At 39.9% G+C, this 72,089-nt stretch overlaps 1 protein-coding gene across 3 annotated transcripts; it reads right to left on the bottom strand.

The window, feature by feature from the left end:
• Nucleotides 1–16,990: 16,990 nt before the first annotated feature.
• Nucleotides 16,991–54,817, bottom strand: LOC311094849 (uncharacterized protein). Of its 3 annotated transcripts, XM_084133024.1 has the most exons (6): nt 54,658–54,817; nt 27,843–31,757; nt 27,454–27,563; nt 19,244–19,977; nt 18,955–19,121; nt 16,991–18,781 (listed from the first exon to the last, which is right to left on the bottom strand). In XM_084133024.1, exons 4-6 carry the CDS (start codon nt 19,961–19,963, stop codon nt 17,908–17,910), a joined length of 1,761 nt encoding a protein of 586 aa, XP_083989150.1. In that variant the 5' UTR covers nt 19,964–19,977; nt 27,454–27,563; nt 27,843–31,757; nt 54,658–54,817; the 3' UTR covers nt 16,991–17,907. The 3 variants fall into 3 exon arrangements, with proteins under 3 accessions (XP_083989150.1, XP_083989151.1, XP_083989152.1); XM_084133025.1 differs by lacking the exons at nt 27,843–31,757; nt 54,658–54,817 and having other exon boundaries at nt 27,454–27,835; XM_084133026.1 differs by lacking the exons at nt 27,454–27,563; nt 27,843–31,757; nt 54,658–54,817 and having other exon boundaries at nt 16,991–18,597; nt 18,712–18,781; nt 19,244–26,654.
• Between the last annotated feature and the right edge of the window lie 17,272 nt (nt 54,818–72,089).

The following is a 72,089-nucleotide window of genomic DNA, read 5'->3' as shown; positions in this document are numbered from 1 at the left end:
CCGCGAACCTCACAGCCTCAGCCCCCGCCTTCGGCCTCCTCTTCGCAGCAGCCTCAACAGCGCAGCTCGAGACCCCGCTCTCGATCGAGCGCCCGGCGCCCCGCGACCGAGGATTGTGGTGAAACCAGAGGCCCCGAAGAAGTCCTAGCCCGCCTAGGAAAGCGCAGGTGTGTGAGTCCCGTTGCGGCCGGCCTCCCACCCAAGCGCCTCGCTGTCTCAGCCCCAAGCTTCGCGGCTGTCCCAGCGTTCTCTGCAAAGCGCAAGCCTGTACAAGTGCCCGCTTGCCTGCACTCAAAAGCCGTTTTTACAGCTACCCAGATATGTCTCGAAAAGAGTGTGATTTCTGGTGTCCCGGCCACGGCCATGGTGCTATAAATGTAGTGTCGATGCCCACTCCTCTGTGCCCATCCATACACATAAGCACAGCCCTGCACTCAGGGCTCGCGCAAATAAAATCGACTCAGGTCGATTGCGCCCCCCACATAGTAAAAGTGCCCACTACTCAGTGCCCACGAACACTATGTCTATCAGATCACAGGCTCTCTGTAAAAACGAGACCTGTGAGCGCGCACGCTGCTTACACAAGCAGCGCGCCCCAAGCAGTAAATGTGCCCGCTCCCAGCCCACATCTACTCGCACACATGAGTCCCACGGGACTCGCGCAGCCCCCCCTCACTCAGTTAAACACTGTTGTAAGGTCGAGGGCGAGCGCTCCGCCCGCTGTATTAAGCGCGCCCCCCGCCTCAAATGCCGCAGGCATAACGCCTATGTTTGTGAGCCCCGTAGCACCTCTGTCGCACGGCGAACAGAGCGCGCTCTGTATCCGGCCCTTAGCCAACCATGCAGATGCATGGGCAGCGCTTCCAGGGGTTTCGGACTGGGTCTTAGGCATTATAAAGAGAGGCTTCTCGCTACAGTTTTATCGACGCCCTCCGCGCTTCACAGCGCGCGTCGAAACTTCGGTACCGCTGAATGTAGCACACCTACTTCGCGCCGAAATATCAAAACTGATAAGCAAAGGGGCGATAGAGCTTGTTCCCCAAGTTCAAAGCGAACAGGGGATATACAGCAGATACTTTCTAGTCCCCAAAAAGGACGGCGGTATCAGACCCATTCTGGATCTAAGACGACTGAACAGAGTATTAGTGAAACGCTGTTTCAAAATGCTCACAACCAGCAAAATTCTCGCGCATGTTCGCCGAGAAGACTGGTTCATGTCGATAGATCTGAAGGACGCGTATTTTCAAATACAGATAGCGTCACATCACAGGCGATTCTTGAGATTCGCCTTCGAGGGTCAGACATACCAGTATACAGTCCTGCCTTTCGGCTTGTCCCTGGCACCTCGTACTTTTACGAAATGCATGGACGCAGCGCTCGCTCCTCTCAGACTCAGAGGCATGCGAGTGCTGAACTATTTGGACGACTGGTTGATCCTAGCCCAATCACGATCTCAGCTCATAGAGCACAGAGCCATTTTACTCGATCACCTCGAGAATCTTGGTATCACGGTCAATTGGGCGAAGAGTTCACTGAACCCCAGCCAAACGATTCCGTTTCTGGGTATAGTTCTGGACTCACAGTCTATGACAGCGCGGCTGTCGCCACAGCGCGTGCTGAACATTCAGCGGCGCTTTCACCCCGCTCAGAAAATTTCAAAGGATGCTGGGTCTCATGGCCTCAGCATCGTCAGTTCTCCGGCTGGGCTTGCTCCGCATGCGCCCGCTGCAGTTCTGGTTGAAAGCGCGGGTTCCGCGCAGAGCGTGGGTGTCCGGTCATTTACGCCTCAAGGTCGATCAGGACTGTGTCACAGCCCTGGTACCTTGGATGGCGAACGACTGGTACCAATCAGGTGTAAGCCTGGGGACTTCCTCGAGGGTGAGGATGGTGTCTACGGACGCATCCACCTCGGGATGGGGAGCGCTGCTCGAGGGCAGACCGTCCTTCGGCCTATGGTCGGAACGGGAAAAGCTCCAACACATAAACTGCCTAGAAATGCTGGCAGTGCACAACGCGCTGACGCGTTTTTGTCCCCACATCAAGGACCAACACGTCATAGTCCGTTCGGACAACATGGCAGTGGTGTCCTACATAAATCGCCAGGGCGGTCTGAATTCCAAACCCCTGTACAGGCTGGCGAAACGCCTCCTGCTATGGGCTCAGCACAACCTGCGCTCGCTGAGAGCAGTACATGTGCCCGGGCTGCTGAATGTGGGCCCGGACAGACTGTCCAGGAACAACGTTCCTACGGGCGAATGGTCTCTACACCCACAAACAGTCCGGCTGTTGTGGGAGAGATTCGGCAAAGCGGAGGTGGACCTATTCGCGTCCCGCGAAAACGCTCACTGCCCCGCATTCTTTTCAAAGACCGACAGCGCGCTGTCCCAAAGGTGGCCGCGCTGCCCGCTATACGCTTTTCCCCCCGTCTCCCTCCTGCCTCAGGTGTTGGAACGGGTCAGGAAAACGAAATGCCCAGTTCTGATGCAGTTAGCAGACATCGCTCCATGGCCAGTGCCGTTGAGGAGAGATCTCGTCTCGCAGGCCAGGGGCTCGATCTGGCACCTACACCCGGAACTATGGTCCCTTCATGTGTGGGCGCTCAACGGATACCCGTTGGTCTCGCAGAGGGAGTCATGAATACCATCACGGAGGCTAGAGCGCCGTCGACCAGGCGACTCTACGCTTCAAAGTGGTCGGTTTTCTCCGGCTGGTGTACAGCTCGGAGCCTTTCACCCCTCGAATGTGAGGTAACGGAGGTTCTCTCCTTCCTACAAGAGCTGTTGGATAAGGGCAGATCCCCTTCCACGCTCAAAGTGTATGTGGCGGCTATTTCAGCGTTCTCCGGTTCAACGCTGGGTCAGTCACTAGGAAGGAATGATTTAGTCATCCGCTTCCTCAGGGGAGCTAGGAGACTGAATCCACCCAGACCTCCGTCAGTCCCTATGTGGGACCTTTCTACGGTCCTGGCGGCCATGAAAGGTGCCCCTTTCGAGCCTATCCAGTCAATCAGCCTCAAACATTTGTCTTTCAAAACAGTGTTTTTGATGGCTCTCGCTTCAGTGAAGCGCATAGGCGATCTGCACGCGCTCTCCGTGAGCCCGACGTGCTTGGAGTTTGGTCCTAATGACTCTAAAGTCATACTCAAACCTAAGCACGGCTATGTGCCGAAATCCCTCAACACGCCTTTTCGGGCTCAGGTCATTTCCCTGGCTGCCCTGCCGGCGTCGAGTGAGGAAGGGGACTCAAGTTTTCTTTGCCCTGTTAGGGCTTTAAGAACTTATATGTCCCGCTCTGCTGCCTTTAGACAGACAGAGCAGCTCTTTGTCTCGTTCAGCGGACGTTCCAAAGGATGGATATCCAGATGGATAGTTGACGCCATAGCGCTGGCTTATACTGCCAAGGGCATTCAATGCCCGTTGGGAGTCAGAGCGCACTCTACGAGAGGCGTTGCCTCCTCGTGGGCTTGGTCCAGCGGGATTTCCTTACAGGATATATGTACGGCGGCAGGCTGGGCCTCTCCGTCTACATTTATCAGGTTTTATAACCTAGAGGTTCCCGCCTTACAGGCTAAGCTTTTGTCGGTGTAATACTATACCGACTATACTGGGCTGAACTGTGTAAGACCCACGTTTTCCCACATTAGTGCAGGCTCCCTACCCTGGCTATGTGATGTCATATTCGCGTCTGTGGACATGTCTATATAAGGACGGAGGAAACCCCTCCTGTCTTTAGACTCTCCCTGTGAGGTCATGTTAAGCCTGCGGACGCTACAGTATAGGGAATTAAGGCTTCCCCCCCTTATTCCCTGACTCTGTGTGAGTCTATCTGGTGATTATGCACTGTATGCCTGAAATGGCTTCCGGTGATCAGTGTTTATATCCCAGCACGCACGGCGTTTTGCAAGGGGTTCCCGTAGCATTTTGATAAAACGCAGTACGAGAGAACTCTCGTAAGAGAACGTACTCGGTTACTAACGTAACCTCGGTTCTCTCTAGAAGAGGGAACGAGTACTGCGTTCCCTTGCCGTGCGTTTGGTTCACTCTGGTTCGCTTCGGCGATCAAAATCAAGTGAGTCAGCCTTCTCGAGCTCCTTTTATAGAGGTAAGCCACGCCCGTCTCGGCGGGAAGTGGCGAGGAGGGCGCGAAGCGCCCTCATTGGTCTGATGTTGCATCAGCCTGCGCTCGATAGGCTTATGCAGTTGCCGCAGAGCAGCCAATGAGCAGACAAGCCGTCTTGCTTCAGCTGTCTGCTGCTGCCGCAACGCGTTTTACATATATGAAAAATTAAAGGATAATTTTTGCTTCAGTGTTTCGTGAAAAGAGACTTTTCCCGTAGCGTTTTGATAAAACGCAGTACTCGTTCCCTCTTCTAGAGAGAACCGAGGTTACGTTAGTAACCGAGTACGTTTTGTTGCTTTTCTTTCATTTTAAAAACTGTTGAAAATGTACTCACGTGTCTACTGTATCAGAGAAGTAATGAGTCTTCAAACGGCAGCAGTCTGAGAACACGAACCTTCACTCGATTTAACTGAATTACAGCAAACACTCCTTAACAACTTTCAAGCTCAAGTGTGTGTCTCGATGTCCTCTGAATATCTCTGAGAGTATGAGGATGTCTTTGCTGGGCTGAACTTTGTTGGGACATTTTATAGAGCTAGATCTAATACGGGAGCCAAAGCTATTCAGGGGTGTGTTTACAGAAAATATCGTGAGCCAAATATGGTTTGCATGACGTGGACTCAAAAAACCTTTATCTTGAGCCAAAAACATCATGTTCCTGTTCCTGTTCCTGAACAGGAAACACACCCCTGTATGAGGTGAGTTTACCATAAAATCTGTAAGTCACTGCGATCAAGCCAGCCGCCAGAAAAAAACACTTGCACCTATTACTATGATTATGGTAATTTCATCTATCTATCTATCTATCTATCTATCTATCTATCTATCTATCTATCTATCTATCTGTCTGTCTGTCTGTCTGTCTGTCTGTCTGTCTATATCTAAGAGATACTGTATATTTCTATCTTTCTTTTCAATGTCACATTTTTTTTTTTTTTTTATATTTATTTAATATGGACATAGCAATAACATTGGACGAACCAGATGCATTGTTTAAAGTGTTATACAATACACAAAATCACAAAGTATCCTTTTCACAACACAAAATAAGTGTTTCATCTACATAAATGTTTCATTCACAGTAACTGCCTTTCATAAAGCTCTTACTATCAAACTTTTGATTTGCATCTCTTCTTGTTCAGTTTAATACATGTGTCTATTATTTAATCCAACTGATCTTAATGGTTAATCAATGAATCATTTGGTACACCTATAGATTGAAACAATGATTATGTGGACTGAAAACATGTGCATGTGCAACTGACTGAAAGCATTACATCAGGTTTTGAAAGAATAACTAGCTGTGTTACAAGTGTGATCAGTTTGGATTTTTGTACTAAGAGTTTTGAAAATGTACACCTAACTTGTGAAAATAGTACCAAAGCGAATAAAAAAAACTGTAAAGCATTGGTAAATTTGGCAGTAAAAATCCATTGTTTTGTTCTTGTTTGAGCTTGTGTGTAAAAGAAGTTCAAGCATTTTAAATTTGTGTTAATTGTATGCATTTTGTGTTAAAGCAACAAGAAATGTGTTAATAGTATAGCTTACACAGGCGGATGTAGTGCTAACTGTGTTAAGAGTTTTGGAAAACTGTTAAAAGTATTGAAAAATCTGTCATAGCAATCGTAAAAAACTGTAAACAAGACAAGGCACATTTTACACATGGGAACAGCTTTGGCCCGATTTACAGTTTTTTACAATCGCTATGACAGATTTTTCAATACATTTAACAAGTTTCCTAAACTCTTAACGCACCAACACACCTAAAACACACAACTGGCAAAACGGTTAATTTCATGCTCAAAATCACACATTATAAACTAAACTGCAAAACTAATTTTCAAAATACAATAATACACTAACACAATACACCATGTCTACCAAAACATTAACACATGTTCTCTTCCACCAGGAACATTTAGTCAATCACAGCACAATGTCATAAAAACACTAACATCAGATGGAATTACAGAAACTGCATTATTTTATATGTGTCAGGTCTGCCCTTATACAACAGACATATTATTCTATAGATATATTATACTTTATCTATTATATCTATAGATAATGTATTGATCATACATTGTTTTTTTGCACTGCAGTTTCTTTTGAAGTCTCTCTACATTTTTGTATTGTAAATGCATTTTGTTGTTGTTTTTTTGCAGCAGAAATTCAATACAACAAAATAAATGACCCTTCTTAGAGTAGCTTTATAGAATGTATGGTTTATGAAAAAAGAAGACAGAGACAGAATTACTGCTGTAACGGCTTTATTTGCAACAGGACATATCTGCAATATAACAAAAATATGCAATATAGCTGCCATTTACAGTATTACTGTATGTGAAAATACAAAATATACAAACAGAAAAGGCCATCTTCTAATCTGCCCGGTCTTCTGCATTTGTCCACGTTCTCATCCACATCACTCCTGATATCTTCCCTGGCAAGGCATCTTGGGAAGAATCTTTTACAGTAACATGCCTTATCCACCCCTGGTAGTGTTCAGCTGTGATGTCTTGGTCTGCAGCATCTTTTGCATACAGGAGGGACATTAGGTCCTGTGGACTATGGTCAAAAACCTTTCATCTCCAGGCTGAGAAAACTCCTCAATGGGGTTGAGGAAAGGGAAGTAAGGGGAGAATAGACATCATCCTCTGATGGGCGTCAAACCAGGCTGTGACTAGACGAGAATGGTGGAATGCCACATTGTCCCATATTTGCATAACTTCAATCAGCTGTTTCTCACTAGCAATGGAATAATGTGAAAATACAAAATATACAAACAGAAAAAACACCAGAAGAATACTGTAAAAAAAAAAAAGAGTCGTCTTCTAATTATCTATTTGCATAATTCAGTCAGCTGTTTCTCAGTAATAATGGAATAAAATACAGGGGATATATTTGTGTTTCAATTTACAATATAAAAAGCTGTTTACCTTGCCTTCACTGTAAGGTTAGGTGTAGAGCATGGTGTTATCTGTTCATACAGTGTTAAAGCATTGGTAAATTTGGCAGTAAAAATCCATAGTTTTGGTCTTGTTTGAGCTTGTGTGTAAAAGAAGTTCAAGCATTTTAAATTTGTGTTAATTGTATGCATTTTGTGTTAAAGCAACAAGAAATGTTTTAATAGTATAGCTTACACAGACGGATGTAGTGCTAACTGTGTTAAGAGTTTTGGAAAATTGTTAAATGTATTGAAAAATCTGTCATAGCAATTGTAAAAAACTGTAAGCCACTGTTTGAGCTCTCTGATAAAGATGTTAATATTGTTCTGCTGTGTGAATCCAGTGGGGAGAGAGTTCCACCGTGTAGCCCCTCTGAAGGAGAAGCTAGACTGTCCAAAAGATTTTCTAAACTTTGGGAGCACACGATCCCCACTAACTGAGGCTCTGGTGGAAGGTCTATGAGAGCCCTGACGCCTCTCCATGAGGCCAGAGAACAGTGGTGACACACCGTTGTTCAAACATTTAAAAGTCAGTTTCAAAATACTAAAATTTACAACATTTTCAAAAGTAAAAAGCTTGTGCTTTTGTATGTCACAATTATGCCATCTCATAGGTTTCTTGTCAAACATCTTAATTGCCTGTTTATATAGAGAAGTGACTGGTTTCAGAGTGGATGCTGATGTTTGTGACCATGCTGTAATACAGTATGACAAATGTGAAAAAACCATTGCATGCATAAACAATAAAGCCGCGTGATGTGACAACTCTCCTCTAATAAAACAAAAACAGTTCAGATTTGATTTGACTTTCCTGCAAACATGGTTTACTTGACTTTGAAACTTCAGGTGTTTATCCAAGATTATGCCCAAGTATTTCGTTTCATGAACCTCCTGAATGGGTTCATGGTCTAACTGAACCTCAGAGATGCTGTCAGGGGACCTCCGGTTGATAGAAAAACACATTGAGAAGGTTTTCTGTACGTTTAGAGTTAAGTGGGACAGCTGAAGCCATCTTGAGATGTTATGTAAAGCCTGTGTTAACTGCTGCCCATCCAGTGCAGATGTTTTTGCTGACACATGGATAACTGTGTCGTCAGCATAAAGCTGGCAGTTTACACCCTGACAGCAATCTGGGAGATCATTTATATACATTGAGAACAACAACGGTCCTAGAACTGACCCTTGAGGCGCTCATTTGGTCATTTGGACTCAGGTTGGATTTAACGGTTCCTACTTTCACACACTGTTCTCTACCCTCCAGGTAGGACTTAAACCATAACAGAGCTGCAGCTGAAAATTGAAATTGCTGTAATTTCTGCAATAAGATACAATGGTCCACTGTGTCGAAGGCCTTCTTCAGATCTAAAAACACAGCGCCTACGACATTCCCTTTGTCCAGTGAACCTTTGATCTGTTCCAACAAGAAGCAGTTGGCGGTTTCTGTGCTGTGTTTTTGTCTGAACCCAAACTGCTGGGGATGCAACAATTGGTTATTTTCAAGATGTTCTATTAATTGCTCCGCCACAATTTTTTCCAGTACTTTGGAAACGACAGGGAGAATGGAAATAGGCCTGTAGTTGCAGGCTTGGTCTTTATCGCCTGACTTATGAATTGGAGTGATTACAGCAGTCTTCCAGCTCTGTGGGAAAGTGTTTGTTTGTATTGAAAAGTTTACAAGATAAGTAATGGGATCGAGCTTAGATGTTTTTTAATTAGAGCTACATTAAGATTATGTATATCTCTTGATGTAGAATTTTTCATATTGACAATAATTTTCCTTACTTTGTCATGCGAAACTTCTCTGATTTTTAAAGTATCTGTACTGCTAAACTGAACTTTGTTCTCAAAAGGTAATTTGCCCTTGAAAGGTTTAGCTAGATCGTAGACTGACTCGTTAGCAATTGACTGGTTGTCATTAACGTAATTATCATCAATTTTAAGGCAATCTGTCATTTGATGATTTTTCCTATTAGAATTTGTCAATTTGTTTATAAGTTGCCATAGTTTGGAGCTGCTTCCATTTGCGTCTTCTATCATTTTTATAAAATATTTTGTTTTTGCTTTACGCAGCTCACTTGTGACTTTGTTCCTGAGACCAGTGAAAATTAGATGGTCAGTATTATTCCTAGATTTTAAAGACTTTTTAAGTGCAAGGTCATGATTTTTAGCCATTCGCCAAATGTCGCTGTTGAACCACGGAAGAGAATACTTTCTTGGTTTTCTTGTCCAGGTTTTTGTATACTTATTTATTACATCATTTAGTTTAGTAACAAATTTGGATGCATGTTGCCGTCGTTGTTTACATTCGGCATCTATTGTAATGCATGCGCGGTGTAGATCAAGACTCACCGCACTGTCTTTATACTGTCTTTAAATGTCTTTATATTACTACTTCAGAGGCCTATAAAGACCTCATTTCTAATAAGTAGAAAAAAAATCAATGGCCAGCTCTTATAAGGGACGTCCCATACAGTATACACACCTCATTTGAAACAAATTTACTGCAGCATTTTGGAGATATATGCCATTTATCGACTTCACAGGCCTAAAAGTCCTTATTTTCTAATAAGTAGAAAAAACTACTGGTCATATTTATTTGGCGCACATCTCTCTCTCTCTCTCTCTCTCTCTCTCTGTGTGTGTGTGTGTGTCAAGTCTCCTTCATTTACACAGCACTTTAACAATATAGATGTTTCTCAGCAGCTTTACAGTGATAACAGGAGATTAACAGAGAGTGTTTAGGCTTTACAGCAGATCTAGAATAAAGTTATTGTCCAGATAAAGTTAGTTTTGATTGATTCACTTCCTTCGCAAAGATCATTAGTTACTTAGGGAGTCTCGGTTTGGTTTCATTTGCTCGGGACAGCCTGTCACAATTACTCTCTCACACACACACACACACACACACACACACACACACACACACACACACACACACACACACACACACACACACTCTCTCTCCCCACTCTTTCAAAGATGAGGAATTGCTCCTAAATCCTTTCTTCAAAACCGCCAAGGAATTTGGAAGGGGTTTTTTTTTTTCACTTATATTGAGTCATTCAGGAGTGATCACATTTGCATGGGTTTCAGGTTCTACCCCTCACGCCAGATCACTGTCCAGCGGCCAAAGTACACAGGACCACCTGGGCGATCTTTCTCGCTCTCTCACGGTTTCCTGGCTTCAAATATTTACTGACTGGGTAATGTGGGTGTGTTGGGTAATGTTTGCTGGGGTGTGTGAACTGTGGTTGATCTGACTGGAAAAGCTTTATCAAAGGTACATCTGGTCAGTCTGAAATTGGTCAAGTTATATTTTTACTTTATTTATTTATTTCAACACTCTCTGTCAGAATTAAAGTGGTAGTTCACCCAAAAATGAAAATGTTGTGATTATTTACTTTCAAATCAAATATGGCACTGCTAGATGCGTGACATTAAGCTTGATGTCAATGACATTTAAATCATCATTAAAATAAAATGTATATGAATAAATCAATAATGGAAACGATGGTTCCAAGTGCATCACAACATTGCAATGTATAAAAAACTGAAGATTGATTTTGAGATTTGATAAAGATTACTTTTAACAGTTATTAAATTGTTTTTGTTTTTTTAAGATTAACTTTAAGTGAGCCTTAAATGGTGGCAAAGGTAATATAAATGTAAAAATTGAGAAAAATATTTTATTTTAGTATACTATGTTATATGTTTATCTCTTTATATAGTTATTTATGTATTTATTAGGAATAATAATCAAATGGCGCCAGCGATCCAGAAAGCGTATGCGGGATAAACACTAAAGAAAAACAAGATTTATTTATTAGGAAAGTAAGAAAATCTCTTTATCCCTGATATATTATATTATATTATATTATATTATTATTCCACTTTTCTTTTTTTTTTAAAGCTTGACTGTAGAGGTCATTAATGAATGGTGTTTTATGGGAAAGAGCTGCGTGAAGATTCTTTTAAGCAAGTGTTCTTTTGTGCTCCACAGAATAAAAATTACAGCATGCGGATTTGGAATGACATTTTTAGATGAATCATCCCTTTCAGCGGAGACAGTTGAAGTCATGAAAATGCTTACCGGTTGATTATGAGTCTCTTTGTGACTATGTCTGTGTGTGTTTGTCAGTTTTGTCTGTAGGGTTAATTTTTTTAAACTCCCTGATTCTCATCACAGAGTACAGCAGTCAATCTGTGTGAGAGCATTCCATCTTTCCTGCGAATGTGTGTCCGTGTTTGTGTTTGGACATTCTGAACTTAAATGCATGACTGTGCATTTGTACGTGTGTGTGTGTGTGAGGAAAGCTGGTCCTCCTGTAAATTTGTGTGAAAGGCTGCATTATAACCATGCCCATTTTTCCATGACCTCAAGCCAAGCCCTTCCAGTCTTCTCCGTACTCCGTGCGTTAGTGTGTTTTTACATATCTGTTGCACATGGACATCCTCTAACTTTTTTCCAATTAATGGCCATAGCCATAGATTGATTTGATTGATTTGAAAACCCAACAGCGCACACTTGTTGAAGTGATGAACTTTTGGAGCTTAGGTGGGTCTCAGCGATGGGAAATAAGGGGGTTAGGGTTCATTTACAGCTGAAAACATACAGCTTTCTTACAGGCCGTTATGTTTACATTGTCCATGCAATAATATTTGTTTTACATTTTATGATACAGTAAATAAATAAATAAGCTGTCGATTCTATTCCCTTTACCCAACTATAAAAATGGATCTTAATGTTAATTATCAATTATAAAAGTGTGTGTATATATATATATATATATATATATATATATATATATATATATATATATATATATATATATATATACACACACACACTTTAATATATCTAATTGATATCTAGGGCCCAATTATATATCTAGAGCTGTTTTTCTGGTTGCATTCGCACCGCCAGTAGGAACTCTGAAGTAGGGAGACCAGATTTCTCATGGTGCAATACAGGACGGGATGGACAGGTGTAAAATAAGAATAGTTAAATTAAAATTAAAAGGAAAGAGAAAAGAAAATACAAACAGTCAGACGAAAAGTGGCACAGTGCCAAAGGGAACGAAGCCACAGCACATAACCCTTAACATAAACATGGATTTTAGATAGGACACGAAGCCCTCAGCGCGTGCTCTTGCCTTTATTTGCCCTTGGGGATTGTATAGTTATTTTGAGCCACAACAGAAGTGGTCTCATGTGCAAAAGGCAGCTGCCATGAGGCCTATGTAATGTCCTGACCTAGCCAGATGTTGCTTTAGGGTGTTTAAAATGGTCTTGACACAAGCGGGGAACAGTTGTTCCCCCGATGGTGACAAAGTCCCATTTAACCCGCAAGCACATTACCCTCTGGGGAAGAGAGTGAATGCTCTTCTTGGCGTTGCAACTCGGCCTCATAGAGAGAAGATGAGCGGGGATCGATCTCGATGTCGAATCACAAGCTCTTGAGACTGGGCCAGTATCAGCCAATCGTCTATGTAACATGGCTAGGTCGAATGGAAGCACCCGATATTGGTAAGCTTCGCCCCCAAAAGCAAAACCTCGGGAACTTCCTGTGTTGTGGCAATATTTCTATGTGAAAATATCCGTCTTTAAGACCGACCGTGAAGAACCAATCGCGAATTTGAATTTGCAACACGATCTTCTTGATTGTTAGAATCTTGTACTTGAGCGTTCTGACGGAACAGTTCAAGCCTCAAATATCTAAAAACGGACACAGTCCACCATTTCTTTCTTTCTTAAGACAGCAGATGCGCCTACTCCTGTTTCACGGTAGTGGGAACCACGCAGTTAAAATGAAGAGGGCAACGTATTCCTTTTTACTGTCTTTAGGACACAAAAAGAGATACCCGGCAGTAGCTTTCACGCTGCCAAAGTCTCCTTAATACTTCCTGGTAGGGGAATGTTAAATGTTCTGTGTCCTGGGCGATAACAGGAAACAAAAGAACATTCAACATTTCGCTGGAAACCGCTGCCCCCCGAATCACCAGAGGTGGCAAGGATGTTACAGTGGTTTCGTGAGGGTGTCAGGTAGGAGCTTACTGATGTATTTTACATGCCCCGTCCCGAAGGGGCACACCCCCACACACCCCCACTGTCCACTTTGGTTCTCCCTCACGCATCCAGCTCCTCTGGGACTGGATGCTATGGTACAGGCGTGGCCGAGGCTACGTCTGTACGCCTTTCCCCCAGTTGCTCTGCTCCCGGGAGTTCTGGAGAGAGTTCGCAGGGACCGGGTTCGCCTGCTTCTTATAGCCCCGCGCTGGCCGGGCAGAGTATGGTTTCCCGATCTTGTGTCGCTCTTCGACGGGCATCCTCTGGAGTTACCCGTCAGGAGGGACCTTCTGTCCCAGGCGGAGGGCTCGATATTTCACCCCCGCCCAGAACTGTGGAACCTGTGGGCTTGGCCTCTGAGGGGGCCCAGCTCATAGAGTCAGGTCTCTCAACTGAGGTTGTTGAGACCATTCTACAGTCCAGAGCTCCCTCCACGAGGAAACTTTATGCCCTGAAGTGGAGAGTCTTCACTTCTTGGTGTAGTGACCGTCGGTTGGATCCAGTTAACTGCCCAATTGGTACAGTTCTGGAGTTCCTGCAGGACCGGTTCACTGCAGGTCTGACCCCGTCCACCTTAAAGGTTTATGTGGCGGCCATAGGTGCTTACCACATTCCTTTGGGTGGAATGTCTGTGGGGAAAGACCCCTTGGTATCTCGTTTCCTTCGTGGCACTTGGAGGCTGAGGCCTGCAGTTCGCTCTAGGGTGCCACCTTGGGATTTGTCCGTTGCGCTGCAAGGCCTTTCCCTGGCCCCCTTTGAGCCCATTGAGGAGGTTCCTGAGAAGTTTTTAACTCTGAAAGCTCTTTTCCTTCTCGCTATTTCTTCTCTCAAGAGGATAGGGGATCTTCAAGCATTGTCGGTTGCTCCGTCATGCTTAGAGTTTGCTCCGGGTATGGTTAAAGCGTTTCTTCATCCAAGACCGGGTTATATCCCCAAGGTCCCCACTAATGTGATCAGACCTATTGTTCTGCAGGCCTTTTGTCCTCCTCCCTTTCAAAATGCTGACCAGGAGGCAAATAATTTGCTTTGCCCTGTGCGGGCGTTAGACGCGTATGTCCACAGAGCTGCCCTGTGGCGTAAAAGTGATCAATTATTTGTGTGCTTTGGGTCTCCTAACAAGGGAGGTCCAGTGTCTAAGCAGAGGATGAGCAAGTGGGTGGTCGAGGCTATCTCACTTGCTTATGAGGCGGCTGGGCAGCCTTCTCCTTTGGCTGTCCGGTCGCACTCGACGAGGAGTATGGCGGCCTCTAAGGCCCTTATATCAGGAGTTTCTTTACAGGACGTCTGTGATGCGGCAGGCTGGTCCTCACCGCACACTTTCGTCAGGTTTTACTCTCTGGATCTAGACTCTGCTCCAGGGTCTCATGTTTTGTCTTCCTAGTGCTGCTCTCCAGATTACACACAGGACAGACATTCGTAGCTATGGAGGCGTTGGTATAGACGTTCCCCATAGCGTCATTCTCGACGCAACGGGAGTTCCCTTGAAAGGGAACACCTCGGTTACGACTGTAACCTCGGTTCCCTGAAGAGGGAACGAGCGTTGCGTCGCCTTGCCATATCTCCTTCATGCCTGTCAGCTCGACTTCAGACTTTTACGAAGCTTTCGTTTTCTGTTTCGGGCCGGCTTTTATAGTTTCCTGGTACGTGACGTCACCCGCCTCTGACGTTCCGCCACACCATTGGACTGATTTTACATGTGCTTCAAGACGTCATCACGCAAAGCGTTCCCCATAGCGTCATTCTCGACGCAACGCTCGTTCCCTCTTCAGGGAACCGAGGTTACAGTCGTAACCGAGGCGTTCTACGTGCTACTTAAGAGTCGCTGTCCATTTGCGAAGTGCTGAAATATAATCTTATATGGAATCGTATTCTGAAGGCACTGACAAAATGGCTGGAAAAAAAAACAACAAGAAAAGATGCCTTTCAAAAAGATGAAATTAATTTCCTTTTAGAGAAGATAGAGCTAAACAAAGATGTAATTTTTAACAGATTTAAAGGATTTCTTTTATTTATTTTTTGTTCTTTCATTTAATTTTGATTAAAATTATTTATTTCTTTTTTTTTTCTGACCTTTTTAATTATTTAATTTATACATTAATTTAACAAAAACAAAAGTGTAATAAAGTGTACAATAAAGTATAATCAAAACCTTATATTATAATCACATTGCATTTGAATAAAGTTAAAGGTGTAATCTGCCGGTTGGCCTGGCCTCATAACTCTGTCTTCTTACGATGCACTTGGGGATTTACGATTACTCCAGAGCACTCGTAGATCTACGATAATTTTTAAGTGCTACTTAAGTTACGATGCTTTTTGGGAAACAGACCGTAATATTAAGATCAGTCGTACGATCGTAAAAAATTATCGTAGATCAACTCCCATGCAGTGATTTAAAGCCACAACAGGTGGATTCAGTGGATTCAGGCTGCGAAGCTGGCCATGGAGCTGAATCCACCAGTTGTGGCTTTAAATCACTGCATGGGAGTTGTCAGTTTCATCACATCTGTAGGATTGTGCTGTGTGATGAAACTGCACATTTTAGAGTGGCCTTTTATTGTGGCCAGCCTAAGACAAACCTGTGCAATAATCATGCTGTCTAATCAGCATCTTGATATGCCACACCTGTGAGGTGGATGGATTATCTTGGCAAAGGAGAAGTGCTCACTAACACAGATTTAGACAGATTTGTGAACAATATTTGGGAGAAATAGGCCTTTTGTGTACATAGAAAAAGTCTTAGATTTTGAGTTCAGCTCATGAAAAATGGGGGCAAAAACACAAGTGTTGCGTTTATATTTTCGTTCAGTGTATATTATAAATGGTCAGATATTAGTGAATGTTAAAAGTTCTCGCTTAGGGTCCCCGAAACATTTTTTGTCTAATGTATTATCTCATGAAAAACGTGTTTGTTTAATTGTCTTAATATGGAAATGTAATACATTATTGTTAACTACACATAATGATCTTGCTTGTGATTTCACAGTCCTGCAAAGTACTAAAAACAAGATAAGTGGTACTGTTAAATTACTGATGATTCATTAAATTGTGTTGTGCTGTGCCATTTTATTAAAAAGACTCCCCACACGACTGTTTCTCTCAGACAGATTTTCAATATTTCACAGGGCAAGGTTAGTTTGTAACTGAGACAGTTGTGGTTTATTGGTGTTGGTTGGTAAAAGACAAACCAATCAAAAGGGATTGTGCCACAAACAGCAGGCAGAATGAAGACTGTGTATCTAAAACAGTTGTCAACTGACTTGTTTTTGTTTTTGTCTGACTTGTTTTTTCACTGTGAAGTAAAGGATATAGATTTTTATTCAACTGAAAGACAATGTGCAAAGGGCCCCACAACTACTGAATAGTAAGGCATGGCCTCACAAAGTATGTAAAACTCGAAGTGTGTGTAGGTGGACCCACAAGGAAGGAAAACCAGTTTGGGACCCCACATGTGACAGCCCAGTCAGGTCTTGTGCAAAAGTTCTTAAATTTGAGATTATCAAGTGAGATCTGTGTTTATGAATGTGTTCTGATCTTGCCTGATTTTTTTAAGAAGTGTACCTCTTCTAGAAAGGGTGGATCCCACAAGTGATGTCCCAGTCATGGGGTCTCACAAAGTAACAAAAACAAGGATGTGTGTGTGTGTGTGTGTGTGTGTGTGTTTGTTTGTTTGTTTGTTGTATTTTACACAAATTTAAATGGTTGTGTGATATTAATAAAAATAAATTGGTTATGTTTTCTGCATCACTTATGTTTGTTTTGATCCTTACAAAAGAAGGTTAAGTGATGGTCAATTTTTAAAGTAATGTTTTATTAATATACTAAATATTTCTCACTTTAGATTCAGTCACACAAAAGTCAAGGCAAGGCGAGTTTATTAATATAGCACACTTCATACACAATGATTATTTAACATGTTTTACATAAAAAGGGTTTACAACAAAGAATAAGAAATAAGAAAAACAAAGAATAATACATTGATTAAAATTTATTTAAAATGTAATTAAAAGAATAAAAAGACGACACATAATTGTGCTATCAACGTTATCGTTCTTTTTATCGTTCTGATTATAAGTGCGTGCTCGTCTGTCACTTTAAAGGCATACAATGCAGTTTCCGGTTTCCTCAAACAGCGCCCCTAGAGTCTCTGTGGAGTGCTTGTATTCATTCATCAGCTGCATAAAATCTTGAAAGTGATTCCAACGATATTGTTTCACTATATTGTTATTGTTATAGTTGTGGTGTGAACACTCATATTCTGTAATATTGAGAATGATTTTTAGAGCTATATAGTTAAATATACTTTATAGTTATCTTTATAGTTATCGTCCTTGGTGTGAACACAAGACAACACACAATACACAATAAAAAAACACAATAGTGATTAAAATGATTAATATAATTATATAGCGCGGATTATTAATAGTAGATTAGTAATTATGACGAACACAGGTGAAACATATAAGTTTTACGCAGAAAGCAAATTAAATGAAAAATAAATGTGAATTTAATGGAATTGAAAATAGAAAACCAAAACATTTTTTTTTCATAATGTTACAGTTGGAATTATCATAGTACAATACTTTATATGTAATTTGTTATTTATCTTCATGTTGTGGTTGAAACATGTCAGTGGTAAATATGATGGGATAGAAAGACCTGAACTGTCACTTCTTTTATATAAGTTCTTGGTCATTAAACTGCCCCGCTCCGGGTCGCTCTCCAGCCCTGTGTTTACTACATATCAGGACTGACCCAGAGGCCGTTCAGCTGATTTATCTACGGTTTCTGTCAAACAATGATCTAAAGGCTCTGAATGACTCAGAGTCCATGTTCACGTTACGCAGGTTCACAGACATATGCATTGCATCACTTGTGTAGGCGTACTGTCTTTGCCACTCTTCTGAGTAACTTTCTTCACGGCTCAAACAAGCAGCCAGGTGCACAGTAGCTGTTCTATCACAGACACTGAGTATAAATGATGTTGCAAATATTAATATGTACAGGGGGATCTCTCCGAATGCTTTTTCCTGATCTTTTGGGACAAGATATGGAATAATAACACGGTCTCCTAATTTCAAGCTTCTGTTCTGCATTAACTTGTAAAAAAGGTCCCATGCTTCATCTTCAGGGGTCAGTGGGGATAGAAGGATCACTGGGATGTCGTGGAGAGATCTTCGCATGCTGTTCCAGTGATTTGGCAAAGGGTCCGGCTCACAGCACAGAGTATTGTAAAACACTCGGTCTGACACATGTATGGTTCCTTGAGCAATTGCAAATGCAGCGTTGGCGTCAATAGCGCAGTTCCATGGAGAGTAGAGAATGGTGTCTCTGATGTTAGGTGCTGGCACCAGTCCTCTTGATGGCATAAACCGGTCATCAATTCTGCCATGAGCCACAAACACAATGTCTATGTGACCTCCGCCAGGCGTACTCAAATCCTCAGGATTGGGACTCAAACTCTTCTGGAAAAATCGTAGAAGATTCACAAATTCATTATGATCAGGTAATGCCTCAAGCCAGGAGACAACTTCGTTGTCTGTACATATTCCTATGATATAGTCCATTATTTTCTGTACATTTTCATTCATGCCGTGAGAATATTCCTCGATGAACCTCTCCATTCGTAACAATTTTTGGATGATTTCACTGTAATGAGAAAAGTTGTACAGCGAGTCAGTTTCCTTCAGACATTCATTATTGTTTGCGTTTTCAATATTGCAGTAATGTACAATCAGATACAAAATACAAAACATTTTGTCTTTGGCCAAGACAGATAAATTAGTATAAATTAAAAATGTGTAGAAAATTAAATATCATACTGCATTGCATCCAGCTGTTCCTTTAGCTTTTGTTGGCCGTCCAGTATTTCCCTGGCTGAATCCCGTAAGAACTCGCTGGCCTCCGTGACCCGATTGACCTTTACTAGTTCTTCACTCTTCACAATCAGGTCGTACAGAGAGATGCCTAAACCAGTCGCACCCTGTACCTAGAAAGAAAGTCACAATCACAAAATCACTGTTAAACACGTAAGAGCAATGCAGTGAATATTTCATATTGTTCTCTTGAATAGTCACTGCAAGAGAATGATTGAGAAAAGAAAGCTGATACCTTTGATCCTGCTTTAGCAGAAGCTTTAATGCCAATGCATCTGATGTTCTTCGCCATTTCTTCGACTAGCTTCAGGCTCTGTTTGATCTGATCAAAATAAGCAAGGCCCAGAGCGTGGAAAATAAGGCGTGAGGCCTCGGCTGGATCCAGTCCACCAGGTGTCATGTGACGAAAGAACGTGGCCCTGTTGAAATCTCTGAGAAAGTCTAGGGGTACGGGAGTATTACTTCTTCTGGCCAGAGCCCACATAAGTAGAGTGGCCATCTCACAGTCCAGCTCATCAGCATGAGTCCCGAGCGGCGCTTCTCCACACCTGGCCTTCTGTGTTTCTGCACACCCGTCCTTCAGATCTCGCAGTAGCTTCTGAATGCTCGTGCCAACCTTCTCATCTTCCTTAATTAATTCAGTAGCTTTTTTAAAGGTACTGCTGGAGACACCTGTCTCTACCAATGTGGAAGTGACGCTGACTGCAGTGCCCGCTAGAGAGCCAGCTGCTGCAGAAATCAACCGAGGGCTGGCCAGACCTCCTGTGAAGACAGAGGTAAACACTTCTCCAGATATTGAGGCCACAGATGTGTCAGCTCCGACCACCTGAGCGATGTTGCTGCCCTGATGAACATCTTTCAGCTCTTGCGCCAGTTTCTTCAGCTCTTCTGCACAGTCCTCTCGGTTCTCCAGCCAGCGGAAGAGCGAATCACATAAAAGTTTTGCTGCCTCCATGATTAGAGCAGGAACTGTGAAAAAAGAAAATGACATTTATTTCTAACTAATGTAACCTCCTGAACCTAAATGTTACGTCAGTGTAAACTAAACGAGCCAATGGACATTGCCATGCGAGCTCTTCATCGTGCACCCGCCCCAAAAAAGAGTGTATATAAGGAAGCGCACTTGCACACACACTCAGTTTTGCGCTGAGTCGTCGAGACGGTGTGTTCAGGGGTGGATCAGCAATTGTGGCAATGTTTTCCATTTTAAGTGAGATTTTTCTTCTTACCCCATTGGCAGATCTTTTTTCTTGTTTTAAGCAAAAACTCACTTAATTTGTTTTTATCAGGAAACAAGACATAATTTCTTATGACATTTTACTCATCTAGTAAATGCATCTTGATTTAAGAATATTTAGATATTTGGACTGGAAACAAGACAAAAGTACTAAGTAAGAAAAGCATGTTTTGCAGTGTAGGGAACGAGCTGTTTATGTGCTGAAGGGGAAATGGCCACAGCACACACTGATAAACCAGATAAAGATAAAGTCTGCCGTGTTCAGCTGCTCTTTAAGCTGAACTGCAGTAAAGTGTAGGAAATGCTCTTTACAGTTTTTCTCGATTGCTTAAACACTATAACCAGGCTTTTGAACTAAAATTTCAAAACCATAATGCCATTTATCAAAAAGCACACCCATTTCACTAAACTATAAACACTATTTATCAGATTTGATTTGTTGAACTGTCACTGCAAAACTCTACACACAAATCCCTTCATTTCTCATTGCCTAGACCATGTTGTCATGTATAAAGCACTAGCATTCAATATTGTTCACTCAAGTCAGCACAGCTTCAGCTCAGTTACACACAATTACCCAGGTGGAAACACTAGTCAAAATTGATCACACACCAATCAGATCCTTCAATAGATAGAGAAAAGGGCCCAAATCAGATTATTGAGTTTTGGAACAATGGATCTAGAATGACATGAAGGAAGAGATTGAGGAGGGATAAGAAGGAGGAGGAGGAGGAGGAGGAGGAGGAAGAGCAAGAAGACAAGCAGTCTCAGATGAAATTCAAGCTACTCTAGTTGCCCATGTCTTTATCAATGCTATGACTATGAGGGAGGCTCGGCTACAAGTAAGACCAAATTTTAGTCACTTTACCGTCGCCCCAAGAACCTTCAGGGAGGAGTGGTGGCAAACAAAATTCTATCACTGAATAAAAGACAAACATTTCCAATAGTCTTTGATGAGGTTTATTTTCTTGCAAGAAAAGGCCAGCAGTCGTACAGTCACACAGAGTGATTATATAGTGAAGTGACAGTGAAGGAGGGCATCCTTTCTCCTTTATAGTCTTGACTCCAGAATGTTATCTTTCTAGGTAAATGATGGTATTTCAACCATATGTGGAACATTCTTAGACGTATCCATCATATTGTCTCCTTGAGTGGAGGCCCTCCTGTCACGACCAACACTCTTTACCATTCCAATAAAATTCCATATTAGAATAAGGTTTGTGTGTGCTCTTTTACTGTCATATGATGGTCACACACATCTTACTGTAAGTATATATATATATATATATATAAAAAATTAGAAGAGAGAGTAAAAAAAAAAAATGTTTTTTTTGTGTGTGTGTTGTACTGTGTAGAACATGTATGAATAAAAATGTGCCAGTGTATCCACTGGTTGACTTTTGTGTTCATCATGTGAAAAGGTTTGTGATGGGGGAACCACAAGCAACATAACTTACCAGTTTTGGAAATGTTGTTTTGAATTTATTGCACCAGTGTGTTAGACTATGTTGTAGTGTGTGTGATTCTGAGGGCTTGTGTGTCCTGTCTGAGGGCAAAGTCTGTTTTTTCAGCAAGAGTGAATGGTTTTGAGTCTAGAGCTTCATTTTGACCTGAATTTAGGATGTTTGGGGAATTGGGTGAGGCGTTATGGATTTGTGTTTACAGTTTTGAGAATATGAGGCATAGTTTCAAGAAATGTGTTTAAGCAATCGAGAAAAACTGTAAAAGCGACCACCGCTGACGCGTCGTCACACCAACACTTTTTTTTTGTGATTGTTTTTTTCTTTTCTTTTAAATAATAACATTACAAATGTTGGATGACAGCATGAATACCAATGAAAGAAAAAGATACAAAACACACAAAGGACACAAGGAAGGGTAACTTAAAGGGAACATACAAATAAACCCCGGCAGCCAATTACAGCACAAATAATGCATCATCAATTTAAAACAATTCTTTTAGAGCTTGGGCTGTACTACTCCAATAAGTGACCGTTTGTATTCTAGCCCCATTAATCCTTGCAGTGCTGCGCTCTAAACAAGCAATATAATGAAAAGACAGCAGCCAGAATCTTCTAAGATCCATGTCAGGAGTGAACCATTGCTGTATAATTGTTTTTTTTAGCAGCAGTGAAACCAGACATTAGCAATCTTCTCTGAACTATCGTAAAGTTGTATGAAGAATCATCATTCAACAACATAAGACAAGGGTCGAGGTCAAACTGCAACTTTGTGATATGTTTTAGTACTTGAACTACATGTTTCCAAAAATTGGATATAACTGAACAGTCCCAAAACATATGCAAAAAAAGTACCTTTAGAGTTATTGTTACACAGACTGCAATTAGGATTTAATGAGAGTTTCATCAAGTATCGCTTGTATGGGGTACAATACATTTTGTGTACAGTTTTGAAATGAATAAGAATGTGCGAGGGGTTTTTGGAGGTAAGACAGAGATTTGACCAAACTGTATTCCAGTCAGGACTATAGCCCAACCATGAGAGTTCTCTCTCCCACACAGCTAATACCTTCAGGGTCTTATATGAACATTCAAGTAGTTGTTTATAAATCAAGGAGACTGTGCCCTGAATTTTCCCAGTATTTTTGAACCACTTTAACAATGGTTGATCATCTAGGCTAGAATTCCAAGGTACCCCGTATGCTTTCATTGCAGACCTCAACTTCAAGTACATAAAAAAGGAGGTACCTGGCAAAGAATAATCCGCTTGAATATCTTGGAATGCGCGCAATCCACTGCCATTGAATATATCACCAAATGTGAACACACCTTTTAAGGACCAGGAAGGGTAAATGAAAGGTTGATTACCAGATAATAGGCGGGCATTGTTCCAGAGAGGAGACTGACGTGAGATTTTATTAGCGTGACCTGTAATCTTTTCTGCATTGAACCAAGCTTTTAAAGTAACTGAAATAATATTTCCGAACTTCTGATGTAAACTTCTTTAGCCTACACCAGTAAAAGGCAGATCTTGAAGTCTATGGGGAAGAACACGGTCAGACTCAATGCTTCTCCAGGGTACTTTGGAGTGAGTGTCCACCCAGACACGCATGGCCCTAATTTGGAAAGCAAAGTAGTAGAGCATTAAATTAGGAAGTGCAAGACTGCCATGCAGTTTTGCACGCTGTAATACTGAAAGGCTGACTCTAGGACGCTTACCACCCCAGATGAATTTAGAGATTAATGAATTCAAAAAAAAAATTTGGGGGAGGAAAACACGGGAGCATGACAAATAAAAAGTTAACTCTGGGTAAAAATGTTCATTTTAACCGTGACTGATTTCAGAAAAATTTGTCTGAGCAATCCTAGACAAAGAATCAGCAATTTTAATACCAAGATAGGTGCATGAATTAGCAAAGACAAGGCCACTAGGTAGAGATGCTGCTTTAGTAATGCTATTAAGTGCCATTAAGGATGACTTATTCCAATTTATTTTATAACCAGACATAGTGCTAAAGGAGTTGAACAGACGCAAAACTTCTGGTAGAGAAGTATTTAAGTCTAAAAGATAAAGCATAATGTCATCGGCATATAATGAGATGTGGTGGTGTGAGTTGTTAATAGTTATAGGTGTTACTGTTTGGCTTTGTCTAAGAGCTTGTGTGAGAGGTTCTAGTGAGAGTGCAAATAAGATTGGTGACAAGGGACAACCTTGCCGACAACCTCTTCGAAGTAAGAAAGGTTGTGATTGACAGAAACCTGTTGATAAGGAAGCAGAAGGACATTTATATAACAATCATAAAATATTTAGGAACTTGGAGCCAAATCCAAAACGCTCCAGAACAGCCCACAGATAATCCCATTCAAGCCTATCAAATGCTTTTGAGAGCGTCCAAAGAAAAAATGGCAGAAGTAGCATTAGTGGTCTGAGCGTAATCAATAATGTGTAATAGTCGGCGCATGTTATCCGATGCTAAACAGCCCTTCAAGAAGCCAGTCTGGTCATAATGAATCAGATTGTCAATATATGGTTCCAATGGCAAGGATCTTGGCAAGGATCTTGACATCGGCTGATATCAGAGATATTGGACGATAACTAAGTTTAACTATTATTTACTCAATTTTATTGGTGAAACATTTTTACACTAAAAAAAATTGAGTAAATTTTAAAGCTGTGAAATCAATGAAATATACTGTATGAATTGCGTAAATGCAAGTAAAAAAATTAAGTAAATCTGAGTAACTGCATCTGGTACATTAACAAATAAAATTGAGTAGAAATAATTTAACATTTTATTTTCTCTAAACCTTTGTAAAATAGTACTCCACACAACCACCAGTATACATGACATTGGCCTTTATTGTCAATGAGTACAGCAATACAGCACATTTTACACTGTTTTTAACATGTATACAATATTGCCTACATTTAAACTCATTTAACAAACATTTTATAAGTAAAAATTAAATATTTAAAAAGTCAGGTAGCCTAATTTAAGTGTAATCAACCAGTCTGTTATCCAATATCCACCGGATCAGCGCTGGTCCTTGTGCCGGAGACGGACTCGCCTCTGCGGGTGAACTTCGAACTTCATACCGCCGTCCTGCGTTTCACTCACAGCCGATAGATACTGCGAGCGACTGACATAACCTGCCAATAAACAAACAGTGACAGTTCTGAGGACATTTTATCATCCAAATGATAATAATTATATTCATTATCATTAGGAATGAAGTCATGTGTTTATGCAAAGCGTTTCAATCACGCAAAAAGACAGGTGTCGAATTACGCCTCTGTATGTTGTTTTGCATTAAATATGATTTAAAGCACAGTAAAGATTTAATATATAAAATAAAACATACACAAACCTGAATTTCACAGAGGAAATGCACCAAATCTGCGACGCTGAGAAGAGAACTGTTGTTCTGGAGACTGGAGAGTTCAAACAGCCCGCACTCACTCAACCAACCTCGAGTTGTCGTCACGTCAGAGGGTGGGGGAGGGGTGCATTGTTTTAATTGAGTAAACTTACTCAATTTTAAGAGTGTGTTAAATATATTAATAATATTGATTTGAATTAAGTAATATTTTTGTTTCTTGAAACAGATCAGTTTAATTCAACATTCTCAAATATTTTGATAGAAATTTCACAAATATATTAAGTATATTATAAAGAAATAATTGGTTAGTCAAATACTAAATAATTTTATTGAAAAAAACTTAAATATATCTGTAAATTTTAGATAAAATTAACTGTTGGATTTTTACTCAATTTTTAATCAAGTAAACGATATTCAGAGATTTTATTAAGTTAATAAAGTTAAAAATTTCTGTAATATTTACTAAGCCACAGAATTATTTTTTACAGTGTGGCAACATTTTGATCTCTATGAAGTGTGCCATGATCAATGGCATAATTCACGGACTTCAGAATTAGGGGGTCCACAATATCCCAGATAGCTAGATAGAACTCGGGAGGAATTCCATCAGGGCCGGGAGATTTACTTTTCTGCAACAATTTAGCTGCATTGTGGAGTTCCTCCAGTGTTAGAGGAGCATCCAGTAATTCTTGAGCAGATATTGGTAAAGTGGGAATTATTACCAATTATTACCATTTTTAATACGCCATGGGTTTACATAAAGATTAAGCTCTGCGATTAAGCTATTAAGAGCTACTGACGAGGGCGTTGCGGTCTAACTCAGGGTGGACACAAGCATTGAAATCCGTGCCTAATATAATAATATAATCATTGAAATTAATCAAAGTTCCAGGAATATTATCCATAAATTGGTGGTCACATACATTCGGTGCATATATAGATGTTAAAAGGACTTTAGTATGATTAATTCTAGTGGCTGCATATACGAACCGCCCACAATCATCTTTCCCAATGGAATCCACAGATAAACTTAGTGATGATCTCTTATACAGGATTAAGACACCTTTAGATTTGTTAAGCGCACATGAACATGCCAATATCTTATAATATTTGAACTTCTCCGTCTTTTAAATGGGTTTCTTGGAGTAGCGCAATGGATACATTTTTCCGTCGCAAAAATTCCAAACAACGAGTGCGCTTTATTGGTGAGTTTAAACCCCTCACATTCCAACTTAGAATATTAAAAGCAGACATATCGTGTGGAGGTAAAATGACAAGTGAAGTGTAGAAAAGCCCAGGCCTCGAAAACCATTTGGAAAAAATTGTACGTTAAAATGAGTTTTTCACAGATGAACATAAACGAAACTATGTACATACACTTTGCAAAGCGAGGATATAACGAATCCCCTGGCTAGTAGGGCTACAGTTTACAAGAGCCATGACTGCACAATTGCGGTGTAATCCCAACCAGAGTCCTGCACGGGTCCATTTTTGGAGACCCGCCCCCTGCCCGTACCCGCAAAGTTCAGCACCAGATCCGACCCGTCACCCGTGATAATATCAAAATTAAATCCGCACCCGCCCAAACCCATTAATATTTGGCCCGTTACCCGACCCGTGCCCGCGATAAATCACACACAAGCTAAAATCTATTGAGCAGTGGGGACGCGTTCATGTAACATGTAAGGGTGCGCTGCCAATAACGCACCTAAAAGCTGTCACAAAGAACTGGGAAAAGTAATGATTATTAATATGTCAAATATATCAAGGAGACATTTCAATTGTTTATTAATAAACAAGTGTTTTCTATGTCAAAGTTGACGTTGACGATGCGGACTCGCGATCTTCACAGTAGTGAACGCGCCAGAGAGAAATTCACATTTTATACGGATTGCATAAGCAGAGAGCAGTCTGTTTTCTTTTATTTTGAATTGTTTTGTTTAAAAGTAGACTTTTTATGCTTTCTCTTTCTCAGGTCTGTGAGGCAAGTAGCCTAGCTTATACAGTACGCTGAGTTTCGGTTCATTTAAGAGACGAGCCTACAGACAGTTTTTGGGTCCCATTGACCATTGATTTTTTTTCCTACTATGGAAGTCAATGGTACCAAAATCTGTCTGGTTACTGACATTCTTCTAAATATCTTTCTTTCTGTTTAGCATAAGAAAGAAATTCATACAGGTTTGAAACAACATGAGGGTGAGTAAATGATGACAGAATTTTCATTTTAAAGTGGAGTATCCCTTTAAACCTTTACCAGCACCAACATTAAACAGGACCAAATGCTTACTCCAGCATTACAGTGAATCTAAGTTTGTCAAAAAAACCCTGAAGAACTCCAAAAGCACAAAAAACAAAATTATTTGTCACCCAATTTTTTAAGTTGTTGGAAAGTGCTGTTTATGTCAATGTCCCAGATGCTCTCCGGAGTATATATGAATGGAAATGTTTCAAAGATGCAGGAAAGTCAGAAAAAATGCCTTGAGGAAAAAAACAAAAATTTGTTTATAATACATATCCAGTCCATTATTATATTTGGCTCAATTGAATGAAAGAGATAGATATACAGTTGCGCTTCAAAGTTGATATACACCTTGCAGTATCTGGAAAATGTTAACAATTTTAGCAATAATAGGGATCACAAAAATGTATACGTTTTATTTTTATTTAGTACTACCCTGATGAAGCAGTTTATTCTGCAAGGTGTATGTAAACTTTTGACTGTTAACTGTTGATGAATGTGTGATGTGATTGATTACCTCAGTCACCAGAAAGCTGGGCAAGGTTCCTTCTATTTCCCACAAACACCAGGATTCCACTGACTACGCCATCTTTACTGACACTGGGCTTAAAGTGATTCAAAATAGAGAACCTTTTTATTGCTACTTTACAGGGAATTAAGCATAACTTTATTAATTACACAGATATAGATATATGACCCATGCAAACCCAGGACCAATGCAAATTAAATAAGGTATTCTTACATCTTACACTTTGAAAATTTAAAAAGTTATTTTCTATAAACATTTACTTGGATTTATTATTTCATTTTTGTTTACATATAGGGGTCATTTATAACCTATATCCACAGAGAGAATGAAGGTTAATTGCAAAGAGAACAGTTGTGCACTATTGCCTTCATTGTATGTACAGTGAAAGCAATAAAGAAAGACAATAGAAAATATTCTAAGTTTTGAGGTAATGAGTAGATTAACATAGAATTGATATCTTGGGAATTTTTGATCAAAATGTATTTTACATAAAACTAATGAAATGCATACACATGAAATGATCTTTTAAACATTTTAATTCAAAAGTTAATAGTTTAAAATCATCATGAATAACAATGAAATACCCATTAAGTGTTGTTGGTTGTGACCAAGTAGCATTAGCGATCGCTAAACAAAAAATAAATACATTAATAATAATAATATAAATTACCCCCAACAACTGTCAGACGTAAGACAACCAGAGGACATAGTATATATGACAGACAGGACATAGGGTGGTAGAAAAGATAGCTTGTTGAAACTGCAAAATGTCACTGTCAGTGGCGTAAGGCGATGTTTTTTGGGGGAGAAATTCTGTCGATAACAATCTACCTCTGGATCAGGTCGGCTCTTTTTCCCGTCTTTTTCAGCCCTCTACACTCAAGCCATCTCTTCAATTGAATATTTGTATGTTCTTCTACTTCTATACCAGTGAATTTGGCACCGGGGACATCATTCTCGGACAGAGTTAGCAGGTTTAGCTCAGTAGACATCTCGTCCGTAAACTGTTTACATGCGTCTAGCATGAGTGACACGCGCGAGTTTGACCCCCCTAGCAACCGTCGCTAGCTTAATGAATATTAATGAGAAAAGGTGACGTATATCGTGCGGTACGCTATTCCTCGAACACGACCACACGCGCCTTCCTCACATTACAATGTAAGACATTATTAGAATGCAGTCATATATAAATTATTGAAAACATGATTCATTCACCTTCTATTGAGTTTATAATATCTGCGATTAAAATGCACTCAGCAACTGACATGTTTCGGTGAAAAAAATTAACTAAAGAAAGCATCAAGATATACTTACTTGACTGATTATCAGCATAACGTCTCATCTGCAAAAAAACATCCAAACGTGGTGCTCCTTTTGTTCTCTTGTTTGGCTAGCTTCAGTATCATCACGGATCGCAAAACACAGCGCATTTTTCAAACTCTAGTGAAGTAGAGTGTCATAATGACGTAGTATTTCTCGCGCATGCGCATTAAACAACATATTCATATATCATGCATGGTTAAATGTTATTTCAGCTTTTCTGTTTAAGTTGAAGTTGTTCTAGCTCATTGTGTTGTTGAACTCTGTAAGTTCACAAAATTTTACTCATTAACCTAACTAAAAGTCAATCTTTTTTTCAATGTAGTGTAGCGTGATTAACATTAAATGTATTTTAACTGAATTTAAATGCAAATTCATTTTGTTTACATTTGTTTAACTTTTGCTCGCAATTAATACAATTAAATGTGTGTTTAATTGACTTAGAACAACATAATGATATTGAAAGTATTATGTTCACAGATGTAAAGTGGCTACAACACATTACTATTAGGCTCCTCTCCCATTTTATTTTCAAGTATTATGTAGAAAGCTGACACTAGTTGAGTTCATAGAGCAAGAGCTGGTGACAAAAATGAGCTTCAGTGCCCAGGGGCCCCTGGGGGTACTAATCCAGCCTTGCTTAGCGGCCCCTAATTTAATAACAAATGATCGTTGCGACGGAAGCGAATCAATCAAAACTAACTTGAGCTGGAAAATAACTTTATTAAAGAACCGCTATATATAAAGCCAAAACAATCTCTGTTACCTTAAATTATACGCTTATCTCTGTAAAGCTGCTTTGAAACAATCTACATTGTTAAAAGCGCTATATAAATGAAGATGACTTGACTTGACTTAGGAAATAAGAAAAACAAAAGCATTGATTAAAATGGATTTAAAATGTGATTAATATATGTAAAAGAGGACACATAATTATGTTGTAATCGTACCATTATTATACATTAATTCTATGAATAGTAAGTGTTCCTATATATAGTAATTAAGCCTTAAATTTGCATTAATTTACTTTATACATGACCATTTATGTACGGTGAATTAATAACTTAATGTTTTGATGAACATTAAAAAATCATTTAAAATTAAAAATAAAAAGTTGTTAAAGGATGATAAATCAAGTCTTTACATATGAGCTAATTAAAAAAATAATTTGTTAATTACAGTAACAATGAATGAAGAACTCACTATTTGTATATAGTCTGTTAATGTGTTAATGATACTATTAATAAAGACAAGTAATATAAGAGACTTTTTTGATGAATAATGTGGTTTTCCAGATCTGTCTGCAGTTGTTTTTTAAAGTTGCATTTTGTTCATTTAAATTGCTGAGTAATATTGTATTTCATACTGTAATAGACAAAACGATATATATCTGCTATACAGTGCCTGCCTCCTCTCTGCCTGTTTTTGTTGAGGTATTTTCTGGAAGCCCCTGTGGAACGGGCGAGTTTACACGCGGCAGCGGGACTTCAGTCGGAGGGTCCGGCTTATCGGTAATCTTCAAATCCTTGCAGAACAACACCGGTTCTGATCCGAGACCCAGCTGGTACTGCCACACATACAGACGCTCGTGCGGCTTCAGCTCATGTGATAGTTCCTCTTCCACTTCAGTCTCTTCTTTCCAGATTTCCGTCTCAGTCTTCACACTTGAACGTTCGTATAGTCTCGATAAGGTGAACTCGGCATTTGCAATTAACCCTGCGAGTTTTCCAGCTGAGATCGTGGCTGACGTTTCTATCTTCCAGTTGTGTGTGATCTGGGACATCTTCTCTTTACTGTATCCAACCCTTTTAGTAACTTTCTTTTGCCATGTCACTGGTGTGAGACTGTCATTAATTACAGTTTCAATGTTCACCCACTTGCTGAATGCGGGGCCGCTGGTTATGGACAGCCCGCCTGGCAGGAAGTTCAGAACATCGGGGTGAATGGAATAGACAGCAGTGCACTTAGCAGTGCACTTAGTAATGTACTTAGCAGTGCCTTTAGCAGTGCCTTTAGCAGTGCACTTAGCAGTGCCTTTGTCAAAGGTAACGACTTTGTTGAAGTCCTTACCTTTGTAGTATTCAACTCCCCACTCTGGCTTGAGGAAGTAGAAGTGATCCTTATCACCCCAGTAATAGAGACCATCTCTCCAATTGGGATGCAGGGTAAAATCAACAAAATGTGAGTCATTACTCAGGTGTTTTGTTCTTCTGCAAATGCCCTTCTTCTGGAAGATGATGTAAAACCAGCCAAAGGCTGACAGGTAATGGTCTCCGTCCCGATAGTTGGGAGGAAGGGGGTAGACTGCAGATCTATCATCTTCTGACAGGTCACTGACTGTGCGGTATTCATCACCCTTAATGATGTAAAACTTCCATTTGCGAGTTTTGTGAGCTAAGTAATGGTCTCTGTTTTGGTAGGCGGGGTGCAGAGCACGAATACTGATGTCTGAGCCTTTGTTGAAATCTTTTGCCCTCATATAGTAGCCGAGATCAGAGCGGATGATATAGCAGTGAGAGCTTGATCCACAGATATCAACACCTGTTTCGTGCCTGGGAATAATGCCTGCCATTTTGCCTTCACCTGCAACACAGGATAACAACAAAAAAAGTTTTGAATTTTTAGCCTATTTTTCCCCACATTCTTTAAATTAGTCAAGGCCACATATGAAGACGAGAGATTTGTTTCTCTCAGCACTCCTGTATATAGTCAGTTTGTAATAGTTGTGAATAGTTTGCTGTTTTCTTTCCCAGCATTTACAGGGTTAATGATGAGAGTTTAGGACGTGCGTATGAGGAAATAGAAGAGCTGCTGTTCCTGATGTTATTGCTGTTCTGCATTAAAGCTTTAAACAAAAATCTCCTTTGTTTGTCTTTCTGAACACATTACAATACTTTTGCAATCACTTCACCAGAAATCTTTCTTCATCTGTACATTAATTAAGTGTGCGAAGATGACATCACGAGTCCATGTCGTTTGTCCGCCATATTGGATTGAACAGAAAGCGAAACTAAATTTTCACAGGTCACAAATTTAGTCCGAACTTCACGAAACTAGACGTACATGATCCTTGGACCAAGCCTCACAAAAGTTACTAGAAGGATTTTTGATTTTCGGAAGCGTTTGCCCGTCACAGCCAAACGAAATCAGCGGCGTAGTCGCCAAAACAGGAAGTAGTTCATATTTCAGGAACTCTGTCACGTATCGAAACCAAACTTTGTACATTAACTCAAGACTCCAATGTGAGGAAGCACAAGATCTGAATCTGGATCTTTTTTTTATTATTTCAGGCTAATAGACAAACCCATTTACCTATGTCTATGCAAGAGTTTCACCTCACACTTTTAATGTTAATGCATTTAGACAGTAGGTGGCACTGTTGTATTACATTTCACAGAGCAGCCAAGTCAGTGTATAGACTGCATTCGTTTTTACCAGGTTTGTCTTAATAAATGCAGGCATGAATTTCGTTTTTTGCATTGGTCTAATTTAATCATCATCTGTATATTAATATATACAGAATTGTATGCATGAATTGTGCATTTCCAGTTCTCAAAGCAGTTAATAAAAAATAAAAAAATAAAAACTTTATACAAGATACATCATGCTCTTCTTCGCTAACCAAACAAACAATGAATTGTCTGTGGCTGTGTTTGTGCGCACGGGAAATATGCTGCGCATAACAATAGAAAACAAGGAGAAACGCGCAGTCACATGCTCAAACAATCAACAGGTGCGTTCCATTTGACCGTAAGTGGACTGCGAAGTGGACTTCACAGGGTTTTCCGCCATCTTAAGTTAGATTCTAATCCGAAGGGAGCGAACATGTTTAGTTCGAAGGACACTGCACACGGCATAGGGAATAAGGGAACATCGATACATCACTTCACAGGAAGTGGAGAGCGATATCACAACTGTCATTTCGCGCATCATGTCATCACCAGTCAGAACGGTCATAACTAACGATGGAGGAGTTTACGTATGTGTGTAAGTATTCATTTCGCCATTGTTATACAAATGACAGTATTTTTAACGGTTATTGTTGTGAATATTACATATACTATTTTTGATGATTATAATTTACCTCAGTGAATGCAGCCAGCTTAGCTAGTTTGTGAGGTAAAGTGATTTTATTTTAGGTAGTTGTAAAATAGTGCAATATAATTGTAAATATATAAAAAATAAAATATGAATGTAGTCCTATATATATTTATGATAATCTGCGCGACTCCGTCGTTGACTTTCTTTGATAACATTTGCAGGGCGTTTCAAATGAGCGGGTATTGTCAGTAAAGTCCACTTCAACTGATATACTGTGCTCAGGGGGTAGGGGAGCAGTGAACATTGCATGAACTCGGGACTCCAATGTGAGGAAGCACAAGATCTGATTTTATTTTTTTTTATTTTTTTATTTCAGGCTAATAGACAAACCCATTTACCTATGTCTATGCAAGAGTTTCACCTTTTAATGTTAATGCATTTAGACAGTAGGTGGCACTGTTGTATTACATTTCACAGAGCAGCCAAGTCAGTGTATAGACTGCATTCGTTTTTACCAGGTTTGTCTTAATAAATGCAGGCATGAATTTCGTTTTTTGCATTGGTCTATTTTAATCATCTTCATTTATTAATACAGATTTGTATGCATGAATTGTGCATTTCCAATCCTCAAAGCAGTTAATAAAAAAAAAAAAAAATAAAAAAAAACTTTATACAAAATACATCATGCTCTTCTTCGATAACCGAACAAACAATTCATTGTCTGTGGCTGTGTTTGTGCGTACGGGAAATATGCTGCTCATAACAATAGAAAACAAGGAGAAACGCGCAGTCACATGCTCAAACAATCAACAACGTCGCTCTAGAGGTGCGTTGTGGACTGCGAAGTGGACTTCACAGGGTTTTCCGCCATCTTAAGTTAGAGTCTAATCCGAAGGGAGCGAACATGTTCAGTTCGAAGGGCACTGCGCACGGCATAGGGAATAAGGGAACATCGATACATCACTTCACAGGAAGTGGAGAGCCATGATCACCCAACTGTCATTTCGCGCACCATGTCGATCATCACCAGTCAGAACGGTCATAACGATGGAGGAGTTTACGTATGTGTGCAAGTAATACATTTCGCCATTGTTATACAAATGACAGTATTTTTAACGGTTATTGTTGTGAATATTACATATACTATTTTTAATGATTATAATTTACCTCAGTGAATGCAGCCAGCTTAGCTAGTTTGTGAAGTAAAGTGATTTTATTTTAGGTAGTTGTAAAATAGTGCAATATAATTGTAAATATATAAAAAATAAAATATGAATGTAGTCCTATATATATTTATGATAATCTGCGCGACTCCGTCGTTGACTTTCTTTGATAACATTTGCAGGGCGTTTCAAATGAGCGGGTATTGTCAGTAAAGTCCACTTCAGCTGATATACTGTGCTCAGGGGGTAGGGGAGCAGTGAACATTGCGTATGGACCCTGTCGAATGGAACGCACATTAGATGTGTAAAAACCATAGACTGTAAAAAAATAGGTAAAAACCATAAAACAAGTGGAAAGCGCGAGCGCGCCGCTGTCTCCTTTCCACAAGCGCTTGTTCTCCTGTGGCGTCTGTCGTTGCTATGCAACCGTGAACTGCGCTCTCCATGATGACAAGAGCTGTGTCTGAAATCGCTCCCTATCCACTATATAGTGCACTATTTAGGGTGTCGGCCATTTTGTAGTGGTGTCCGAATTCTGAGTGAACGACATCATTCCCTCCATTCTTCACTACTTTTACCCACAATCCTCTCTGAATTCGAGTGTACATACGATCATAGACAGTATATAAACGCATACGATGTACACTTGCTGAGACACTATTTCCCACAATCCGACTCAATAAGGCGATAGAGCGTGAATAAAAAATAAACAAAAATGTCACCATGGCAACGGTGCACGCGAGTTAGAAAACAATCATTTATAAGACCAGACGCCTGGTTATTTATTTATCTATACCATTATATCTATATTTGAATAAACAAATGTGTTGTGTAGTGTTTTGTTCTCTTTTATTTTCACATATAAATGTAAAAAGTAAATAAATATGACAAGCAAGTGTTTTTATTATCTTTTTTTTAAATCAAATAACGCAATAAACGTGAAAAATACATACATACAATTGTTACATACAATTCATACAGCCAAAAAAAGGAAATATTAAAGATGGGTAGGTAATGTTTATGACAAATTGTCTGAGCTCTCTGGCGCGTGATAATTATGTCAGCGTCCGAATTCTTTGCTGATGTAGTGCACTCAACTGCCATTCATTATGTAGGGATTAGTGAACGAGTGAGCGGTTTCAGACACAGCTAAGGAAGTATCAGCAAAAGCTTAGATTTCTAGCCCTTGCATTAGCTTTACTACTAGATATATTTATGGAGATGGAAAATAATAAGGCGCCCTGTACAGCTATGATCAGCTGTTCGGCCGAGCATTTACGCTGCAAGCTGATGGTTTGTTGCTGCCGCGCTCTATCACTCGCACACCACGGCCAGGGCTCAGCGGAAGACAGAAAATGCCGGTCCAGCACTGATTGAGGAATTAAATTAGAAAATAAAAGACAGTTTGACATCTTTTTTCTCGCATTCTCACATTTTTTCTCGCATCTCGCATCTATCCACTACCTGCTAACGTTAGTGCACTGCACCCGAGCAAGCACACTTTGCAGTTCCTCCGGAAATGCACTTTTCTAGTTCTTATTATTATTATTATTATTCCCGGGAGAAAAATTTTGGCCAGCTCCTGCGCCTAGGCCCTTTGAGACAGAGACACCGTTCCAACTTTAAAACGTCCGGTCAGTACCGGATTAAGTTGCTCGCGAAGATGACATCACGAGTCCATGTCGTTTGTCCGCCACAGTGGATTGAACAGAAAGCGAAACTAAAGTTTCACAGGTCACAAATTTAGTCCGAACTTCACGAAACTAGACGTACATGATCCTTAGACCAAGCCTCACAAAAGTTACTAGAAGGATTTTTGATTTTCGGAAGCGTTTGCCCGTCACAGCCAAACGAAATCTGCGGCGTAGTCGCCAAAACAGGAAGTAGTTCATATTTCAGGAACTCTGTCACGTATCGAAACCAAACTTTGTACATTAACTCAAGACTCCAATGTGAGGATGTACAAGATAAAAAAAAAAAAAAAATTATTACATTATTTGGCAACCCCCCCCCCCAGCTATTTGGCCAGCTCCTGCGCCTAGGCCCTTTGAGACAGAGACACCGTTCCAACTTTAAAACGTCCGGTCAGCACCGGTGTAAGTTGCTCGCGAAGATGACATCACAAGTCCATGTCGTTTGTCCGCCATATTGGATTGAACAGAAAGCGAAACTAAAGTTTCACAGGTCACAAATTTGGTCCGAACTTCACGAAACTGGACGTACATGATCCTTGGACCAAGCCTCACAAAAGTTACTAGAAGGATTTTTGATTTTCGGAAGCGTTTGCCCGTCACAGCCAAACGAAATCAGCGGCGTAGTCGCCAAACAGGAAGTCGTCCATATCTCAGGAACTCTGTCACGTATCGAAACCAAACTTTATACATGAACTCGGGACTCCAATGTGAGGAAGCACAAGATCTGATTTTATTTTTTTTTATTTTTTTATTTCAGGCTAATAGACAAACCCATTTACCTATGTCTATGCAAGAGTTTCACCTTTTAATGTTAATGCATTTAGACAGTAGGTGGCACTGTTGTATTACATTTCACAGAGCAGCCAAGTCAGTGTATAGACTGCATTCGTTTTTACCAGGTTTGTCTTAATAAATGCAGGCATGAATTTCGTTTTTTGCATCGGTCTAATTTAATCATCTTCATTTATTAATACAGATTTGTATGCATGAATTGTGCATTTCCAATCCTCAAAGCAGTTAATAAAAAAAAAAATAAAAAAAAACTTTATACAAAATACATCATGCTCTTCTTCGATAACCGAACAAACAATTCATTGTCTGTGGCTGTGTTTGTGCGTACGGGAAATATGCTGCGCATAACAATAGAAAACAAGGAGAAACGCGCAGTCACATGCTCAAACAATCAACAACGTCGCTCTAGAGGTGCGTTGTGGACTGCGAAGTGGACTTCACAGGGTTTTCCGCCATCTTAAGTTAGAGTCTAATCCGAAGGGAGCGAACATGTTCAGTTCGAAGGGCACTGCGCACGGCATAGGGAATAAGGGAACATCGATACATCACTTCACAGGAAGTGGAGAGCCATGATCACCCAACTGTCATTTCGCGCACCATGTCGATCATCACCAGTCAGAACGGTCATAACGATGGAGGAGTTTACGTATGTGTGCAAGTAATACATTTCGCCATTGTTATACAAATGACAGTATTTTTAACGGTTATTGTTGTGAATATTACATATACTATTTTTGATGATTATAATTTACCTCAGTGAATGCAGCCAGCTTAGCTAGTTTGTGAAGTAAAGTGATTTTATTTTAGGTAGTTGTAAAATAGTGCAATATAATTGTAAATATATAATATAATAATAAAAATTAAAATATGAATGTAGTCCTATATATATTTGTTATATCATAATCTGCGCGACTCCGTCGTTGACTTTCTTTGATGACATTTGCTGGGCGTTTCAAATGAGCGGTTATTGTCAGTGAAGTCCACTTCAACTGATATACTGTGCTCAGGGAGTAGGGGAGCAGTGAACATTGCATATGGACCCTGTCGAATGGAACGCACATTAGATGTGTAAAAACAAGTGGAAAGCGCGAGCGCGCCGCTGTCTCCTTTCTACAAGCGCTTGTTCTCCTGTGGCGTCTGTCGTTGCTATGCAACCATTAACTGCACTCTCCAAGATGACAAGAGCTGTGACTGAAATCGCTCCCTATCCACTATATAGTGCACTATTTAGGGTGTCTGCCATTTTGTAGTGGTGTCCGAATTCTGAGTGAACGACATCATTCCCTACATTCTTCACTACTTTTATCCACAATCCTCTCTGAATTCGAGTGTACATACGATCATAGACAGTATATAAACGCATACGATGTACACTTGCTGAGACACTATTTCCCACAATCCAACACGATAAGGCGATAGAGCACGAATGAAAAATAAACAAAAATGTCACCATGGCAACGGTGCACGCGAGTTAGAAAACAATAATTTATAAGACCAGACGCCTGGTTATTTATTTATATATACCGTTATATCTATATTTGAAAAATCAAATGTGTTGTGTAGTGTTTTGTTCTCTTTTATTTTCACATATAAATGTAAAAAGTAAATAAATATGACAAAGCAAGTGTTTTTATTATCTTTTTTTTTTTATTCAAATAACGCAATAAACGTGAAAAATACATACATACAATTGTTACATACAATTCATACAGCCAAAAAATGGAAATATTAAAGATGGGTAGGTAATGTTTATGACAAATTGTCTGAGCTCTCTGGCGCGTGATAATTATGTCAGCGTCCGAATTCTTTGCTGATGTAGTGCACTCAACTGCCATTCACTATGTAGGGATTAGTGAACGAGTGAGCGGTTTCAGACACAGCTAAGGAAGTATCAGCAAAAGCTTAGATTTCTAGCCCTTGCATTAGCTTTACTACTAGATATATTTATGGAGATGGAAAATAATAAGGCGCCCTGTACAGCTATGATCAGCTGTTCGGCCGAGCATTTACGCTGCAAGCTGATGGTTTGTTGCTGCCGCGCTCTATCACTCGCACACCACGGCCAGGGCTCAGCGGAAGACAGAAAATGCCGGTCCAGCACTGATTGAGGAATTAAATTAGAAAATAAAAGACAGTTTGACATCTTTTTTCTCGCATTCTCACATTTTTTCTCGCATCTCGCATCTATCCACTACCTGCTAACGTTAGTGCACTGCACCCGAGCAAGCACACTTTGCAGTTCCTCCGGAAATGCACTTTTCTAGTTCTTATTATTATTATTATTATTCCCGGGAGAAAAATTTTGGCCAGCTCCTGCGCCTAGGCCCTTTGAGACAGAGACACCGTTCCAACTTTAAAACGTACGGTCAGTACCGGATTAAGTTGCTCGCGAAGATGACATCACGAGTCCATGTCGTTTGTCCGCCACACTGGATTGAACAGAAAGCGAAACTAAATTTTCACAGGTCACAAATTTAGTCCGAACTTCACGAAACTAGACGTACATGATCCTTGGACCAAGCCTCACAAAAGTTACTAGAAGGATTTTTGATTTTCGGAAGCGTTTGCCCGTCACAGCCAAACGAAATCTGCGGCGTAGTCGCCAAAACAGGAAGTAGTTCATATTTCAGGAACTCTGTCACGTATCGAAACCAAACTTTGTACATTAACTCAAGACTCCAATGTGAGGATGTACAAGATAAAAAAAATATTAAAAAAAATCCAAAATTTTACATAATTTGGCAACCCCCCCCCCCAGCTATTTGGCCAGCTCCTGCGCCTAGGCCCTTTGAGACAGAGACACCGTTCCAACTTTAAAACGTCCGGTCAGTACCGGTGTAAGTTGCTCGCGAAGATGACATCATGAGTCCATGTCGTTTGTCCGCAATATTGGATTGAATAGAAAGCTAAACTAAAGTTTCACAGGTCACAAATTTGGTCCGAACTTCACGAAACTGGACGTACATGATCCTTGGACCAAGCCTCACAAAAGTTACTAGAAGGATTTTTGATTTTCGGAAGCGTTTGCCCGTCACAGCCAAACGAAATCGGCGGCGTAGTCGCCAAAACAGGAAGTCGTCCATATCTCAGGAACTCTGTCACGTATCGAAACCAAACTTTGTACATGAACTCGGGACTCCAATGTGAGGAAGCACAAGATCTGAAATTTTTTAATTTTTTTTTAATTTCAGGCTAATAGACAAACCCATTTACCTATGTCTATGCAAGAGTTTCACCTTTTAATGTTAATGCATTTAGACAGTAGGTGGCACTGTTGTATTACATTTCACAGAGCAGCCAAGTCAGTGTATAAAGACTGCATTCGTTTTTACCAGGTTTGTCTTAATAAATGCAGGCATGAATTTCGTTTTTTGCATTGGTCTATTTTAATCATCTTCATTTATTAATACAGATTTGTATGCATGAATTGTGCATTTCCAATCCTCAAAGCAGTTAATAAAAAAAAAAAAAAAAAAAAAAACTTTATACAAAATACATCATGCTCTTCTTCGATAACCGAACAAAGAATTCATTGTCTGTGGCTGTGTTTGTGCGTACGGGAAATATGCTGCTCATAACAATAGAAAACAAGGAGAAACGCACAGTCACATGCTCAAACAATCAACAACGTGCGTTGTGCTCAAACAATCTAGAGGTGCGTTGTGGACTGCGAAGTGGACTTCACAGGGTTTTCCGCCATCTTAAGTTAGAGTCTAATCCGAAGGGAGCGAACATGTTCAGTTCGAAGGGCACTGCGCACGGCATAGGGAATAAGGGAACATCGATACATCACTTCACAGGAAGTGGAGAGCCATGATCACCCAACTGTCATTTCGCGCACCATGTCGATCATCACCAGTCAGAACGGTCATAACGATGGAGGAGTTTACGTATGTGTGCAAGTAATACATTTCGCCATTGTTATACAAATGACAGTATTTTTAACGGTTATTGTTGTGAATATTACATATACTATTTTTGATGATTATAATTTACCTCAGTGAATGCAGCCAGCTTAGCTAGTTTGTGAAGTAAAGTGATTTTATTTTAGGTAGTTGTAAAATAGTGCAATATAATTGTAAATATATAATATAATAATAAAAATTAAAATATGAATGTAGTCCTATATATATGTTATATAATCTGCGCGACTCTGTCGTTGACTTTCTTTAATGACATTTGCTGGGCGTTTCAAATGAGCGGTTATTGTCAGTGAAGTCCACTTCAGCTGATATACTGTGCTCAGGGAGTAGGGGAGCAGTGAACACTGCATATGGACCCTGTCGAATGGAACGCACATTAGATGTGTAAAAACAAGTGGAAAGCGCGAGCGCGCCGCTGTCTCCTTTCCACAAGCGCTTGTTCTCCTGTGGCGTCTGTTGTTGCTATGCAACCATGAACTGCGCTCTCCATGATGACAAGAGCTGTGTCTGAAATCGCTCCCTATCCACTATATAGTGCACTATTTAGGGTGTCGGCCATTTTGTAGAGGTGTCCGAATTCTGAGTGAACGACATCATTCCCTCCATTCTTCACTACTTTTACCCAATCCTCTCTGAATTCGAGTGTACATACGATCATAGACAGTATATAAACGCATACGATGTACACTTGCTGAGACAGTATTTCCCACAATCCAACACGATAAGGCGACAGAGCGCGAATGAAAAATAAACAAAAATGTCACCATGGCAACGGTGCACGCGAGTTAGAAAACAATAATTTATAAGACCAGACGCCTGGTTATTTATTTATATATACCGTTATATCTATATTTGAAAAATCAAATGTGTTGTGTAGTGTTTTGTTCTCTTTTATTTTCACATATAAATGTAAAAAGTAAATAAATATGACAAGCAAGTGTTTTTATTATTTTTTTTTTAATCAAATAACGCAATAAACGTGAAAAATACATACATACAATTGTTACATACAATTCATACAGCCAAAAAATGGAAATATTAAAGATGGGTAGGTAATGTTTATGACAAATTGTCTGAGCTCTCTGGCGCGTGATAATTATGTCAGCGTCCGAATTCTTTGCTGATGTAGTGCACTCAACTGCCATTCACTATGTAGGGATTAGTGAACGAGTGAGCGGTTTCAGACACAGCTAAGGAAGTATCAGCAAAAGATGAATAGATTTCTAGCCCTTGCATTAGCTTTACTACTAGATATATTTATGGAGATGGAAAATAATAAGGCGCCCAGTACAGCTATGATCAGCTGTTCGGCCGAGCATTCAATGTTGTTACGCTGCGAGCTGATGGTTCGTTGCTGCCGAGCTCTATCACTCGCACACCATAAAGAGCAAATTGTTTTTTAATCTTTCAATTTCGTGATTAAAATGACATAATTTGGAAGCGGATAATTTCTTCACAAACAGCTCATTATGACTCAGTGTTAGAATGCTGCACCTACACTCGATAGTGTGAATAAGATCAGCGCAACGCAGGCCACTGCATTGACAGGGTAAAACATATGATCTGTCTACGGCCAGGGCTCAGCGGAAGACAGAAAATGCCGGTCCAGCGCTGATTGAGGAATTAAATTCAAAAATAAAAGACAGTTTTACATCTTTTTTCTCGCATTCTCGCATTTTTTCTCGCATCTCGCATCTATCCACTACCTGCTAACGTTAGTGCACTGCACCCGAGCAAGCACACTTTGCAGTTCCTCCGGAAATGCATTTTTCTAGTTATTATTATTATTATTCCCGGGAGAAAAATTTTGGCCAGCTCCTGCGCCTAGGCCCTTTGAGACAGAGACACCGTTCCAACTTTAAAACGTACGGTCAGTACCGCTGTAAGTTGCTCGCGAAGATGACATCACGAGTCCATGTCGTTTGTCCGCAATATTGGATTGAACAGAAAGCGAAACTAAATTTTCACAGGTCACAAATTTAGTCCGAACTTCACGAAACTAGACGTACATGATCCTTGGACCAAGCCTCACAAAAGTTACTAGAAGGATTTTTGATTTTCGGAAGCGTTTGCCCGTCACAGCCAAACGAAATCAGCGGCGTAGTCGCCAAAACAGGAAGTAGTTCATATCTCAGGAACTCTGTCACGTATCGAAACCAAACTTTGTACATTAACTCAAGACTCCAATGTGAGGAAGTACAAGATTAAAAAATTTAAAAAAAAAATCCAAAATTTTACATAATTTGGCAACCCCCCCCCCCAGCTATTTGTCCAGCTCCTGCGCCTAGGCCCTTTGAGACAGAGACACCGTTCCAACTTTAAAACGTCCGGTCAGCACCGGTGTAAGTTGCTCGCGAAGATGACATCATGAGTCCATGTCGTTTGTCCGCAATATTGGATTGAACAGAAAGCTAAACTAAAGTTTCACAGGTCACAAATTTGGTCCGAACTTCACGAAACTGGACGTACATGATCCTTGGACAAAGCCTCACAAAAGTTACTAGAAGGATTTTTGATTTTCGGAAGCGTTTGCCCGTCACAGCCAAACGAAATCGGCGGCGTAGTCGCCAAACAGGAAGTAGTCCATATCTCAGGAACTCTGTCACGTATCGAAACCAAACTTTGTACATGAACTCGGGACTCCAATGTGAGGAAGCACAAGATGTGAATTTTTTTATTTTATTTTTTATTTCAGGCTAATTGACAAACCCATTTACCTATGTCTATGCAAAAGACCTCACACTTTTAATGTTAATGCATTTAGACAGTAGGTGGCACTGTTGTATTACATTTCACAGAGCTGGCAAGTCAGTGTATAGACTGCATTCGTTTTTACTAGGTTTGTCTTAATAAATGCTAGGCCTGAATTTCGTTTTTTGGATCGGTCTAATTTAATCATCTTCATTTATACAGATTTGTATGCATGAATTGTGCATTTCCAGTTCTCAAAACAGTTAATAAAAAATAATGAAAAAAACATATCGAAGAAACAATTCATTGTCTGTGGTTGTGTTTGTGCGCACGGGAAATATGCTGCGCATAACAATAGAAAACAAGGAGAAACGCGCAGTCACATGCTCAAACAATCAACAACTTCGTCTAGAGATGCGTAAGTGGACTGCGAAGTGGACTTCACAGGGTTTTCCGCCATCTTAAGTTAGAGTCTAATCCGAAGGGAGCGAACATGTTCAGTTCGAAGGGCACTGCGCACGGCATAGGGAATAAGGGAACATCGATACATCACTTCACAGGAAGTGGAGAGCGATGATTACACAACTGTCATTTCGCGCACCATGTCGATCATCACCAGTCAGAACGGTCATAACTAACGATGGAGGAGTTTACGTATGTGTGCAAGTATTCGTACATTTCGCCATTGTTATACAAATGACAGTATTTTAACGGTTATTGTTGTGAATATTACATATACTACATTTGATGATTATAATTTACCTCAGTGAATGCAGCCAGCTTAGCTAGTTTGTGAAGTAAAAAGTGATTTTATTTTAGGTTGTTGAAAATAGTGCAATATAATTGTAAATATATAATATAATAATAAAAATTAAAATATGAATGTAGTCCTATATATATGTTATATCATAATCTGCGCGACTCCGTCGTTGACTTTCTTTGATGACATTTGCTGGGCGTTTCAAATGAGCGGTTATTGTCAGTAAAGTCCACTTCAACTGATATACTGTGCTCAGGGAGTAGGGGAGCAGTGAACACTGCATATGGACCCTGTCGAATGGAACGCACATTAGATGTGTAAAAACAAGTGGAAAGCGCGAGCGCGCCGCTGTCTCCTTTCCACAAGCGCTTGCACAATCTTGAAAAAAGTACTATTGTTGAAATTCTCAAATCAAGCAATCTTCAACGCACCCTTATCCACTATCTGCTAACGTTAGTGAACCGCACCCGAGCAAGCACACTTTGCAGTTCCTCCGGAAATGTATTTTTAGGGGTTCAAGCACGAAGTGCTGAAACCCTATTGTATTTGTAAGGATTTTTATTATTATTATTATTATTCTTCTCCGCTAAAACGCATTGTGCAGCCCAAACCGTAAGTGCTAGAGACTTGAAACTTGGCCACAAGGTAGTACAAAAATCGAGGAGAGGTTATCAAAGTATGAGCCCGATTGGCCTATAGGTGGCGCTATAGCGCAAAAAACAAAAAAAATCCACTATTTTGCTCATATCTCAATAACCATTTGTCCCAGCTTCAAGTGTCATACATCATTGGAATCCTTGGCTCAAGCCGAACAAAAAATATAGGAGGTATTTCATTTCCGGTATGCAAATTTTTCCGCCATATTGGATTTTGTTCAAAACCTACTTTTGCAAACTAGTCCCTGGTTTTTCGCCCGATCGGAACCAAACCAGTGCAGAAATGTTCTCTGGAGTCTGAATATCAATAATTATCGAAAAAAAGTTGAAATTTCGATACATGGTTGCTATGAGGTGTCAAAACGTTCGCAGGAGGCGGAGCTAATTTTACTAAAATGGCTATAACTCGGGAACGCAATGAGATATTTTCACCAAACTCGGTACACATATGTATGAGCTCAATCTGGGGTCACAGTAAAAAAATCGCGACGATTGAACACTAGATGGCGCTAAAACATGGAAAAAACATGAAAAGGGCTATAACCACCTGACCGTTAGTCCGATTGACTTGAAAATTGGTATGCAGTCTCTTGGTCCAAGGTGCCATGTAAATCTATGAGGACATTGGCGTATCTTGAAAAACATGGCCGCCATTGGCCAATGAAGTTGAGCACCTATTAGACAAGGTTAATGGAGACCGATCGAAACGAAACTCGATGGGCATGTTCAACTCATGGTTCTAGAGGTCTGTAAGAATTTTGAAAGAAATCGGCCACTAGTTGGCGCTAACGAGTTTTATGACTCTGTAATCACGTGGTGTTACACTCATCCACACAATATGCATATCATTTGATAGATCTCCTCATGGAGAACAACTTTGCCTCAAGAACCATTGCTGTCAATCAAACCATTCATTAAATATTCGGAATTATGTTAAAAACCTACTTTTGCGAACTAGTCCCTGGTTTTTCGCCCGATCAGAACCAGACCATTCTAGGACAATTCTCTGGACTTTCTAGATCAATAATTATCAAAAAGAAGTTGAAATTTTGCTTTTGGTTGGCTATAAGAGGGTCATTTAGAAAATAGGCATGTCCTAATACACTCAAACGTCTATAAATCCTAAATAAAAAGTCAGAATTTCACAAAAATTGATGAGCATATGTGACATAACATGCTAAAGAAGCATGGACATTTTTATGGAGATCGGACCATAGGTGGCGCTATAACTGTTAAAATGCTTTAAAACCATATATTTCCTATGGTAAATTGCCTGTATTGGCTGTAAATGGTGTTTTCCATCTGTGCTCATATAATGTTCATATAATAATGTTCAAAACCAGTGCAGTGCAATTATCTGTACTCAATAATTATCAGAAAAATTATAACTTCTTCATTTGGATGGCTATAATAGGGTCACTTCAATATGTAGCCTTGACCAAGTGTCCACAAAAGCCTATATCTCTAATATGAATGATCAGACCTTAAAAACAAGTCAGAACAAGCATGAAAAAGACAGATCGGACAAAATTTGCCTCTATAACAGTTAATAAAAAAGGTGAATATGAATAACATAGCATATTAAGCCAATAAGTGGTATTTTACTGCCCCCTGCTGTCATTTCATCATACTACTCCCTAATATTGTTCTATAATTCATATTTAGACTTTATAAAATCATTATTTTAACATTTACAATCACATTTTGTCAAAATTAATCTATTGTTGTATTACTATTGACAACTGAGTCACAAGTGAATACTGAAACCGAAAGTAAAACGGCATTTACGCCACGTCCCCGAATACAAATTAACTCATAACTCGAAAACGGAAAGTCGTTGCGCGCTCAAATTTTGATGGTAAGGTCCTCTCCAGGCTCTTGATCGAAACGTGTTGTCGCGGGCCTGAATGATAGTCTCATTCAACAGGGCTCCTCGAGCACTATCTATGCTCTGAGTTTCAGAATTTTTTGCGTTCTGGTTACCGAGATATAAGTGAAAAACCAAATTCCCATTCATTCACTCATTCATTTAAACACTTCAATTGTAAAATGTAAGCTATAATACCACTTTTGTCCACTTGAGGGAGCAGCAAGATTACATATGATCTTTTCATTAGCTTTCAGTATTGGGAAACAAAAATAAATTGCTTTAAAAAGCAATCTTTTTTATTATGATAGGGCTGTAGCTATCGATTATTTTAGTAATCGAGTATTCTATTCAAGTAATCGGATAAAAAAATGTGGTAAAAAATAGATTCAAGTTAACAACAGCCTTTAAAATGACTTAAAATACAAATATATAATAACAAGCAATAATGATTGGTTCAAGTAAAGTATCAAAGTAAGTAATTATATGGGTTTTATTGAACAACACTGTTAAAATATACCCATGTAAAATAAATGATATAAACTAATATAGAGATAACTTATGTACATGAATAACAAATGCCTGCAGAGGGCACCAGCGGCCTGGTTGTTGTTACACTACTAAGGCATTATCAAATCCTTGTTTATTGGCCAAACAACATTAAATTCAAATGTCAACTTAACCTTTAATATTTGGCCACTTCTGTACGATAGAAATGCTACAGCCACTGTAATTTCTTGAACAAGAACATGTGCACATCAAAACATGCAAACTCAGAGCGAGAGTTTAAACTTTTATTTTGAAATCGCGATGTTTAAACTTTTATTTTGAAATCGCGATGAACAGCAGTTTGAGAAACCCAGATGTGCTCCACAAATGATAACAGTGCAACTATGAAACAAACTGCGTCCGACTTGCGTTCCCATATTTGCACGTTATTGGAAACGTAAACAAACAGCACTGCAGAGACTGAGTTTGCTTGGAGCAGCGTTTACTGTGGACGGAGCTGAGGTAATTTTAACATGTAGGCTAATCTGCACTCATGTAATTGAAGTGTCTTCTCTGTGAAAAAAACAAACAAAAAACAGAGGATATATTTATTTAACTGAATCACAGCCTTTGTGATTTCACAATGGCACTATGCTATATTATGACTGTAAATGGTGGGCTCCAGACTGCGATCAATTGGTCGCATTTTGCGACCATTTTTCCTGCCGGTGCGACCAAATATTTATTCGATTTATTCGACCACAACGTTGCCGAGCAGCGAATCCAAACAAAATGAAAGCGGAACGAAAATGCGCTAACTTACTCCTTTATGCTTCACAGACCGTTTATTAGTTTGAATCAATAATAGACAGCGCAGCCCATAGATATAATATATAAACGCGTTTATATATGATATCTATGGCGCAGCCTATGAGCGCAGCAGCCCGAACTTGCCAGTCGCGGGCCGATCTCGATCACGCGACACTGTTACTAGGAGATCCAGACTCTGGAGATCCAGTGAAGAAATCCATTGAATTCACCTCAGAATTAATAACATAATCAGATATCAGATCAAACAGCGCTGATGTGGAAACCAGGAGAAACACTGGGCTTTCAGACCACAAATCAGCGACATTCACCATGGATTTAATGTAGTAACTGTAACCATAATGTGACAGAAATAGTCAAACGCTTACAAGTACTAACTGTTAGGCTACTCATCTTTTTCCAGCACTTCAAAACTATCATATAGAAATGTTATTTTTAATGTGATGACCAACACATTTTTTTTGTTCATCCTTCAAAAATGGTCTTATTTAAACTCTTATTTATACACTTATTTAAAAATAATAAAATAAATAAATTACCATTGTAAACAGTAAGATGCTTATTGGCTATTTTCACTCCCTAATATAATTTATTTCACTCGGTTTGCTTTTTAATTAATATTAAGACATTATGAATGATAATAATTAAAGTTAATTTCATCTACACCCTAAACTAAGCTTAGTGCTTTATTGTCAGCCCCAGTGCTACCAGATATTTTTTTGTAAAACTCAGTGTCTGCGGTGCCGCTGCCCTCAGATGTTAGTCTGGTGCCTGTGAACTTAAAATAAAACTGCACATTGTAATATCTGTACATTAAGTCTATTTATTATTAAATAATAAATAAATAATTTGTCAGTAGTTATTTTGGGGGAAATTTGAATAATTGCATTGCAAGTTGATTTAAGGTGTGCCCCTAAATTTTCAGTCAGGGGCTACAGCGCTCCTAGTAAAAAAAGTTAGTCTGGAGCCCTGTTTAAATATCGCGTTGTCCTAGAAAACTGTAATTCTGCGGTTGTTGGATTCTCATCTGTGGAATGCACCACTTTCAGTATTTTGCCAATTACTCGAGGGGTAAATTGCAATCAAGGATTTTTTTAAATCGAGTACTTGACTATAATCGAGGAATCTTTACAGCCCTATACTGGTAACATAGTTTTATATTATTAGATCACAAAGAAATGCCTATTTTTATACAATTAAATATATTTTCTCAACAACATATCCAAAAAACATATTTGTGTGTGTGTGTGTGTGTAAGCATGCATTATTGAGTTAACATGGAAAGACTGGTTTGATTTAGTGCAGAAAACTGGTGCAAATCATGAAGTTTAAAGTGAAAGTGAGCCAATAAGTGGTCTTCTACTGGCTTCTGCTGGCCATTCTACTTATTAATGAAGTCTTTTCACATGTGCTTTTGGATTCATTCATATTTAGAGTAGACACAAAACAAATCACTTGTATAACAATAACTATTATAACACAATCATATTTTGTCAGTGTTTATCACTTCATTTGCACTGACACTTCACATAATTGCTAGTAATGTGGTAAATCATGGTAAATCACGCTAGAAACATGGTAAGTCATAGTAAATAATAGTAGAATGTGGTGTATCAAGGTAAATCATGTAAGAATCCTAGTAAATCATTCTAGAACGTGGTATATCATGCTAGAACATGGTAAATCATGGTAAACTATGCTAGAACAGGGTAAATCATGGTAAACCATCATAAATCATGATGAACTATGGTAAATCATTTTAGAATGTGGTATATCATGGTAAATCATGCTAGAACATGATCTTTTCCATCTATGATGTCAGTGGTTACATGCTTGCTAAATAAAACTTAATAACTTTTTATGCTTTTGTGCTTTAAGGCCTTAAAGGCCTTAATTGCTTGAACCCCGATAAATGCTGCTTGCAGCTTTAATTCTAGTTATTATTCCCGGGAGAAAAATTTTGGCCAGCTCCTGCGCCTAGGCCCTTTGAGACAGAGACACCGTTCCAACTTTAAAACGTACGGCCAGTACCGGATTAAGTTGCTCGCGAAGATGACATCACGAGTCCATGTCGTTTGTCCGCCACACTGGATTGAACAGAAAGCGAAACTAAATTTTCACAGGTCACAAATTTAGTCCGAACTTCACGAAACTGGACGTACATGATCCTTGGACCAAGCCTCACAAAAGTTACTAGAAGGATTTTTGATTTTCGGAAGCGTTTGCCCGTCACAGCCAAACGAAATCTGCGGCGTAGTCGCCAAAACAGGAAGTAGTTCATATTTCAGGAACTCTATCACGTATCAAAACCAAACTTTGTACATGAACTCGGGACTCCAATGTGAGGAAGCACAAACATGTAAACAACAAAGCACGAGACGAGAGAGAGACATTGGATCTATGAACCGTGACAATCGCCTGTCCAAACCTGTCCTTCTTCCTTATCTCTGCATCCCCCCTCTCCCTCCTCTCCCTCCTCAAGGCACTAAAAGTTCATTAAGAATGAACTTTTCAGTGTATTTCAGATACAGATCACCGTAGTTTTCACTGGAAATACTGGCCCACACACTCAAGTTCGAATGTCAATGGTCGCCGTGCACGGAGCGAATTGTAGCCGATCACAGGGGAAACATGTGAATGTTCACGGTGCATTTTATGTAAACAACTCTAGTCGTAGTTGTAACTCTATATTTGCAGTAGGCATAATTGTCATTGCGTATGTGTATGCAGCATGCAGCATGAGTCAAATACAATCTTCTGTTTGTGAACAGTTGTATTTTATTCATAATCTGACTATGCGTCCGTGCATTTAATTGCTATAGCTCGTGTGATAGTAATATGGATCTTAGTAGTATTTTAAGTGATAATTGATTCTATAAACAACTATAAAAGATCAATTTCGGCTTTCTCCGGCTCCCTGCACCGGGCGTAATGCGAAACCGGAAGTGTCTTAGCATACCATCGCTGATCCGAAATCCAAAATGGCGGCTTTGTGCAACTAGCGAATCTAAGATATCAATAATCCTTTCACAGGTCTACATCTGCCGTGTGTCTACATTATACACATAATGTTTTAAGCAAATCGGGTAAAAATAAGAGAGTGATTTCAAAGCATTTTGAAAGTGACACACTTCCTGTTGCCAGTTGGTGGCGCTATAACTTTGACTCACAAATGTCCCATCCATGTGATCGGCCTCTTACAACGAACACACTGCTTTCAGCAATATCAGATAATGTATGCAGAAGTTATAACACACTTCCTGTTTCCATTATTCGCCATAAATTCGTTTCCTCGCCACGGCCAAACCGTTCGAGATATCAAAAATCTGTTCGCAAAGAATTCATCCTCAATGTCTTGACTTCATTCACACCGAGTTTGGCGGCGACTGGATGAATTACCTAGGAGGAGTATTTCAAATTCGATTGTATGCGTTTTCCAAACAACGTATAATAACCGACTTCCTGTTGGGCTGGTGTAAAACTTAGAGCACGAAAGTTGTTCGGCACGATGAGATCTATATGTGTACTGAGTTTCATATTATTACATGCAAGCGTGTTTGATTTATGGACCAAGATTTCGGACCCCATTCCAGGGGGCGCTGTCGAGCCCCCCTGCCACGCCCGGGTACCAGCTTCAGCCCAGCCCTGATGGCTGCAGGTTCTGACCTGTGTGCAAAGTTTCAAGAGTTTTTGAGCATGTTAAGGGCCCCAAAAGTGGCAAAAAGGCAAAAAAAAATAATGAAGAAAAAAATAATCCTTACGAAAACAATAGGGCCTCCGCCCTTTCAGGGCTTGGGCCCTAAATACTAAGTAAGAAAAGCATGTTTTGCAGTGCAGGGAAACAAGCTCTTTATGTGCTGAAGGGGAAATTGCCACAGCACACACTGATAAACCAGATAAAGATAAAGTCTGCAGTGTTCAGCTGCTCTTTAAGCTGAACTGCAGTAAAGTGTAGGAAATGCTCTTTAACAGCGACCACCGCTGACGCGCCGTCACACCAACACTTGATTGAAGAGCTTCTTCTAACTCAGAGCACACTCGATGATGATTGCAGAGCAGAACAACACACGCTCGGCTCTGAAGCGAAAGCTTGAATGTGCGAGTGCAAGAACGCTTATATTCCTCATATACTTCTTGGGCCGGGTGTGCCATGGCAGATCTTGCACAGCAATGTCCATCGGCTCGTTTAGTTTACACTCAAAGATGATCCCAATTCGTCAGTTCACGTCTGACGTAACGCTGAATGTGACTGACTGACAGGGAACTCGATATTTGTAGATAGCCTTTTAATGTGTTAACAATACTATTTATGAACTATAAATTTACTAATAGTTTGTAAATAATTTATGATCACTTTATTATTGTATAAGTGTTACCACTGAAGGGTGTAAGACACAATGTAATCGATAAAAATTGATGATCAAAAAGATTAATACAAAATGATTAAAAGAATTATATAATACAGAATATTAACAGTAAATGATTAATTATGCTGTATTCAGGTGAAACTTTTACAAAGAAAGCAAGTTATACGAATAACAAGCTTTTTATGACTTCATCAAACACTAGTAGAACTCGACTGCACATCTATAATATATATACATAAGGACATGTAATATAAGGACAACTAATATACTATATAACATAGCCTTTTTTGATAAATGACGTGGCAGATCTGTCTGCAGTTATTTTTAAAGCTGCATGTATTTTGTACAAGTAATGTTGTATTTTATAGCACTATACTGTAGTGCAGAAGTCTGTCTGTAATAGGTGTGATTTGCAGTTTTCTTCAGCATCAGCATTTACAGGGTTAATGATGAACAAAAAATTAACCCTGAAAAGCTCCTTTGTTCGTCTGTATTAAAACATTACAGTAGAGGAGAGTGGGGGACGATTTCTCAGTTTCTCAGAGACTGTTTTTATTGGAAAGCCAACATTTTTATATGTGTATTTCTGAAATACATGCGGCTACATGGACTAGGGATGTTAACCGATGACCGTTTGACCGATGGTTGACCGTATCAACGTTAACCGATCAAAGCTGTCGATAGTCGGTTAAAAAAAAAAAAAAAGTGATCTCTAAATTAGGCTATTATAGACAGTGGACTAAACGCTACTACAGTTAGCCATCTCATTCCAATATTTTTTTGTGTGAAGTGAACAAATCCCTCACAATCAATTTTTCATACTCGCCTCTTTGTACTTAATAAACCAATAAAAACATTTGGCGCGAGGTCACAGCGTTTGGGTTCGCGCGCTCATAAGGTTTGCGAAAAGTAAAGGCTACAGGCTAAACACTCGAGGTTAGAGGCAGGGCAGACGACAGGATAAAGCGTGCAAAGAAAAGTAGTGTGTGGGACCATTTCACCAAAAAGAATGACAGATGTAAGTTGCAACTTGTGTGATACAGTGCTTAAATACAGTAGTAGCACATCATCTATGATGTAAGGTGATGATGATCATCATCTTTCTTTATTATTGTTAGCTACCTCAAACTAAAGCGGCGTCTCTTCGGAGCTGTCATTTTCTTAAATGAGCCGCGGCAATGTTTCAAATGAGCTTCTAACGCTAGACAAATGCCTTTATTTTTAACGCGATCACCTTGTAACTGTTACCCAAACCATTTAGAAACTAAGGAGCCATTTGTCCTCCGATTACATACAAGCTCCTCGGCGCCGCGTTTGCGGGACTCATCATGTTTCGCGCTGTAAGGGATTTAAAAAAAGTGACGTGAGTTGAAGGGCGGTGCCGGGCCAGTGTGTGTGTGAGCGGGAGGCAGAGCGGCAGAGAGATGCGACAGAGTTGCGAAATTGCAGACGCGGCTCGAAATGGCTGTTATTTCAAATAGCGTAGCATATTTTAAACTAATCGGTTAACCGGTTTCAACCGGTTAATGAGGCTCGGTGGTCGGTCAAGAAATTTAGTTTTCGCCATCCCTAACATGGACACAGTCACCTCTGATAGCAGAGCACACTAATTATAATGTAGACACATGCATTTCTGTAAAGCTGCTTTGAAACAATGGAGTATGATGACATATATTTATTCAAATGGCACAATATATCATCTAAAGATTACAGTAATGCATGTCTGATGTTATTTAATTCTACAGATTGTAGATTTTGCTCTGAGCCATAGACACAAAATCATTCACGATTCGCAAAATACTCTACAACCAGAATACTGTACTCAGACAACAATTAGCAAAGTCTATTTAGGAAATTAGGAATCTAATTAGGAAAAATAAACTAGTCAGAAATACAGATAAGAATTTGAAGCACGATAAAGAGTTAAAGTAGACAGGAGAATAAACGTAGTAGTCAAAAAAAAAAAACAGTTCAAATCAGCAACGGTGGACATAAAGAATGATGTTTGACATTTAGCAAAATCCAGATGAAGTCCTAAAAGTTCATCTAATAAACCCTGCCAGTGTCGGCAGAGCAGATATATCAGGGCAGACTTCAGTACTTTCACTGAGATCATGAAACAAACAATCACAAACTGAGGTTTTGTTGCTTTTCTTTAATTCATACATTGAATGTTATTAAAAGTGGATAAATCTATGAACAATGTACTCACGTGTCTACTGTAGTAGTCAGTCTTCTAACGTCTGCAGCCTGAGAACACAAACCTTGCCTTGATTTGACTGAATTACAGAAACCACTCCTTAACACCTTACAAGTTAAAGCACAAGTGTGTGTCACAATGTCCTCTGCATATGTTTGAGAGTATGAGGATGTGTGAGCTGGGCGGAGAAAGGGCAGAAAAACAGTGTTGGGGCTTTTTTTATAGATAGATCGAATACAGGAACCGAAACTCTTCTCTTCTGGTTTGCTTGTGTTCTTTGTGCCCTAATTACGACCCAAGCCCTGAAAGGGTGAAGGCCCTAATGCTTTTCTGAGGATTATTATTATTATTTTTATTATGATGGCAGAATGTACAGAGAATAATGGCGTTATATCATAGGAACATGTACAGACAAGTTCGCTCCTGGCTTCAGGGATTAACTCATCAGATTGAATTTGTGAATCTTCTACGATTTTTCCTGGAGAGGTCGAGTCATTTTCTTCAGGGATTTGACAAAGGCTGGCGGAGGTCACATAGACATTGTGTTTGTGGCTCATGGCGGTATTGTCGACCGGTTTATGCCATCAGGAGAACTGGTGCCCACACCGAACATCAGAGACACCATTCTCTACTCTCCGTGGAACTGCGCTATTGACCCCAACACTGCATTTGCAATTGCTCAGGGGAACAGTAAAGCGACAGACAGAGCGTTTGTCAATACTGCTCACTGTGAGCCGCACCCTTTGCCAGATCACTGGAACCGCATGCGAAGATCTCCCTACAACATCCCAGGGATTCTTCTAGCCCCTGTGACCCCTGAAGAAGAATGGGCCTTTTTTCAGCAGTTTTGGAGAGGCAGGAAAATAGAAGAACGTGTTATTATTCCATATGTTGTCCCACAATGTTTGGTAAAAGCATTCGGAGAGATCCCCCTGTACATGCTCATATTAGTGACATCATTTATACTCAGGCCGTCTAATGAAACAGCTACTGTGCACCTGGCGGCTTGTTTGGGCCGAGAAGGAAGTCCATCAAGGCCAGTACAGTGGCGAACAAAGTATGCCTACACAAGTGATGCAATGATGATGACTGTGGACATGGGTAACAGCAACGTGGACCCTGAGTTATACAGAGCCTTAAGTTCATTGTTTGACACAAACCGTAGATAAATCAGCTGAACGGCCTCTGGGTCAGTCCTGATATGTAGTAAACACAGGGCTGGAGAGCGACCCGGAGCGGGGCAGTTTAATGACCAAGACCAGACCATTGTTTTCATGTTAAAGGAACTTTTAGAACAGTTCAGGGGCCTCATTTATAAAGCTTGCGTACGCATAAAACGGGGCTGAAAACATGCGTACGCCAGTTCCTGCGCAAAAGGTGGGATTTATAAAGAAAAACTTGCACCTGCACGCAAACTCTGACCCATGCGTACAAACGTTTTGGAGATGGAGCACTTTGGCGACACCGATGGTGAGCTGGAGTTAAATGTATTTTTAGTCACTTTTATACAGAAAATCTAAAGAAAATTAAACATATACAGAAAGATTATACAAATACAATTTCAATCACCAAGCCTGTCACTTGAAGCAAATATCCATTCCTTCTTAAATGTCCGCGCCAGCGAGCGTGTTGAGCCGTTTAGTGAAACTGACGCAAATAACAGTTTAAATAAATAAAATACTTCTGATATAAACATTTATATAAAATATGCCATTCAAATTAATGGAGTTAAACACTTAAACATGAAATCATTACTGAAGTTACAACATTTTTTTAAATTCAATCATTAGAAATATTTGTTGTGGATGCGAATGTTTTTGAACACTTTTCCTGTGGCGTGTTGTGTTTTAATGTTTTAACCACAGAGATAATTGCTTATCATGATAATACCAGATTGTCTGAGAAAATAGTTTCGTGCAAATAATGCCCAAGGCCTATCTGTTTCCATTAAAAATATAAATCAATTAAAAATACAATTCGGCTAGTGGAAAAGATTGAGAAAAACTTTCTCTGAAATGTATTTTACACTATTTGATTTATGTAGGCTATTCAAAAACAAGGCAAGGATAGGCAACTACTTGATTTGTATTAATGTAATGTTTCTTGTACCGTTTATATCATTTGCATATGATTATTCATCCACGTGATAACGTTTAAGTTATCACGTGGATGAATAATCATATGCAAATGATATGTAGATGAGGATCTGCATTGTAAAACTAGGCGTTGTAAGCTCCATATATGGTTATTTCGGGTGGAGACGCATGTGCGCACAATCTTCCGCTGACTGGGATTTATAAAGTGAGTTCTGCGCAGGTTCTGGCGTACGCACGGTTTTATAAGTCTGAATATTTTTTTGCGTACGCCATTTTTGGCTTTTGTGTGTACGTACACTTTTAGTAAGGATCCTACGCACAGTTTTATAAATGAGGCCCCAGGTCTTTCTATCCCATCATATTCACCACTGACATGTTTCAAACACAACATAAAGATAAATTACAAATGAAATACATAGTATTGTGCTATGATAATTCCAACTTAACATTATGGTAAAACATTTTTGGTTTCCATTTACAGTTTTTCTCGATTGTTTACACACATTTTCTGGTACTTGAGACACAATGACCACAACATGTAACTCATTCACCAACCCCCTGAACCAATTCTGCTAAACTACAAGCACAATTCCTGCTTTACACTCAAACTGCAGTTCTAAAACACACTTTTTTCAGAACACTACACACAATTCTCTGCTTTTGGCACAATTTTCATGCAGAAAATCTCTTGTTTCCACAAGGAACACACTGCCATCCAGATACACACACTGACACATCACATGGGCAAACACCCGTCACACAGTTTTACAATTAGCAATCAGAGCTTTAGCATAAAAGGGCAACAGGTCAGCTCTTCAATGGAGCAATGGATGCCAACACTGGAATTATTTTTATTACTGTAACTGCTGTATACAGTAAATTTTTATTTTATTACTGTGTAGCGCTTTCAACCCTTTCCTACATGGTTAGATAATGGAGCGCTCTGAGTTCGTATGAATAAACTTTGTTTTATCAACTATTGTGAGCTATGTGTGCCTATTTACTCACTTCAACTTATTCTGTGTAACTGTGTTTGTTACTTAACTCCTTGGGTCCCTTAAACTTTAAAATAAAAATCACATAAACAATTATGAATTAGGATTTTAGAATTTACCTTCTGTTAATAAAGTAATTGTTTTACCAAAAATAAATAAATCTCAATGTATATTTATATCCCTTTTTTTTACCTCAAATAATAATAAATTGAAAACACTCAAGTATACTGTAAATTAAATAACAATTTACTGAAAAAATGTAAAAGGATCAAGTTTCAGGAATTTCAACAATTCACAAAGATGAATAAAAATCAAATTTAAAAAAATCAAATACACATTTCACATATTCACAATTTTGTAAATAGTTTTTTGTTTCCCTCTTTTTAGGTATACTTCCAACTTGAGTCCTCAAACTCACTCAAATTCAAAATACTCTTTAACCAAATACTAAGCCGGCAATATGAGCTCACACTTAACCTTCAATCGGTAAGTCTTTCATTGTCACGTTGCAGGCCTGTTTGATGCTGGGGTACGTTGTGGTCAACAAACCAACAAAAGATCGCTTCACTCAACAATGAGCAACAAACAAAAAAAATACCTTAATATCCCCAATCAGAAGAGCGTGTTTCACCTCACGACGTTAGATGTCCGTCAACCCCACGATCGCGGCGATTTCCTTATAAGGCCACAGGAATTCCGAGCACTCACGTTAACTCAAGTCATCTAGACTCATCCTCATCTGAAACTGCCACGAATCCTCATGCTGACGACTCGCCAACTAAACACACAATCCATCCGAGCAAGATAGACACGGTTCAGTCTCTTTAAATAGTCCATTCGCTGTATTAGTAAATGGAGGCTGGAATGAACACAACCAGAAATATTTTGTGAAAAAATAATTCTTACCCGTCTCTGTAGTATAAGTTTCTGTTCTCGTTTTGATAACACACTAACTACATTAACTATTGAAACACATTATAGCATTAGTTATACTATATATTTTGTGAAACAATATCACACCAGATGAGCGCACGCTCTTCTCTCTCGTGCTCTCCCAATTCTTCCTCGTGCTCTCTCGATTCTTCCTCGTTCAACTTTGCCCTCAATTCTTCCCGCCCCCTTTACCTTAATCTAGAGCATTGATTGGACACCCAACATGGACAAGTGAATTTGATTGGATAAACAATAGAAATATCAAAATACAAAAATAATAAAAATAATAAATATCAACTTAATTAACATAGAACTTATTCACAACCATATACATTTATAAAAATGCACATGAAATATAAACATGTATATAAAAATAACTTTGTAAACTTTGTAAATTATTACACTGGGTTACACCCTCCCCTTTCTAATTGTCTGAATGTCCTCATCAGACATTTAAATCAAAACTTTACGGTCTATACCTCGTTGTTCATTTAGTTATTTTAACTCTGGCCTAGTTTAATAATGACCCCTCTATGGACTATTTCAATTGGGTGGTCACTACTTCTTCCTGGTTCGTCATAAGTCAGTCTTATAACAGGCTTCACAGGTCTCTTACTATGGGATCTCTGACTAGAAGGCATAACCGCTTTTGGTCTTGGACACTTCCTTTCAGAGATAGTCACAGTGTCGGGTTCAACTTCTGAGTCTGATTCTGATTCACCAACAATGCTGTCGTCAGTGCACTCTTCCTCAGCCTGATCACTTTCCTCCTGATCAGTATCACCAGCTACTTGCTCATTTGCATTGCTATCCGGAGATCTGTCTCTTGTCATCTTATTTTTCAACAACTTGTGCACATACTTCTGGTAAGGCACATTAAACCTTTCACACTCTGACTCTGAGGATTCTGTCATCTCAGGTAAGTGGTTTTGGGTTTCTTTTAGCACTTTTTTGTGTGTTTGGTTTGAGTTTGAATGTTTTCTTGCCTTTTCAGGTGATGCATATCCTGGACTCTCCAGCATTCTCACAGACTGTCCAATGGGTAAGAGGTGATCTCGATGGATGGTTTTTACTCCTCTACCATGTTCAGGTTTCACCTTATACACTGGTAAGTTGGGCATTTTGTCAACCACAACATAAGGCAAAGAACTCCATCGACTCTGAAGTTTGTTTTTTCCTCTCAGTCCCAGATTTTTCAACAATACTCTATCACCAATGTCCAAGACCTGGAATCTAACTCTGCTGTCATAGGCTCTCTTGTTTCGTTGGTGCACTTTGTTGGAAGCTTCTGAGGCTAGTTGATAAGCTTCTTTTAGATCTCTTTTCAGCTTGGCAACATACTGAGAATGCTGTCTTTCTTCTGTTCCATCAGCAGACGTTTGAAAACAAAGATCAACCGGGAGTCTCGCTTCCCTTCCAAACATTAGGTAATAGGGAGAGTACCCTGTAGCATCACTTTTTGTGCTGTTATAGGCATGAACCAGATACCCCACATGCTGACTCCACTGACGTTTTTTCTCATGTCCCAAGGTTCCCAACATCGAGAGCAAGGTCCGATTAAATCTCTCAGGCTGAGCGTCACCTTGAGGGTGATATGGAGTGGTACGTGATTTGCGAATCCCCAACAGTAGCAAGAGCTCTTTGATTAAATGACTCTCAAAGTCTCGCCCTTGGTCGGAATGGATCCTCCCAGGTAAGCCATAATGCACAAAATACTTGTCTACTAAGATCTTGGCTACAGTGCGAGCTGTCTGATTCCTTGAGGGAAACGCCTGGGCGTACCGTGTAAAATGATCTGTGACTACCAAGATGTTACTTATTCCTTTTGAGTCGGGCTCAAGTGAGAGAAAATCTATGCAGACCAGATCCATCGGTCCGTTGCTGGTAATTTGGTGCAAAGGCGCTTCTTTACTGCATGGTGTTTTGCGAGTAATACACTCTCCACAATTCTTGATGTATTGTTCCACCTCACAAGCCATTTTGGGCCAGTAGAATCTACTCCTGATAAGATCGGTGGTTCTTTCTATGCCCAGATGACCCATGTCATCGTGCAACAATCTGCACACATCCTCCCTGAATTCAGCAGGCAAGACAAGTTGGGAAACTTCTTCTCCAGAGGGTGTTTTACTATTTCGGAAAAGCAAACCTTCTTTAATTAGAAGCCTATTCTCCTCACGTTTCATGAGCCACAACTCAGAATTCACCTTCACTTCAGTAGGCCACGTCCCTTGCTTCAAAGCTTCAATTACTTTCCTCAGGACAACATCATTCTTTTGGGCTCTTGCCAAATCAGCTATGGATTTCTGCTCCAAGAAGTCACATTCCAGTTGAACAGGGAAAGCATACGCATCAGGAATACACTCAGGTGAGGCTGCTAGTTGCTCTACATACCTAGGTGACTTGTTGAGCTTTAAGTCAACATGAACTTCCTGGCATATAGCCCTTACATCGGTCTCAGAGATGCTTTGCCAACCCTCTGATTTTTCCTCATCTACCAGATTACGGGACAGCAAATCTGCATCAATATTGTTCTTGCCTGGTCGGTACAACACATCAAAGTCGTATGTGGATAGCGCAGCCAGCCAACGATGTCCAGTGGCACTAAGTTTAGCCGTGGTAAGAACGTACGTAAGTGGATTATTATCCGTACGTACGGTGAATCTCGCTCCATATAGATAATCGTGGAATTTATCCACGACCGCCCATTTCAAGGCAAGAAATTCCAACTGGTGAATAGGATATTTCTGCTCTGAATTACTCAGTTTTCTACTAGCAAATGCCACAGGCTGCAGACCAGATGAATGCTCCTGATATAATACAGCACCTAGCCCTTTTAGACTGGCATCTACATGCAAAATGTAGGGTTTGTAGGGGTCTGCAAACGCTAGGACTGGGGCATTAGTTAGACACTGAATGATCTGCTTACAGGCATCGGTGCATGACTGGTTCCATCTGTCTCCGAAGGGCTCAGACTCTTTCAGGTAAGCCTTAGATCGATCTTTTTCCCACTTTTTACCTCGCTGGGTAGGGGCATAACCTTTCGTGAGCTCAGTAAGGGGTCGGACAATTGCAGCGTAGTTGGCTATGAACCTACGGTAATATCCGCAGAAGCCAAGAAAAGATCTCAAGGACTTAAGGTCGGTAGGTTGTGGCCATGTGCTGACTGCCTTGACCTTATCAGGATCTGTTGCAACGCCTTCGGCAGATACTATATGTCCAACATACTTGACTTTGGTCTGGCAGAATTGGCATTTGTCCAATGACACTTTCAGTCCCACTTCTTCTAGTCTGTCCAGGACCTTCAGAAGTCTTTCTTCGTGCTCTTCCAATGACTTCCCAAAGACAATCAGGTCATCCAGGTATACAAGGACTTGAAGCAGGTTCATATCCCCGACAGCTTTTTCCATCAAACGTTGGAAAGTCGCCGGTGCCCCAGTAATGCCCTGTGGCATACGCTCGAATTGATAGAATCCTAAGGGGCATATAAAGGCAGTTTTTTCCTTATCCTCTTCAGACATAGCTATTTGGTAATAGCCACTTCTGAGGTCAAGGACGGAAAACCATCTACTCCCTGATAAACAGTCTAATGCATCGTCAATGCACGGAGTAGTATACTGGTCAGGCACTGTTCGAGCATTAAGTGTGCGATAGTCGATGCACATTCTTACGCTTCCATTTTTCTTTCGGGCGATAACTATAGGGGAGGCGTAGGGGCTTCGGGATTCCTTGATGATGCCGGATTTCATAAGCTCCTGAATGTGTCTTCGAACATCATCGATATCTGCAGGAGCCAAGCGCCTAGAGCGCTCACGAAAGGGCCTAGAATCGGATAGCCGAATATGGTGTTCCACTCCTTTCGCCAAACCCACATCCCACTCGTGAAGCGAAAACACATTAGCTCTTTCCAACAATGCCTGCCTTAGCCTCTGCTTCCATGTCTCAGGAATTGGGGAATCTCCAAAGTTAATAAGGTTTGTATCGAACTCTCCTGTCTTTGGGGCGGATGCTACTGGATCTGCTGGATGTAAATGACCAACCACTGTTCCTACTGGAATCACTGTGTCCTTCAGGGATTCATTGTGCATCAGTACTGGGAAATGGTGGACATCCATTTCAGAATGTGGCACTACCATGGGCTGCAGTAACACTCCAACTGGCAGAGTGGCCTCTGGAGAAGCGTCTACCAACAGAACCTCTTCTCCTAATGGTTCATTTAACTCTACCCCACAGATCGCCACGCAATCCCCTCCTGGGGACAAGGACAAGGGGCCAGGACCAAGCCACCGTACACTGCCCACTCCATCTTCACCAGAGATCTTAGCAGGGTCACATGACAATTCTTCGGAAACTGAACCTACATTTATGCCCAAGGTCTGTGCAATGTCCATTCCAGTACTTTCTCTACACAAACGAGCCAAACGCTTGAAAAGGTTAGCATTGGTACCCAAAATAACTGGTGTTTGATCTGGACTACACGGTCCTGGGCAGATTAAGGCCAAGACTGAAAGGGTTTCCTGAGTTCCTGTGATTTTGGCAGGGAACTCAAAATCTACCATCACGTAACCCAAGTAAGGGTAGCTAGACTCACTTAAACCCCAAATGGCCAAACCTGTGACAGGGTGAATGGGAACATCAGACAGATTCTGCTTGTACCATGCTTCGAAGATGATGGTTACTTGTGAGCCACTGTCTAATAAGGAATCGCATTCATGTCCATTTACCTTTATCTGAACAACAGACGTTGGACCAACCAAACCTTCTGGAAGGTGCCTTTGTTTTTGTATGTCTACAGCACTCCTCTTTACTGAACAGTTGGTTGTACTGTCTTTTGGCTCAAGTGAATGCGAGTCTCTACTTTTGGCTTTTTTCAGCGACTGGATTAATCTTCGAACAACTTTTGCTTGGTTTTCAGCATTTCTGCATTTTGCGGCGAAGTGTCCACTTTCTCCACAGCGGTAGCAGTAATATTCATCTGGATCACTGTACGTGGTCGGCTTATATGTACCAGTGAAATTTCTAGAAGTCTCCACAGGCAAGGAGGCGACAGAGGCAATGGGCTTTTTACTTTGAACTTTCTGCTGCAATCTTTTGACCTGTTTTTTTAGTGCAGTCACTTCAGGGTCGGGGCAACTGTCTAAGGTTGTAGCTTTCATGACTGGACCAGCAGACGCCTCTTCTTTCACAACTCCATGAGGGGTGGCTGCCATAGAAGCGAACATAGCTTTCAGTTCCTTCAACTCCGTTTTTAAAGTCTGAATTTCTGTCTGCTTATTGTCTACCTCTGCTTTAGCATGGATTTTATGCTCAGTGGAGTTTAGCTTAGCCCTAGACGCCTCAAATTCTTCCTCACTGCGAATCTCACTCAAAAGCTCCAAAAAGGATGGAGGATTTTCCTTCCTTTCCCTCAACTTGAGATTAACCAACATAAAATCAGCAGCAACTGCTCCTCGAAGTAACTGTTCCACTCTTGCACGGTTTGCAGCGGCAACCGACAGACCACCTCGCTGTATGACTTTGGTCAACGCCTGTTCCAACCTTTTAAGAAAATCTGACAGTTTTTCACTGGGCTGTTGCTGCATCAAACGAAAAGCAATATAAAGCTCTTCCCCTGATTCAGCAGAACCAAAGGCACTTTCAATAGCCTCTAAACATTGTTCTGGCTTGAGATCAGCAGTGGTTACACGAGCAGCTTTTATTATTGCTAAGGCTGGACCTCGTAGACTCTCCATAATCCGACGTCTTTTTTCTTTGTCTGAGCAATCGCTTTCTTCTACCATGAGACGAGCTTGCTCTGACCAATGTTCTAAAGGCTCTTCTCCGGCAGGAGTTGGCACAGTCCCAGAAAAAACACGGAGGCGGCGATAACTGCTGCTATCGCTCACTGGTTTTTCTATTTTAGCTAGCAGATCCCCCACGGCACGAATAATGGACTCAGCCGAGCCATCATGTGCGCCCAACAACTCCTGAACATTGCTATCATCCACAGCGGTAGATGAATCATTCTGCTCTGCACTAGAAGGAGCACTTGGTGAAACTGGACTTCGTGTCACCATGACAATCGGCCAGGCTACCATTCCACCTGTGGGAAGTATGTCAGGAGGGACTTTAGAAGGGTCTACAACTTCTTTGCATTCGCATAAAACAGTCAAACTATCCAGTTTGCTGTTGTACATGCGTCCTCTCACACGCACTCGCCCCAGACATTTAACAGATTGGAGGGTGTCTTCAATTTGAGAAATATCTACTTCTTCAGGGACAATGACCATCAGCGCATGTGCTTCATTAAGCATTTCTCCTCGACACCATCCTTTAAGCTCATCCACCAGCCCAGGATATATAGAATAAGCAGTCATGGTCACTCTGTGCTAGCTAGATGATCACTGAGACTTACTTTTGTTTCTTCTTTTACAGCACACAACTGTAACGGGACACACAAGGATCCCAGCGGTGCCTCCAATTTATGTAGCGCTTTCAACCCTTTCCTACATGGTTAGATAATGGAGCGCTCTGAGTTCGTATGAATAAACTTTGTTTTATCAACTATTGTGAGCTATGTGTGCCTATTTACTCACTTCAACTTATTCTGTGTAACTGTGTTTGTTACTTAACTCCTTGGGTCCCTTAAACTTTAAAATAAAAATCACATAAACAATTATGAATTAGGATTTTAGAATTTACCTTCTGTTAATAAAGTAATTGTTTTACCAAAAATAAATAAATCTCAATGTATATTTATATCCCTTTTTTTTTTTACCTCAAATAATAATAAATTGAAAACACTCAAGTATACTGTAAATTAAATAACAATTTACTGAAAAAATGTAAAAGGATCAAGTTTCAGGAATTTCAACAATTCACAAAGATGAATAAAAATCAAATAAAAAAAATCAAACACACATTTCACATATTCACAATTTTGTAAATAGTTATTTGTTTCCCTCTTTTTAGGTATACTTCCAACTTGAGTCCTCAAACTCACTCAAATTCAAAATACTCTTTAACCAAATACTAAGCCGGCAATATGAGCTCACACTTAACCTTCAATCGGTAAGTCTTTCATTGTCACGTTGCAGGCCTGTTTGATGCTGGGGTACGTTGTGGTCAACAAACCAACAAAAGAACGCTTCACTCAACAATGAGCAACAAACAAAAAAAATACCTTAATATCCCCAATCAGAAGAGCGTGTTTCACCTCACGACGTTAGATGTCCGTCAACCCCACGATCGCGGCGATTTCCTTATAAGGCCACAGGAATTCCGAGCACTCACGTTAACTCAAGTCATCTAGACTCATCCTCATCTGAAACTGCCACGAATCCTCATGCTGACGACTCGCCAACTAAACACACAATCCATCCGAGCAAGATAGACACGGTTCAGTCTCTTTAAATAGTCCATTCGCTGTATTAGTAAATGGAGGCTGGAATGAACACAACCAGAAATATTTTGTGAAAAAATAATTCTTACCCGTCTCTGTAGTATAAGTTTCTGTTCTCGTTTTGATAACACACTAACTACATTAACTATTGAAACACATTATAGCATTAGTTATACTATATATTTTGTGAAACAATATCACACCAGATGAGCGCACGCTCTTCTCTCTCGTGCTCTCCCAATTCTTCCTCGTGCTCTCTCGATTCTTCCTCGTTCAACTTTGCCCTCAATTCTTCCCGCCCCCTTTACCTTAATCTAGAGCATTGATTGGACACCCAACATGGACAAGTGAATTTGATTGGATAAACAATAGAAATATCAAAATACAAAAATAATAAAAATAATAAATATCAACTTAATTAACATAGAACTTATTCACAACCATATACATTTATAAAATGCACATGAAATATAAACATGTATATAAAAAAAAACTTTGTAAACTTTGTAAATTATTACACTGGGTTACACCTGTAACTGTATACAGTCAATTCTTCTGTTGTTTTGTATGTAGAACACTGAATGTACAACTTTGTGTTGGTTGGGATGTACACTGTGTACATTGTTTTTTGTGGGAAAAATAAAATATATTTGTTACCGTGTATTTGTGTGTTCTTCTGAGTATAAAAACAACATTCTCAGATATTTTACAACACACTTATATATGTACTGTCTGTAGTAAGTGTAACACTGAACAAAAAAAGGCCTAAGTCATGATGATGAATGGAGAAGAAGTGTTTTACATTGAGCACATCAGTGTTCAACTGGTTCTTATAAATGTCTATTCATATGATGGTTTGTGTGTGTCATTTGAAAACAAAATACCATTTTGAGAAGAAATAACATTGTTTTGAATGTAACGTTTCATTTTGCAGGAGAATTGAGGGGTTTTGCCCATTGTGTGTGTTTTTTGTTTTTTTTTGGATTTGTGTGTAGAGTTCTGAGAATATGAGGCATGCTTTCAGAAAATGTGTGTAAACAATCGAGAAAAACTGTAAAAAAAAAAAAACATGAAATTTTTCATTTAATTTATTTTCTGTGTAAAACCTATGGGTTTCACCTGTATCTGGCATAATTACTACTACTACTACTATCTACTATTACAGTTTTTCTCGATTGCTTAAACACATTTCTTGAAACTATGCCTCGTATTCTCAAAACTATAAACACAAATCCATAACGTCTCACCCAATTCCCCAAACATCCTATTTTCAGGTCAAAATGAAGCTCTAGACTCAAAACCATTCACTCCAAACCAAACTTTGCCCTCAGACACACACACAAGCCCTCAAAATCACACACACTACAACATAGTCTAAGACACTGGTGCAATAAATTCAAAACAACATTTCCAAAACTGGTAAGTTATGCTGCTTGTGGTTCCCCCATCACAAACTTTTCACATGATGAACACAAAAGACACAACCAGTGGATACATTGGCACATTTTTATTCATACACAAAACACACACACACACACACACACAAATATTTTTTTTTCCTGTTTTACTCCTTTTTCTTTTTTACTCTTTTTTTTTTTTTACTTTCTCCTCTATTTTTTTTACAGTAGTATTTACTTACAGTAAGATGTCTGTGACCAACATATGACAGTAAAAGAGCACACACAAACCTTATTCTAATATGGAATTGTATTGGAATGGAATGGTAAAGAGTGTTGGAAGTGACAGGAGGGCCTCCACTCAAGGATACAATATGATGAACACGTCTAAGAATGTTCCACATATGGTTGAAATACCATCATTTGCCTAGAAAGATAACATTCTGAAATCAAGACTATAAAGGAGAAAGGACGCCCTCCCTTCACTGTCACACTCTGTGTCACTCTGTGTGACTGTACGACTGCTGGCCTTTTCTTGCAAGAGAATACACCTCATCAAAGTCTATTGGAAATGTTTGTCTCTTATTCAGTGATAGAATTTTGTTTGCCACCACTCCTCCCTGAAGGTTCTCGAGGCGATGGTGAAGTGACTCAAATTTGGCCTTACTCGTAGCCCAGCCTCCGTCATAGTCACACCATTGATAAAGACATGGGCAACTAGAGTGGCTTGAATTTCATCTGAGACTGCTTGTCTTCTTTCCCTTCCTCCTCCTCATTCTTATCCCTCTTCATGTCTTTCTGGATCCATTTTTCCAAAACGCAATAAACTGATTTGGGCCCTTTTATATCTCTTGAAGGTTCTGATTGATGTGTGTTAAATTTTGACTCTTAGTGTTTCCACCTGGATAATTGTGTGCTAACTGAGCTGAAGCTGTGCTGACTTGAGTGAACAATTTTGAATGCTAGTGCTTTCTAAATGACAACATGGTCTAAGCAATGATAAATGAAGGGATTTGTGTGTAGAGTTTTGCAGTGACAGTTCAACAAATCTGACTCATGTGTCAAATCAGGGAATAGTGTTTATAGTTTAGTGAAATGGGTGTGCCTTTTGATAAATGGCGTTATGGTTTTGAAATTTTAGTTCAAAAGCCTGGTTATAGTGTTTAAGCAATCGAGAAAAACTGTAATAATCTGCATTATATAATTATATTACAGTTTTTCTCGATTGCTTAAACACATTTCTTGAAACTATGCCTCATATTCGTAGGTCGTTCAGGGTCGCATGGAGAGGCGAGGTATCCAGAGCACATCAGCTGACCACAGGGGTTCCTCAGGGTTCAGTTCTTGGTCCCCTCCTCTTCTCCATCTACACCACATCACTGGGACACATCATACAAGCACACGGCTTCTCCTACCACTGCTATGCTGATGACACACAGCTCTTCCTCTCATTTCAACCAGATGATCCCACAGTAGCTGCACGGGTCTCAAGCTGTCTGGCGGACATCTCGGCATGGATGAAGGAACATCACCTGCAGCTCAACCTGGCAAAGACTGAGCTTCTCGTCCTCCCTGCCAATCCGTCTCTACAACACGACTTCACCATCCAGCTAGAGTCATCATCAATCACCCCATCAAGGTCGGTCAGAAATCTTGGAGCAACGTTTGATGACCAGCTGACCTTCACAGATCACATTTCAAAGACAGCTCGATTATGCAGGTTTGCACTGCACAACATCAGGAAGAGCAGGCCTTTCCTAACTGAGCATGCAACACAACTTCTCGTCCAGGCCCTGGTCATCTCTAGGCTTGATTACTGCAATGCTCTTCTGGCCGGACGTCCATCATGTGCAACTAAACCTCTACAGATGATCCAGAACACTGCAGCTCGTCTTGTCTTCAACGAGCCCAAGAGGGCCCACGTCACTCCTCTGTTCATCTCACTTCACTGGCTACCTCTCGCTGCTCGCATCAAGTTCAAGGCATTGACGCTTGCTTACAGATCTATCACAGGCTCAGCTCCCTCCTACTTTCACTCACTACTACGAGCCTACATCCCTACCAGACGCCTACGATCGGTCAACGAGCGACGTCTCGTGGTTCCATCACAGAAAGCCACAAAATCACTTTCCAGAACATTCTCATTCACAGTTCCATGCTGGTGGAACGCTCTCCCCACCCTCATCCGGAATGCAGAATCCCTGACAACATTCAAAGGACAGCTGAAAACCCATCTCTTCCGTGAACACTTAACCTCATAAAAAAAAGCACTTCTTTTGTTGCTTTTGCCTCTTCTTCTTGATGACTCGCTTAATTTAGTCCTAATTTGTAAGTCGCTTTGGATAAAAGCGTCTGCTAAATGACTAAATGTAAATGTATTCTCAAAACTATAAACACAAATCCATAACGTCTCCCCCAATTTTTCAGGTCAGAATGAAGATCTACACTCATAACCATTCACACAATGGTTCACCCTTCACTCAATTTGACTGAATTACAGAAACCACTCCTTAACACCTTACAAGTTAAAGCACAAGTGTGTGTCACAATGTCCTCTGCATGTTTTTGAGAGTATGAGGATGTGTGAGCTGGGCGGAGAAAGGGCAGAAAAACTGCGTAGGGGCTTTTTTTATAGATAGATTGAATACAGGAACCGAAACTCTTCTCTTCTGGTTTGCTTGTGTTCTTTGTGCCCTTATTACGACCCAAGCCCTGAAAGGGTGAACACCCTATTGTTTTTCTGAGGATTATTACAGTTTTTCTCGATTGCTTAAACACTATAACCAGGCTTTTGAACTAAAATTTCAAAATCATAATGTCATTTATCAAAAAGCACACCCATTTCACTAAACTATAAACACTATTCCCTGTATTAAAGGTCCTGTTCTTCGTGATCCCATGTTTCAAACTTTAGTTAGTGTGTAATGTTGCTGTTAGAGCATAAATAATATCTGTAAAATTATAAAGCTCAAGGTTCAATGCCAAGCGAGATATTTTATTTAACAGAAGTCGACTACAGTGAACGGCTCGTTTGGACTACATCCCTCTACTTCCTTCTTTAATGATGTCACTAGAACCGTTTTTTGACTAAGCTCCGCCCACAGGAATGCTCCCTCAACTCTACTGGCTACTTGCACACTTCTTATAACTTACTGTGTTTACTCAGCTCTTACGGTGATTTTCTGAAGTAAAACTGACGCTTCATCTTTTGTGTGATGTACAATAAACTTTATTAAACTCATCAGTATATGTTTGATCATCATTCGGACCTGGGGCCTCATTTATAAAACTGTGCGTAGGAACCTTACTAAAAGTGTACGTACGCACAAAAGCCAAAAATGACGTACGCAAAAAAATATTCAGACTTATAAAACCGTGCGTACGCCAGAACCTGCGCAGAACTCACTTTATAAATCCCAGTCAGCGGAAGATTGTGCGCACATGCATCTCCACCCGAAATAACCATATATGGAGCTTACAACGCCTATTTTTACTATGCAGAGCCTCATCTACATATCATTTGCATATGATTATTCATCCACGTAATAACTTAAACGTGATCACGTGGATGAATAATCATATGCAAATTATATAAACGGTACAAGAAACATTACATTAATACAAATCAAGTAGTTGCCTATCCTTGCCTTGTTTTTGAATAGCCTACATAAATCAAATAGTGTAAAATACATTTCAGAGAAAGTTTTTCTCAATCTTTTCCACTTGCCGAATTGTATTTTTAATTGATTTATATTTTTAATGGAAACAGATAGGCCTTGGGCATTATTTGCACTAAACTATTTTCTCAGACAATCTGGTATTATCATGATAAGCAATTATCTCTGTGGTTAAAACATTAAAGCACGCCACAGGAAAAGTGTTCAAAAGCATCGCATCCAACAAATATTTCTATTGATTGAATATAAAAAAAATGTTGTAACTTTTCAGTATGATTTTATGTTTAAGTGTTTAACTCCATAATTTCAATGGCATATTTAATCTAAATGTTTATATCAGAAGTAAAACATAGTTTAAATTATTATTTTATTAATTTAAACTGCGTCAGTTTCACTAAACGGCCCAACGCGCTCACTGGCACGGACATTTTAGAAGGAATGGATATTTGCTTCAAGTGACAGGCTTGGTGAGTGAAATTATATTTGTATTATCTTTCTGTATTATGTTTAATTTTAATTCTAAATTCTAAAAGTGACCAAAAAGACATTTAACTCCAACGATTAACGGTTGTGGTTTAAGGTACGCAACAGTTGTGTAGGTTGATGCAATTTGATTTATTGGGTGATGTAATAGGATAATTTAGAAGTTTTTTCATTTTAAATAGTTATTGCTATTTGGGCCAGTTGGTGTCGCCAAAACACATACTCTTCTAAAAGAGTGCGTACGCACGGTCAAGAGCATCCTTACGGTGCGCACTTATTTACGGCAAGTTTATTTTTTATAAATTCCGATATGTGCGTGGAAAAATGCGTACGCATATTTCTATGCCCATTTTGTGCGTACGCAACGTTTATACATCAAGTCCCTGGTCTGAAACAGCAGACTTAGGCTATTAATAAATAATGGATACATAGCCTACAAGCAGATGACAAATACGTTATAATAACGGTAATTAAACTACTAAACT

This window comes from Abramis brama, assembly GCF_963993115.1.
Source record: "Abramis brama genome assembly, chromosome: 13".
NCBI lineage: Eukaryota > Metazoa > Chordata > Actinopteri > Cypriniformes > Leuciscidae > Abramis > Abramis brama.
Note: the sequence above shows the minus strand (reverse complement) of the source record. Positions and strands in the feature narration are given on the sequence as shown.

Excerpts from the sequence above, each read along its gene's own strand:
- LOC311094849 (XM_084133024.1), bottom strand. The coding sequence starts at position 19,963 with ATGGAGGCAGCAAAACTTTTATGTGATTCGCTCTTCCGCTGGCTGGAG. Across the intron at positions 19,122-19,243 it reads CTGCTAAAGCAGGATCAAAG|GTACAGGGTGCGACTGGTTT; the intron begins GTATCAGCTTTC and ends CTTTCTTTCTAG. Across the intron at positions 18,782-18,954 it reads GAACAGCTGGATGCAATGCA|TGAAATCATCCAAAAATTGT; the intron begins GTATGATATTTA and ends TTCTCATTACAG.